Here is a 72,089-nt window from a genome sequence, read left to right as displayed (position 1 = left end):
AGAGGGCGTCTCACGCGGGCTGCCTGTTAATTAGCCAGTTAGTGCGGAATTGTGCCTCAGGGTTGATGGCAGCTGGGAACAGGTTTCATGCCCGATTCCGTGCCCGTCACGTGCAAGCATCTGAAGGGCGGAAAATGGAGGCCCAGGTCCACAGGTTAGATTCTGAGAAAGTACGCAAACTAGGCTTATGTTTAAGGAGTGTTTCGATGGAGGGTTTTAAAACTAATTGGACGGTTATAAGGCAGCTCAGCACCACCTTCTCAAGAGCAACTAGGGAGGGGCAAAAAATGCTGGCCAGCCAGTGACGCCCACGTCCCACGTTTGAATACAAAGATCAACACTTCTTTCAAAGTGGAAATTGTTCATTTCCAGGAGCTGCCACTGGGTGGTGAGCAATGCTAACCTGAATGGTGTTTGACATTGTGAATGAGAGGAAATCTCCCGGCTGATGGTTCTGCTGACACATATACCTGGCTATCAGGTGGTCACAGGTGGTCCTTCACACTCGCTGTCTAGGTGGTCATTTGGCTGAGATACCCAGCGGGAAATCCGTGTTTGTACCTCAGATTTTCAACTTTGACGGTTTTCTCTTTCTCCTTCTCTGCTCTTTGACAATAACGGGATGTGACATTTCTTCCTTAAGATCACAGCATCAGAATTGTGTGACTTGGCACTTCAATTACTGTATTGGAGAGCGAACTGTGAACCTTCCAAAATAAATGTTTAATAAAACTTGCATTTCTGTAGCACAGGACATCTCAAAGCTCTTTACAACCAATGAAGTACATTTGAAGTATGGTTCCTGTTCTGATATAGATACCAGGACAGCCGGTGTGCCCACAGCAGACTCCCACATAAAGCAGTGTGATTATTATCTACAAGATGCATGGCAGTAGCTCACCAAAGCTCCTTCAACAGCACCTTCCATACCTGCAACCTCTACCACTATTGGACAAGGGCGGCAGATACCTGGGAACACCACCACCTGCAGGTTCCCCTCCGAGCCACCCACCATCCTGATTTGGAAATATATCGCCGTCCCTTCACTGTCGCTGGGTCAAAATCCTTGAACTCCCTAACTGCACTGTGGGCGTATCTACATCATTCACGGCACAGTGGCACAGTGGTTAGCACTGCTGCCTCACAGTACCAGGGACCCGGGTTCGATTCCAGGCTTGGGTCAATGTCTGTGCGGAGTCTGCACATTCTCCCCGTGTCTGCATGGGTCTCCGGTTTCCTCCCACAGTCTGAAAGACGTGCTGGTTAGGTGCATTAGCCATGCTAAATTCTCCTTCAGTGTACCCGAACAGGCGCCGGAGTGTGACGACTAGGGGATTTTCACAGTAACCTCATTGCAGTGTTAATGTAAGCCTACTTATGACACTAATAAATATAAACTTTAAAATATGCTTGCAGTGGTTCAAGAAAGCAGCTCACCACCACCTTCTCAATCGACTTCAGGAAGGATAAAGGAGAACATGCCCCTGTCTACATCAACAGGGATTAAGTAGAAAGGGCCGAGAGCTTCACGTTTTTAGGTCCAGATCACCAACAACCTATCCTGGTCCCCCCATGCCGACGCTATAGTTAAGAAAGCCCACCAGCGCCTCTACTTTCTCAGAAGACGAAGGAAATTTGGTATGTCAGCTACGACTCTCACCAACTTATACAGATGCACCATAGAAAGCATTCTTTCTGGTTGTATCACAGCTTGGTATGGGCTCCTGCTCTGCCCAAGGCTGCAAGGAACTACAAAGCACCCTGAATGTAGCCCAATCCATCACGCAAACCAGCCTCCCATCCATTGACTCTGTCTACACTTCCCGCTGCCTCGGCAAAGCAGCCAGCATAACTAAGGACATTCTCTCTTCCACCTTCTTCCGTCGGGAAAAAAATACAAAAGTCTGAGGTCACGTACCAAGCTACTCAAGAACAGCTTCTTCCCTGCTGCTGTCAGACTTTTGACCTTGCCTTAAGTTGATCTTTCTCTACATCCTAGCTATGACTGTAACACTACATTCTGCACTCTCTCATTTCCTTCTCTATGATCGGTATGCTTTGTCTGTATAGCGCGTGAGAAACAATACTTTTCACTGTATGTTAATACATGTGACAATGATAAATCAAATTAAATCAAATCAAATCAATAAGAGATGAGCAATAAATGCTGGTCTAGCCCGAGACACCCACACCCCATGAAGTAATGTAAGAATGGTTATTTGGCATAGCTGAATTCACTCTATTAGCCACAATCCTTGATTTCTCTTTTGCAATTTTTGTGCTAATCAAGGATCACTGGAGATCTGTATATCAAAAGCATGGTGGAAGGTCATGGGGTCTTTAGCTAATACCTATCCTGGCAGCACCAGCACAAGCTCCCATATTCGAGAATATTGAAATTATTCTGCAATTGAACCCATGCTTTAAATTGGTAACTGTAATAAGTCTTTGGAGGCAGAAGTCCCTTTACCAAAATCTTTTTATTTACAATTCCAACAGCAGTGCACAGAGTCCTATCACTCAGCAGTCTACCTTTGGGAGTCCCAGAGGAACTGACACTCCCAGTTAAATGCAAGGAAAGGACTCCCTAATTGGCCCAACGAATGGCCCCTTAATCAGGGAGTTCATATTCCAATAGGCCAACCTCAATGGCCTCTTTGAAGTTATTACAGTAATTAAGCACCGCCATCCCCATTTGGGAAGGATTAGGGGATCATTGCAAGTTTATAGCAACCAGTTCACTCTGGGTGTTTGGGAGGAACTGAGAGAGTCTGTGATTTTACTGTCTTGGAACTAAAGCTGTTTTAAGGTACAGCCGAGCTTCAGATTCATTCTTCCTCAATGTACAATTATTGGAATTTACAGCAGGAAAGGTGCAACCTGTGCATGAAGATGCCTGAGGCAGATCAGAATCTCCCAACGGGGGCACAGGTTGGAGAAACCCTGGTATAGAGTATATGGCTAAGGCAACCCAAGGGTCAAGACTCATCAACCTGGCATCATTCCACCAAGGCCCATCTTTCTGATCCCAGGTTTATTTGAACTTGGGAGAAGCTGTCTGAAAAGTCTGTCTAGACATTGCAGCTAAATGAGGTGTCATGAGGGAGCCTGAGGAATTTAATTTATGGTTCTATTATCTCCCATTTCCCTTCCTTTCTTGTGAAGGGAACTGACTGGGGCTGGAACATTCTGATGGTCAATGCCATGGCCCTCTTGTTACTTTCTTGTTAAATGATGACCATGAAACGATTGTTGGAAAAACCCATCTGGTTCACTAATGTCCTTTAGGGAAAGAAATCTGCCGTCCTTATCTGGTCTGGCCTACATGTGACTCCAGGGCCCCAGCAATGTGATTGTCTCTCAACTCCCCTCTGGCAACTAGAAATGGGCAATAAATGCTGGCCAGCCAGTGACCCCCATGTCCCATGAATGAGTAAAAAAAATGAATAAAAAAATTTCCATTAATTAAATGTTTATGTGGGTCTTTCAAAGGCAGTTTACAATTGTACAACATTTCCAAAATTTACAATGTTTGAGCTCAAGTTTCCAATGATTCATAATGTTTATTATTGTAGACCAAAGGTGGATTCTTGTAAATAGTTGTACAAACTCTGAAACTGTGCTTAACATTGCACAGAAAATCCCCTCCTAATTTAAAAATGTTCCTCACTGTCTGTTGAAGCAAATTTGAGATTTCTAGGTATAACGCAACAATGGTATACATTTAATAACAATTTGCTCTTTAAGTTCTGAAACATTTCTGTAAGAAAACTCTACTCAAAGTTAAAGAGAGCTGGTTAGAGCTTCATTGGGCCTTTTTTCATTCAAGGGATGTGAGCTTTGCTGGATAAGCCAGCATTTATTGCCCGTCCCTAGTTGCCCTTGAGAAGGTGGTGGTGAACTGCCTTCTTGAATCGCTGCAGTCCATGTGGTGTCGGTACACCCATTATGCTGTTAGGGAGGGAGATCCAGGATTTTAACCCAATGACAGTGAAGGAACGGCAATATATTTCCAAGTCAGGATGGTGAATTGTTTGGAGTGGTGATGATGTTCCCAAGTGTTTGCCGACCTTGTCCTTCTAGATGGTAATGGTAGTGGGTTTGGAAGGTGCTGCCTAAGACATCCAGGTGAGTTCCTGCAGTTTATCTTATAGATGATACACACTGCTGCCACTGTGTGTCGGGGGTGGAGGGAGTGAATGTTCATGCCAATCAAGTAGGCTGCTTTGTCCTGGATAGTGTTGAGCTTCTTGAGTGTTGCTGGAGTTGCACTCATCAAGGAAGTGGAGAGTATTCCATCGAACTCCTGACTTGTGCCTTGTAGATGGTGGATGATGGTAGATGGTGGATGATGGTAGATGGCCCTTGATTTCAAGGGCAGTCATTCTCACCTCACATCTGGAGGGTACCTCTTTTGTCCATGTTTGAACCAAGGCTGTAATGCGGTCAGGAGCTGAGTTCTGACTTCTGAGGAGGTGGGTGTTCATTGGAAAAGAGCTGCACCACAAGCAATATCTCATGTGACACATCGGATCCGATTTTACCATTGCGTCGCACCCGTTTTCCGGCACGAAAACGTGGTAAAGTCGGGTGTGAGGCCATTAACGCGATCCACGCCCGCATCCGCGCAGATTGCCACTTTACCGAAACCTGGGAATGGCAGCGATTTGATTGACACCCAAAACAGGCGCAACGACGATTTAAATGCAGTTGCATGCATTTAAATTGAATTAATGAACTGCCCACCCAACTTTATCAGCATTTCCCCCTTTACCACCGCGTTTACCAATCCGGAACCGCGCCGTAATGGACCTGCTGAATAAAAGTCTGAATCGGGCGCTCCAGCTGCTGAAGAGTGCGTTCAGTGCTTCCAACAGCTCTCTGACTCAGATCAGTGTTGCGGGGGGAGGAGGGAGGCGGGTCAGATCATTCTCTGGTTTGGGGGGGGGTGGGGGCAGGGGGCGGGGGAGGGGAGTGAGGCCAGATCGTTGTCTGGTTGGGGGGGAGGAGGAGGAGGCGGGTCAGATGTTTCTCTGGAGGGGGGGGTGAGTGAGGCCAGATCATTCTCTGGGGGTGGGGTGAGTGAGGCCAGACCATTCTCTGGGGAGGGGGTAGAGTGAGGCTAGATCATTGTCTGGGGGGGGTGGGGGAGGAGGGAGGTGGATGAGATGTATCTCGGGAGGGGGAGCAGATGGATCTCTGGTGAGGGGGGCAGATGGATTTCTGGTGGAGGGCAGATGGATCTCTGGTGGGGGGGGCAGATGGATCTCTGGTGGGGGGGCCAGATGGATCTCTGGTGGAGGGGCAGGGGGGTCTACTGCCACTCTGTGGGCGATCGGTGGGGAGGGGGGCAGAGGTGGCGATCGGCCTGGGTAGTGCGGGCGTTGGATAAGGGGGACAGTGATGTGTGTGGCTAGTGGGGGATGGATAAGGGGGACAGTGATGTGTGTGGGTAGTTCGGGGGTGGATAAGGGGGACAGTGATGTGTGTGGGTAGTTGGGGAGATGGATAAGGAGGACAGTGATGTGTGTGGGTAGTTCGGGGGTGGATAAGGGGGACAGTGATGTGTGTGGGTAGTTGGGGAGATGGATAAGGAGGACAGTGATGTGTGTGGGTAATGGGGAGTGGGTGGATAAGGAGGACAGTGATGTGTGTGTGCACCATCGCTCCCACTTTTCGCTCCCGGGCCGCTTTCTCCGCTTTCTGTGGCTCGGGAGCGATCTGACACGGGTGCACTTTTTCAAATTTTTTTCCAACTGAGCATGCGCAGTTCAGAACTCCGATCATTTTGGCCACACTAAGCCCCGCCCACAGCGCGAATGGGACTGGAGATATTTTTTTCAGGCTGAGTGCGTATGGGGGCGCCTGAAAGCAGATTTCTCAGTCGGATCTGTATTACTCCCAGATTCAGCACTTAGAATGAAAATGGTAAAATCGGGCCCATCATGTCCCATGTCTCTGGTCCCCATAATTTGGTAATTTCAGACCTTCTGTTATAGCAAAATTGTGCAGAGCACAGTAACAATTGACTATCATTTCTGCCCTTTCTGGGAATATTGTGTTCTGAGACCGATAACTTTTTTAGAAAGATGCATTTCCCACTAACAGTTGGATAAGATTTCATGTTTTAAGACTTTTACTGTAACAAAGAAACTAAAATCAACATAGTTCAAATAGTTCTTAATGATCGATTGATGCATCAAATTAAATAAAAGGTACCTTCACGTTCACTAATTAAGGCAACTCCTTTTCTCTGCATCTCTTGAGAATCTGTGCAGTGATTTAGCTGTACTCAATGTATGCATGCTGACATCTTCCCCATTCACATGCAGACCTTCACTACAGATCATCTCAACTCTAGGAGTGTCAAAACGCTTTCCATTCACAGATTTAGGTGGGTTCAGATGGGGAGCCTTGAGTCCCATGGCTGATCCATCATGATCTGCCTCACTTCCTGATCCCCCATTTCTATTACAATATAAAGCCAAAATAGATCTAACAGAAGCGCCATTTTAAACTGTTCTTTCTAGAATCGAGTGTGAAAAATGACTTCAGTTTCTAAGGATGAGCAAACCTTCAAATCTAAAATAAAGGAAAAATACTGTGGATGGTGGAAATCTGAAATAAAAACAGTAAATGCCGGAAAAACTCAGCAGATCTGGCAGCATCTGTGGAGAGAGAAACAGAAGGTGGAAGTTTCCACCCCCATTGCCTTAGTCCATAGTATTTATATTTGGTGCATAAATGCTGCTTGGTTCACTTGGGGTCTGTGGATTAAGCATCCATCAGACACTTAGGGCCTGATTTTACCAAAACTTCGCGCCCGTTTTCGGGCGTGAAATCGCGGTAAAGTTGGGTGTCGGGCCTATACCGCGATCTGCACCCGATTCCGAGCAGATTGCGGCTTTACCGACACCCGATTCGGGCGCAGGTCCGGCCCACACCCGAATCGGGCGGCCCGACGATTTAAATGCATTTGCATGCATTTAAATTGACTTAATGAACCGCGCGCCCAACTCTACCGCCAAATCCCACTTTACCGTCTTCTGGTCCGATGCGGATCCGCGCTGTTACCGACCTGCCAAATAAAAATCCGAAATCGCCGCTGCAGCCACCGAAGAGCGGGGTCAGAGCCTGCAACGGCTCTCTGACCCAGCTCCTCCTCTGGTCGGGGCGGGAGGGGGGTGGGAGGAGGAGAGGGGGTGTGACGTATCATCCTCTGGGGGGTGGGGGGGTGGGAGGAGAGGGGGTGTGACGTATAATTCTCGGGGGGGGGGGGCGCTGCCACTCTGCGGCCAATCGGTGGGGAGGGAGGGGGCAGGGGGTTCCACTGCCACTCTGCGGCCGATCCCTCCTCCCCACCGGAGGAACGAATCCCTCCTTTCCAGAGTGGCCGCATACTTCAAACTCCATGACTGTCATTATTCACCTCAGCGGAACCCCCTGCCCCCTCCCTCCCCACCGATCGGCCGCAGAGTGGCAGCGCCCCCCCACCCCCGCCAGAGGATGATATGTCACAACCCCTCTCCTCCCACTCCCCCCCAGGGGATGATCGGTCACACCCCCTCTCCTCCCACCCCCCCCCCCCCCCGCCCCCTCCCACAGATGGTCTGTGTCAGAGAGCCGCTCTCTCTGCTTTTTTCTTTCCCGCCCGGGGGCGCTGCTTCAGATTTTTTTCGAACTGTGCATGCGCAGTTCAGAGCTCCGGTCGTTCCGGCAGCGCTAAGCCCCGCCCACAGCGCAAATCGGACCGAAGCCGGCAAAATGCGTATGGGCGCGCAGGAAAGAGGATTCCGGACTCGGATCCGTATTACGCCTGGATCCTGCCCTTAGGCTCCGATTGGTAAAATCGGGCCCTTATTGTTTCTTACTGTGATACAGGAACTAAAATAAAGTCTTGTATTTCTTTAATGCCTCTCACAACCTCCAGATGTCCCAGAGCGCTTAATAGCCGGCTATTTACTTTTGAAGTGTCATTATTGTTATAAGAAATGCAGCAACTAATTTACCCACAGGAAGTTCGCGATGTCCTCAGAGCATCTCTGAAGAAGTCAAACATCCCCTGCTGACTCATGGGAGTCCGTGGCTTGTGACCGACCAAAATGGAGAAAGTTCCTCTGGGAAGACGCTGAACATGGAGAGAGACCTCACAAGGACCATGCAGAGGTGAAGTTAAGTTGTTGGAGAGAGTGCAGAAACTTCCAAACAACTCACTTACCCAACACTCCAAGAACCAGCTGCCCTGTTTGTGTCAGAGTCTGAGGATTTGTAATTATCAACCATCTCAAACTCTCAGAGAGTCATAAACTCTCTCATAACATTTAACAACTATTTAGATATTCTTTTGCATTACAGTAACCTCCAGGGCTATGGGCCAAGCGCAGGAAAATGGAAGTAGTACAGTCAAATCTTTGTTGACCAGTGTGGACACGATGGGCTGAATGGCCTCTTCCTGGGCTGTAAACGTCTACACCAGTGGTTCCCAAACTTTTTTCACTGGGCCGCACTTTTGGAATAAAAATTTGCTCGCGCCACACTGAATTTTTTATTGATAAGAAATACATTCAAAAACAAAAAAAAACAAGTCCTAGCAGTGCTTGATTCATTACATAGAACACAACTACTTTATAATACGATCATGGGACATCCAGAAAGTATAAAACAATGCATCACTTGATGCTCTTGCTCTCACTTTGGAAAAATATCTTTCCATGTTTAAGTGTTTCTTTGATTGTCCTTGAATCTTCCCGCCACACTTGCCATCCTCTCTCGCCGCACCAGTGTGGCGCACCGCACCCTTTGGGAACCACTGGTCTACACCATGCCATCTCAGAGTCCAGCAAACTGGAGTGGGAGGCAAGTCACCCTCGATCCCCAGAGGCAACTTAAGAAGAAGAGGAAATGTGATGTACCACAAGTAGCATTGTGATAACAGCCAGATAATCAGCATCACAAAAACAGGTTGAGAGATAAACATTGACCAGGATATCGAGAGAAGTTCCCTCTTCCTTTTCAAAGCATTGCCAGGGAATTTATACAGCTACTTATGAGGACAGACAACACCTCAATTTAACATCTCATCTGAAAGATATTTACATTTTCAGTAATATAGACTCATTTTCTTACAGGGACAAGCCATCATGAATGGGGTGGTAATGTCACTGGACTAGTAACTCAGACACCCAGGCTAATTCTCTGGGGACTTGGTTTCAAATCTCACCACGGCAACTAGCGGAATTTAAATTAAATCAATAAAATCTGGAATTGAAAGCTAGTCCCAGTAATGATGACCATGAAACTACCATCGAATGTTGTAAGAACCCATTTGGGTCATTAATGTCCTTTAGGGAAGGGAATCCCTAAGAGACAATGGAAATGTCCGTTGACCTCGGGTGGGATTTTCCGGTCTCAGGTCGAGCAAGGCCGTAAAATCCTGCCCATAATGTTTCTCTGAAATGGCCAAGGAAGCCATTGAGTTCAAGGGCAAATAGGGATGGGCAACAAATGCTGGCCTTGCCAGCGATGCCCACATCCCATGAAAGGATATATTTTTAAAAAGCCATGTCTTTGTGGCTTTCCTTGCAAAAGAATTCCCCCAAACGCATAGGGTCACGGAGAATGCTCTTACTTCTGAAGATATAGTTTACAGAATCCTTTTTTCAACCTCTGAAATTGGAAGCATTGGTTGAACAATTCTATTGTGAAGGAGTGATTTGGGAGGCTCTGTTCTTGAGGTTACATCCTTCCAGTCTGTGCCCAATTCACACTGTGATACTGTAATAGAAAAATGTAATCGTCGCATTGTAGTCGTCACACAATCAATTCCTGAAACATCAGGGTTACATTCGCAACTACAGGGGAAGGAAGAGTAGGGATAATCTGTGCTTATAAAAAGTCTACAGCTGTCCCTTTTATTCTCCATTCCGCCTGAATTTCTCTTGATATCCTTCAAACTCCTTACACTAGTTTGCATCTCTCTGTCTGACTGTAAGCCACATTGTACTCAGTTTAGAATTTCAGAGATTTAGAGTAATGCGTCAGGTTAATCTAACTTGTTAGAGTAAAACTATTTAATTTTACAATATAAATGCCATTGGCACAACTCAATTTGGCTCAAAAAATACTGGTTGAGATATAAACCCTGGCCATTCTGTTATTTAGTTATTATCCAAACAGCACAACATCAAAATATATAATATAAAAACAGAAAATGCTGGATAAACTCAGCAGGTCTGGCAGCATCTGTGAAGAGAGAAAGAGAGTTAACATTTTGAGTGCGTTTGATTCTTCTTCAGAGGAGTAGAAATGAGATGGTTTTATACTTGGAGAAGGGGTGTGGAGCAGGAGGTGAAGAAAAAAGGTCAGGGATAGGTCAGAGCTAAAGAGGGATTGACGATATTGATTGTGGTATTAGATTCTATATTTTTTTCTGTATTTCCATTGCCAGGGTGAACACTGGATCTATATATGCGATTCATTCGGTATTGAAGAGGTCATGGAGCCCACACCTGGACACAAGACAAAGGGAGTGTTAGTGGTAGCATTAAGGACTAAGTAAGGTGCTGATGGTGGCGTAAGGGTGAGATAGCAGAATCTTGTAAATATATTTGCTATAATAATCATTTTTTTATTTATTCATGAATGCGGGTATCACAGGCTGGGCATTTAAGAGTCAACCCACATTGCTGTGGGTCTGGAGTCACATGTAGGCCAGACTGGATAAGGACAGCAGACTTCCTTCCCTAAGGGACATTAATGAACCAGTTGGGTTTTTACAACAATCAACTATGGTTTCATGGTCAACATTTGACTTTTAATTCCAGATTTGATTTGAATTCAAATTTCACCATCTGCCATGGTGGGATTTGAACCCTGGTCCCCAGAGCATTAGCCTGGGTTTTTGGATTACTAATCCAGTGATAATACCGCCTTCCCTAATACCCTGAAAATGTAATGACATGCAAAACCACTTGTTTTTTCCCCAGGACGCGGGCCTCATTTTAAGACTTTATAAAATATTCTATATGAATTGTATAAACTGCACATTTGCAATTCCGTTTGTTGTTATCAGAGATAGAGGTCATATTCTTGCAGCCTTAACTCCGCACAGTTATATTCGAGGCTAATTGGCTTTAAGGGAACAACTCTTGAGAACAAAAGAAATGCTACAGCTGCAAAGTTGGGCATTTGGGGAAGATATTTAATGAGGTATAACCTCATCCATTATCATTCTACTTAAAAAATAGCATTTATAAAGAATTTTGATTAACCTCATCATCCCTTCCCTGTATATTTCTGCTGTCTTTTATTGAAATGTTTTAATAACTGTATATTTTTAAATTCTATTGTTTAAGATGTGTTTTAACTCTTGAATACAGACTCTAACTCTCAGTCCCAGTTGGTTTATGCTTCTCGTACCCCTTAGAGCTCCGATAGCTTTAATGAAGGTGGCTGGAGAGAAAATCTACCTCGACTCGAATGCAAGATAAGCCAAAAGAGATTCTCATCATTATTTATAATCTCATGGGTTATCTTTGAAAACAAACGCTGAAAATATTGAAGAGATGGGCTGACAAGAACAAATTCAATAATTAGGAATTTGAGGTTATGAAATAGAATTATAGAATGGTTTATAGGGTTTATAGAATTATAAAATGGTTACAGCACAGAAAGAGGCCATTTGGCCCATCAAGTTGCTAAAGCAACTCAGGTAGCTCCACTCCCTGTCCTTTCTCCATAACTCTGAATTTTTTCCCCTTTAAGTGTTTATCCAATACTCTTTTGAATGAGGGGCTATGGAGAAGGAGAAGGCCATTCTGCCCTTTTAGCTTGCTCCGCCATTCAATAAGATCATGGCTGATCTGAGTCTAAGCTGCATTTTGCCTTCATAGTTGAATCTATCTCCACCATTCTTACAGGCTGTGCATTCCAGATCCTAAATACTCACTGCGTAAGATGGGTTGTTCCTCAAGTTGTCTTTGGTTCCCTCGCCAATCACTTTAAACCTGTGCTCTTTGCTTCTCGACCCTTCCACCAATGGGGAGAGTTACTCTCATAGACATGGACATAGACATAGAATCCTACAGTGCAGATGGAGGCTATTCAGCCCATCAAGTCTGCACCGACCACAATCCCACCCAGCTCCTATCCCCATAACCCCATGCATTGTCCCCCTAACTCCATGCATTTACCCTAGCTGGTCCCCCTCGGGTAAATGCATCCTGGACTCCATCTGCCTTACTTAGACTCTGACTGATTTGGAGCACCTCCAATAAATTTCCCCTCCGCCCTCTAAGGTGGGTGACCCCAGCTTCTCCAGCCTATTCTCATAATTGAAGTCGTCACCTCAGTGACCATTCTCATCAATCTCTTCTGTATCCCTTCTAAACTTTTTGCATCTTTCCTAAAGTGCGTTGCTCCGAATTGGACGCAAGACTCCAGCTGTGGCTGAGCCAGTGTTTTAAAGGCTCATCATAACTTTCTTGCTTTTGAACTCTATGAAGGTGGAATTCTCCTGTCCCGTGATGGGAATCATAGCGGGCGGGACAGGACCATGCAAAGGTCCACTGGCCTCGAGCGGGATTTTCCGGTCTTGGGGGCAGACGCGGCTGGAAAATCCTGCCCCAGTGACTCTATTTATAAAGCTCCAGATCCCATAAGCCCTGTCCACCAGTTTATCATTCTGCCCTATTATTAAAACAAAAAGCAAATAATTAACCTTTAAGTAATATTCCTGTTTCAAGGTCAACCTTACTTCCCTCACTCCACTGCTGCTACCTAACCTGCTGAGTGTTTGCAGCATTTTCAGCTGATATTGATTATGATATTACATTCTATATTTGTTTCTATATTTCCATTGCCAGTGTGAACACTGGATCTATATATGCGATTCATTCGGTATTGAAGAGGTCATGGAGCCCACACCTGGGAACCCATGCACAGATTTATGTATAACCTGCTTTCATTTCACTGTGTTGGTTCCTACATGAAACGAGTTATTCTCCTGTGGTGCATAATTTTTGCAATGTGGGCTTCCAGTTTTTGTTTTTCTGATGTGTGCATCTCTTATTCAACAAGATGCAGGCCGTCAATGCTGGGGAAAATTACATTCCGTTTCCACTCAGTGTCAACACTCCCATGAACAAGGGTTCACGAAAGGCAGGTCACGTTTAACTAATTTACTGGAATTCTTTGAGGACATTATGAGTGCGGTGAATAAGGGGGAACCTGTGGATGTGGTGTATCTGGATTTCCAGGAAACATTCGACAAGGTGCTGCACAAAAGGCTGCTGCATAAGATAAAGGTGCACAGTGTTACAGGTTCAATTCCCGGCTTGGGTCACTGTCTGTGCGGAGTCTGCACGTTCTCCCCGTGTCTGCGTGGGTTTCCTCCGGGGGCTCCGGTTTACTCCCACAGCCTGAAAGACGTGCTGGTTAGGTGGATTGGCCAAGCTAAATTCTCCCTCAGTGTACCCGAACAGGTGCCGCAGTGTGGCAACTAGGAGATTTTCACAATAACCAGATTGCAGTGTTAATGTAAGATTACTTGTGACTAATTACTCAACTTTAAAGAAAGCAAAGAGTGGGGTAAATGGGTGTTTTTCTGGTTGGCGATCAGTGACTAGTGGTGTGCCTCAGGGATCAGTGTTTGGACTGTAATTATTTACAATTTACATAGATGATTTGGAGATAGGCACCAAGTGTAGTGTGTCAAAGTTTACAGATGACACTAAAATGAGTGGTAGAGCAAAGTGTGCAGAGGACACTGAAAGTCTGCAAAGGATATAGATAGTCTAAGTGAGTGCGCGAGGGTCTAGCAGATGGAGTACAATGTTGGTAAATGTGAGGTCATCCATTTTGGCAGGAACAACAGCAAAATGGACTATTAATCAAATGGTAAAAAATTGCAGCATGCTGCTGTGCAGACGGACCTGGATGTCCTTGTGCATATATCATAAAAATTTGGTTTGCAGGTGCAGTAGGTAATTAAGAAGGCAAATGGAATTTTGTCCTTCATTGCTAGTGGGATTGAGTTTAAAAAAGATTATGCTGCAGTTGTATAAGGTGCTGTTGAGGCCACACCTGGAGTACTGTGTACAGTTTTGGTCTCCTTACTTGAGAAAGGATATACTGGCACTGGAGGAGGTGCAGAGGAGATTCGCTAGGTTGATTCCAGAGTTGAGAGGGTTGGCCTATGAAGAGAGACTGAGTAGACTGGGGCTATACTCATTGGAATTTAGAAGAATGAGGGGGGATCTTATAGAAACATGTCAAATTATGAAGGGAATAGATAAGATAGAAGCAGAGAGATTGTTTCCACTGGTGGATGAAACTAGAACTAGGGGGCATAGCCTCAAAATAAGGGGGGGGGGGGGGGGCAGATTTAGACTGAGTTGAGGAGGAATTTATTCACCCAATGGCTGTGAATCTGTGGAATTCCCTGCCAGTGAAGCAGTTGAGGCTACCTCGTTGAATGTTTTTAAGGCAAAGATAGATAAATTTTTGAATAGTAAGGGAATTAAGGGTTATGGTGAGCGGGCAGGCAAGTGGAGCTGAGTCCATGAAAAAATCAGCCATGATCTTATTGAATGGCGGAGCAGGCTTGAGGGGCCAGATGGCCCACTCCTGCTCCTAGTTCTATGTTCTTATAGGATGGTTAGATGTTGAGGAAAGCTCCTTCTACTCTGCCAGAATAATGTGTTTTATGTATTCATGTGCTTTATTCTCCTCTGCAATGACCCATAAAATCACTACAGTGCAGAAGGAGGCCATTCGGCCCATGGAGTCTAAAACGACTCTCTGAAAGAGCATCTCAGCCAGGTTCTCCCCCCCCCCCCCCCCCCCACCACTCCATTTACCATGGCTAATCCAGCTAACCTACACACCTATATAATAGAATATAACACAGTGCAGAAGAAGACCATTTGGCCCATGGAATCTGCACCAACACTCCAAAGGAGCATCTTACCCAGGCCCATTCCCTGCCCTATGCCCATAGCCCTACATATTTACCATGGCCAATCCCCCTAACATACACATCTTGGGACACTGAGGTGCAATTTTAGCATGGCCAATCCCCCTAACCTATACATCTTTGGCTGCAGGAGGAAACCAGAGCACCCAGAGGAAACCCACGCAGACACGGGTGAGAACGTGCAGACTCCACACAGTCTATCAAGGCTGGAATCAAACCCTGTGAGGCAACAGTGCTAACCCCTTGCCACCCCAATGTTAACTCTGTTTCTGTCCCACAGACTTGCTGAGTATTCCAGCATTTTCTGTTTTTATTCCCGATTTGTAGCGCCCACAATATTTTGCTTTTGTGTTGAAGTCAGGAGTAGACTCTGCGGCAATATTTCCTACATTTTCTATAGTCTGCTCACACTGACTGAACAGTGCTCAGTCGGACAATGACACAGACACAGCAAGGATTAAAAATCTTCAAGGAAAGTCGGGGGAGTGAAACATGGTGAAGGAAATCATAGAATCATAGAAACCCTACAGTACAGAAAGAGGCCATTCAGCCCATCGAGTCTGCACCGACCACAATCCCACCCAGGCCCTACCCCCATATCCCTACATATTTTACCTGCTAATCCCTCTAATCTACGCATCCTAGGACACTAAGGGGCAATTTTAGCATGGCCAATCAACCTAACCCGCACATCTTTGGACTGTGGGAGGAAACCGGAGCACCCGGAGGAAACCCACGCAGACACAAAGAGAATGTGCAAACTCCACACAGACAGTGACCCAAGCCGGGAATCGAACCCAGGTCCCTGGAGCTGTGAAGCAGCAGTGCTAACCACTGTGCTACCGTGCCAAAATATTTGTGCCTCTGCAGATAGTTTTAAAGGAAAGAAAATGTTCTAAACAGATAGTACTTCAGATCTAAGTATAGTGGGTGGCACAGTGGTTAGCACTGTTGCTTCACAGTATCAGGGACCTGGATTCGATTCCTGGCTTGGGTCACTGTCTGTGTGGGGTCTGCACGTTCTCCCCATGTCTGTGTGGGTTTCCTCCAGGTGCTCTGGTTTCCTCCCACAGTCCAAAGATGTGCGGTTAAGTACATTGGCTGTGCTAAATTCTCTCTCAGTGTACCCAAACAGGTGCCGGAGTGTGGTTTCTAGGGAATTTTCACAGTAACTTCATTGCAGTGTTAATGTAAGTCTACTGTGACAATAAAAACTTAATTGCTCTGGATAATCTTACATATTTTGTTGCAGAACGGTATAAAATTCTTAACCTGAGAGCAACGTTCTTTAAAATAGCATTTTGAGTAGGATATAGAATCCCTACAGTACAGAAAGAGGCCATTCAGCCCATCGAGTCTGCACCGACTACAATCCCACCCAGGCCCTACCCCCATATCCCTACATATTTTACCCACTAATCCCTCTAACCTACGCATCTCAGGACACTAAGGGGCAATTTTTAGCATGGCCAATCAACCTAACCCACACATCTTTGGACTGTGGGAGGAAACCGGAGCACCCGGAGGAAACCCACACAGACACGAGGAGAATGTGCAAACTCCACACAGACAGTGACCCAAGCCGGGAATCGAACCCAGGTCCCTGGAGCTGTGAAGCAGCAGCGCTAACCACTGTGCTACCGTGCCTCCTAAATATGGTAGAAGACACGTTGTTCAGGAGGGCTGGATGGTGGACAGTCCCAGGGAAGTGTCTGAATGAAGTTATCAGCTCCTCCTGCTGTTTAAACCAGTGATTGGGCTGCTGTACGTCATGCTGATGTCAATACACAAGCACAGCTAGAGGCAGAGAGTTACTGTCTGTCTCTCTCACTGTGGGTGTGAGCTTTACCTTAACTCTTCAAAAACTGCATTCCGTTCCAATATTAGCAGGACCAATCAGTCCTCCCTGCTACAGCCACCAGAGAGGACCCAGCGAATGCACTGAAGGTGAGTGAGGCAGGACTTTTATTTGTTGCATGCTCCCAGTTGGAACTAAGACTCTCCTTGTGTTTTAAATTGGGGGAAGGGTCCGTGCGGGCACTGCGGGTCTGTGCTGCTGCTGGGACGGTGGGAGAAGAGGAGGCGAGAGCGCGGACATCGAAGCTCGGCTCCAGCCCTGCTGTGTGTGTGTCTCCGTCTCTCACTCACACTATGTATGTGTGTTTCCCTGTCTCTGTCTCGTCTCTCTCTGTCTCCCTGTGTTGTGTTTATAGAGAGAATTGTAACAGACTGGTGCTACAACAACAAGAAACTCCCCCACGCACAGACCGCGAATGTCAATTTCGAGATTGGATTAAATTTGCAAATTGTAGATTTTTCAAACGTTTAAAGTGTTGACGGGATTGAAGTAAAATACACGGGTTTTTATCAAACTAAAGCACGAGTTTGTGTTCACTATCGGAGTTCTGGAAGTGCAGTCTCTCAGACTGAAGGTATCTTTATTTCCTCTGACTGAATACATCCAGCTCGGTATTTTGTTGGTCTTGTTAAGTGTTGTTGCAGAGACAGGATCGCACGGCCGAATTAGTCCAGCTTTTATATGGAGAGTAAGTTAGCATTCTGCCCACCCTCTTTTCGACTTTCTTTGCTGCTTCAGGGTGGTTCTAATGGCAGTTACAACTTTCTTATCTCTCTCTCTGCAACGCTAGTCCCAATGAGTTAGCTGGCAACATCACTTTTCAAAGGAGAAAGATTTTCTCTGGTGGTTAGTTGCAGCAAATGGTAATTCCCCCTTTTGTTGTTTTTGCAATGTTCCTCTCCCTATCTCCTGTAATCTCCTCCAGCCCTACGAGCCTCCGAGAGGCGCTCCTAACACTTGAGCAACCTTGATTTTAATTGCTACAACAACGATTGTGGTGCCAAGCCACCAAACTCTGGAATTCCCTCCCTAAAGCACGCCACCTCCCTACCTTTCCTCCTTGATTAGAACCAGCCTCCATGACTAAGCTTTCGGTCATCTGTTGGACTATCTCCTTATGTGGTTCAGTGCCAGCTTTCTTTTTTATAATGCTCCTGTTTTATGGAATTTTGATTTGATTTTATTATTGTCACATGTATTAGTAATCAGTGAAAAGTATTGTTTTTTTGCACTATACAGACAAAGCATACCGTTCATAGAGAAGGAAAGGAGGGGGTGCAACTCTTTTAAGCTCTCTAACAATACTCTAATTCAATCTTTTCACTAAGCTAATCTTTCTCTACATCCTAGCTATGACTAGCACTACATTCTGCACTCCTTTCCTTCCCTATGAATGGTATGCTTTAGTCTGTATAGCGCGCAAGAAACAATACTTTTCACTGTATGCTAATACATGTGACAATAATAAATCACATCAAAAATATACTGCTACAGTCGTAGCTAGGGTGTAGAGAAAATTGAACTTAGTACGAGGTAGGTCCATTCAAAAGTCCGATGGCAGCAGGGAAGAAGCTGTTCTTGAGTCGATTGGTACTTTATGACTCTATCTCAGACTTGTGTAACTTTTTCTTGTTTTTATGTTCTTAAAGGCACTATATAAATAGGTATAGTTTGGGTAGAAAATCTTCCTGCTGTGTTTACAATGTCACTATCTTCAAAACCCCAAAGCATTTCCATTTCTCTGCCGTGCATTTAATATCCTCCAGAGATCCAAATTATTTCATTAGTGAATTATTGGTGAAATGTGCTGGCGATTGTTCTGTAGGTAAACATGACAAGCCAATTTACACACAGCAAGATCCAACAAACCCTGGGAAGATAAATACTGAAGTAATCTTGAGCATTGCAGGGTTAGCAAGTCACTAGGAGAATTCCCTACTCAAGCAATCAAATAAGAGTTTTTACATCTGAATAGTCAGAGGTTTACAGCATGGAAACAGGCCCTTTGGCCCAACTTGTCCATGCTGCCTAGTTTTTTTACCATTGAGCTAGTCCCAGTTGCCCGTGTTTGGCCCATATCCCTCTATACCTATCTTATGCATGTAACTGTCTAAGTCCTTTTTAAAAGACAAAATTGTACTTGCCCCAACTACTACCTCAGGCAGGTTGTTCCAGACACCAGTGGAGTGAGTGGAATAGGCAGATAGAGCCTTAGTTTAACACCACACCTAAGAGATGGTGTTTTCTCTCAGTCCTGCACTGAAATGTAAATGATGATTATGTGCTGAAGCCTTGCAGCGGATCCTGAACCCAAAATCCTCAAGACTCTGAAGCAAGATCCGACTGGCGTGCCAGTCTTAGCACTTTTCAGAAGGTAACTTTCCCCTGAATGGTGATTCCTCACCTCTGAGACTTAACATTGTGCAAGTTACCTAACCATTGGGAAATCATGGCAAAGCTTGACCCGGTTTTTCACAGTTCACATACGCACATTTTTTTAAGCAACAATGATTACTGGAGAAAAGGCACAAGTACGCACCTGGATATCTTTCCCTCTTAATCCTGGAGAATTGCGACACACCCACTGCTGGTTTTGATTTAGACTAAGTTGGGTTTACACTTTGTCTAATATATCGTAACTCTGGCCAAATGAAAACTTCACTAAATCTGACTGTTTTGTTCTTTGGCACAACTTGTTGACAATTAGTGCATGCTTTTCATGTTCTGTTGATCAACAGTCAAAGCATTAATAAAGTGTAGGATCGAACGCTTTGTGTCACCAGTTAGTGATGCCCAAGCTCAGCTTCTGTAGCTAGATTGAATCTGAAGAACATGTTTACCAACGTTATTAAGTATATACATGTTTAATGTACAATATAAATATCTCTCCCCATTCCCTAGCTTCATGTGGTATCTATTGAAATGCCATAGCAAATGAAGGTAGATTAGTTGGTGGATGGAGTGATTTGGTAAGTAGTCATACCAGGGTTTATTTTATTGACTTACCACAATGATGGGAAAAGTTCTAACTTTAAAAAAAACACAATTAAGAACTGCAGCACTTTTCTCACGCTATCGAAAATAATCTGGCAATTTGCAAATCAAATTTATTTTCAATGAAGGGACTTCGATATACACTAGAAGGGTGAAAATGAATTGCAGGGAGCAGGGGAGTGGGACAGGTCTTAATTAGACAGGTCTTTTTAAAAAGCCAGCACGGATATGGTGGGATGAATGGCCTCCTTCTGTTCTTTGAGATTCTGCAGGGTAGATCTTGACTTTGTGTGATCATGGTTGGTAACCAGTTTTACGTCCCTTGTGCACTTTTACGTTTTGACTTCATGGAGATTATAAACTGGACTGCCAGCTCTCTCAAGGGCGGCACGGTAGCACAGTGGTTAGCACTGCTGCCTCACAATGGACCCAGGTTCAATTCCCGGCTTGGGTCACTGTCTGCGTGGAGTTTGCACGTGCTCCCCATGTCTGCGTGGATTTCCTCCGGGTGCTCCGGTTTCCTCCCACATTCTGAAAGACAGGCTGGTTAGGTGCGTTGACCCGAACAGGTGCCAGACTGTGGCGACTAGGGGAATGTCACAGTAACTTCATTGCAGTGTTAATGTAAGCCTTACTTGTGACTAATAAATAAACTTTAAAGTCGAGACCTGCTTCGTGACTGGAGTGTTTTTTTTCACTCGAGTTTCTTCCTGATGTTAGAATCAATTGGATGAAATGGGCAGGATGAATCTCGGCATTAGTATGCCAGATTATATGGGCGGTTGTGACAGTGATCGCTGAGGCTGCTGGTTAGTCTGGGGATGGTCACTTGGGAGGGGAATTTTTGACTCTCGTAGATTGTAACTATGGTTACAAACACCATCTGTGTTCTCAAGTGACTGAGGAATCTGGCAAATCCCATGAGTAAATAACAGAATGGGTCCAGCACTATAAATATATATGCATTTGTTTTTGTTTTCATTATTTGAGATTCTAATGATCAAACTTTACTTCCAAATGTCCCAGCAGGAGGATGTGGTGAGGGAGATTTCCCCAGGTGGGTTCCTTGATGCCACAGAAGATGCACTGTCCCTTCATAAAAGTGTTTTCTTAATCAACATTTCCTTTGGACAAACCGATTTTGAACTCTGATGCAGTCAGATCAAATTTCAGCCAAATTTTATATTAACGTTTGATCAGTGGAATCGGGCCACTTAGATTAGCTCGATATTAAATAACATTGCTGCCCGTGCAAATGTAGTCATGTGTAACCCCACAACCTCAGGAATAGGGTATGGAAAAACGGCAGGGAAATAAATAGGGAAAAGAAAAACTATAACCACATTATTTATTAGTCACAAGTAGGCTTACGTTAACACTACAATGAAGTTACTGTGAAAATCCCCTAGTCGCCACACTCTGTTGCCTGTTCGGGTACACTGAGGAAGAATTTAGCACGGCCAATGCACCTAACCAGCACGTCTTTCGGACTGTGGAAGGAAACCGGAGCACCCGGAGGAAACCCACGCAGACACAGTGGGAACGTGCAAACTCCACACAGTCAGTGAGCCAAGCCGGGAATCGAACCCGGGTCCCGGGCACTGTGAGGCAGCAGTGCTAACCACTGTGCCGCCCCACTGTGTATGAAGCCTCTTGAATTTGTTAGTCTTATTAATTAATAAAGGCAAGTGTGGCAAATTCTGAGGTTTTTAAATAGCAGAAACACGCTCCTGTGCATGCAATAAACTGTTTTATCTCAATCCTTGAATTGGGATAATGTAAATTGTCAAAATCTGTTTGATTTTAAAGTGGACAAAAAATGCTCATTGTCACTTGAAACAGTAATGTGCGTTTTCATTTCCCACTGACCCAATCCAGGGACCTATTTGATGTCAGACTGCTGTATAATTTGATAACCTGTACTCTTTTTTTTCCTTTTCTAGGTACGTAACAACCGACCAACCTGAGTGGAAGATGAGGCCGATCGCGCTGCAGTTGTGTGTGTGGATCAGTCTGCTCCTCCCTGTGACTGCAGCCGCCGCCCCAGAGGGTTGTGCTGCTGGCCTTGACTCGCTTTACTTCAACCTGTGTGATTTATCCGCTGTCTGGGGGATTGTGTTACAAGCTCTGGCCAGCGCCGGCATTCTAAGTTGCTTTGTGCTCACACTGGTTTTATTGGCGAGCATCCCCTTTGTTCAGGATGGCAAAAGGAAGAGCACAATTGGACTTCAGCTCTTTTTCATTTTTGGCACCTTCGGCCTCTTTTGCCTGGTCTTTGATTTTGTCATCAGCAAGGACTTTGCAACCTGCGCCTCCAGAAGGTTCCTGTTTGGCGTTCTGTTTGCAATCTGCTTTTCCTGCTTGCTGGCGCACTCCTTCAGACTTTGCTTGCTTGTGAGGAAAAACGATGGCCCCAAAGCTTGGCAAATTTTTACCCTGGCCCTTTCCCTCACCCTTGTGGAAGTGATAATAAATACTGAGTGGTTAATAATCACCATTGTGAGGTACAATGGCACCAGTTCCGTACAACTCGGAGATCCTTGCAATGTTGCTAATATGGACTTTGCCATGGCTTTGATTTATGTCATGCTACTCATCGTAGTTACATTTGGCCTCGCTGTGTCCACTCAGTGGGGTCACTTTAAGCACTGGAAGAAACATGGCATTTTTATCTTTGTCACAGTTGCCTTCTCCATTGCCATCTGGACTGTGTGGATTGTGATGTATGTTTATGGCAACGAGAAAGTTGGAGACCAAACCTGGAACGATCCAACCCTCTCCATTGCGCTGGTTGCCAATGCCTGGGTGTTTATCTTTATTTACATCATCCCAGAGATCTGCCACCTTACGAAAGCCAGCATGGAGCAGAACTATGTTGAGGAGGTGTACCCAACAAGAGGAGTGGGCTATGAGACCATCTTAAAGGAGCAGCAAGCGCAGCACATGTACATAGAAAATAAAGCATTCTCGATGGATGAACCCAATGCAGGTTAGATCTATTTGTTCTAGGTCCTTTCGTTTACAGGTGAAGATACTATTTTTCTCTACCTGACAGCCTGGGGCACAGTGGTTAGCACTGCTGCCTCACAGCGCCAGGGACCCAAGTTCGATTCCCAGCTTGAGTGACTGTATGGAGTCTGCACGTTCTCCCCATGTCACCCAGTTTCCTCCGGGTGCTCCGGTTTCCTCCCACAGTCCGAAAGGCATGCTAGTTAGGTGCATTGGGCGTGCTAAATTCTCCCTCGGTGTACCCAAACAGGCGCCAGAGTGTGGCAACTAGGGGATTGTCACAGTAATTTCATTGTAGTGTTAATGTAAACCTACTTGTGAGACTAATAAATAAATTTAACTATGAGAAATCAGCACTAAGCAGCCTGGTACAAATTAACCAAAAATTCTCTCAGGCGAGTTGGTTTGATTGTCAGGCCATCCTGTGTAGCTTCCCCACATCCTAATAGCATAAATATCAGTCACCATTGCTGTTCCCTCTGATTACACTGCATCAAGCAGGTATCTTATTTAACAATGTTGCTGAGTGGCAAGCTAACTCGCCACATTGGTAAGCAGGGGGATTACAGCAATATGATGAGCACTGGTGTTACAGGCGAAGAGCTGTATTGCTGAAGCTTTTACAAATTTCAGCTTCTGCTGAACAACGATCTTTTGAACTTTCTCCAAGGCTGGGTGGGGGGTAGTACAGGTGACAAAGACCCCTCCTAGAATGGACCCGTCAGAGAGATGGAGATTCCGGAAACCTTCCAAAATGACCGTAACACTTCAAAAAAATGTATTAAAGAATTTCATTCTTTTACCTATTGTATTTTTGTTTTAAATCAATAATTACATAGAAACATATGAGTAGGCCATTCGGCCCCTCGCATATCATTCGATCCCGTTTGCCCCAAGAGCTATATCTAATTCCTCTTGAACTCATGCAGGCTGAAATTTTCTGGCAGTTCACGTCTCGCCATCACTGCAAGTGAGGACGGGGAATTTGGCGCTCAGCCAAAACTCTGTTCACTGCACCAGATGTTCCCACTGGTGTGAACGGCTGGAAAATTCCAGCCACAATATTTTGGCCTCAGCTGCTTTCTGTGGTAGCAAATTCCACAGGCTTACCACCCTCCGGGTGAAGAAATATCCCTTCCATCTCACTCCTAAAAGGTTTACCCGTGTCCTTAGACTCAGAGCCCTGGTTCTGGACACCCCCACCATCCTGTCTAATCCTGTTAGAATTTTCCATGTGTCTATGAGGTCCTCCTCCCTCATTAGTTTTGAGTAGTTTACTGTCTCAAGTTATTGAATAGCTCGTTCCGAACCAGAAGTCTATGTCTCAGAACTGCCTGCCTGTTCCTCACTGGGCTGCAAGACAAGTGTTCCATCTTTTAAAAACTAGGGGCGCAATCTTACCGGCCGTTCACGCCATCCTCCTGCTGCAGCGAGGTCAGAGAATTTGGCGGCCAACCAAATCTCCACTCTGTGGTGGGATGGGAACATCCTGCCTGGGGGTTGGAGTTAATCTTTGGGAATGTGGCCCCAGGCTGGTCAGTTTTTGAGATACTATGAAGAGGGCAGAACTTCCGTGTGCAAAATTATGGAAGAAGCAATAGAGAGAACACGGAAAAACAAATAATCCATAAAAATAAACTTGAATTTGAATTTCTGTCTGGTTGATCATATATAAGACCATAAGGTACAGGAGCAGAATTAGGCCATTTGGCCCATCGAGTCTGCTCCACCATGTAATCATGGCTGATATGAGCCCCCTGTCTTCTCCCCATAACCCTTGATCCTCTTATTGATCAAGAAGCTATCTATCTCTGCCTTAAAGACATTCCATGACTTGGCCTCCACAGCCCTTTGTGGCAATGAGTTCCACAGATTCACCACCCTCTGGCTAAAGAAATTCCTCCTTGTGTCAGTTTTAAAGGCGAGTCCTTTCACTCTGAGGTTGTGTCTCTCCCATTGGTAGAAACATCCTCTCCACGCCCACTCTCTCCAGGCCTCTCAGTATTCTGTAAGTTTCATTTAGATCCCTCCTCATGCTTCTAAACTCCGAGTATAGACCCAGACTCCTCAACCGCTCCTCATATGACAAACCCTTCAATCCTGGGATCATTCTTGTGAACCTCCTCCAAGACCAGCACATCCTTCCTTGGGTATGGGGCCCAAAACTACTCGCAATACTCCAAATGGGGTCTGACCAGAGCCTTATACAGCCTCAGCAGTACATCTAGCCCTCTAGAAATGAATGTTAACATTCAATTTGCCTTCCTAACTGCTGACTGAGCCTGTATGTTGACCTTTAAGAGAGTCCTGAACCAGGACTCCCAAGTCCCTTTTGTGCTTCAGATTTCCGACACCTCTCCCCATTTAGAAAGTAGTCTACGCCTCTATTCTTCCTCATAACCTGGCTGGCAATTTATTCAATGTGGAAATTATCATCCATTGTAATGGTGCATCTAGAGTTAGTGGAAATGAGGGCGGGAAATCTCTTAACCTCAGTGTTGCTGGTGCAAGGGACTTCTCTTCTGTTTTATCACGGCTCTCTCGCTGACTTTCCGCCCTCCTGTAACAAAGAGCAGAATATTCCAACCATGCCTTAAACTAAATTATTAATACCAGAAAAGATTAATCCAAAATGAAGTGGCAATGCCAAATCCCACCTCTTAACTACTCTCGTTTACACATGTTAATGGTCTAATCATCCTCGCCCTGAACTAACCCAGAGAATATCAAGTCAGATAATATGACGCTTTGCGAATTTATTTAAATTTGGAGATAAAAGGCTTTGACCTGTAAAAGTGACTGTGAAGCTTTGCTGGAAGATGTTGCAAGAAACCCAACTAATTCATTTAGTTTCCTTTAGGGAAGGATACCTCCTTTCCTTGCAACATCTGGTCCCTATGTGACTCCTGCCTCACGCCAACGCAGTTGACTCTTAAGTACCCTATGAAGTGGCCTAGCATGCCATGCAGCAGTGCTAATCGCTGTACCACCCAGTTGTTTTGGGTGGTACAGTGGTTAGCACTGCTGCCTCACAGCGCCAGGGACCCAGGTCAATTCCACCCTTGGTTGACTGTGTGGAGTTTGCACGTTCTCCCTTTGTCTGCGTGGGTTTCCTCCGGGTGCTCCGGTTTCCTCCCAGGGTTCAAATATGTGCGGGTTAGGTGGATTGGCCATGCTAAATTACCCCTTTAGTGTCAACGGCATTAGCAGGATAAATAAGTGGGGTTATGGGGATAGGACCTGGATGGGACTGTTGTCATGTGCAGGCTTGATGGGCTGAATGGCTTCCTTCTGTGCTGTATGGATTCTATGAAGTGGAAATGCCGGCGTTGGACTGGGGTAAACACAGTAAGGAGTCTAACAACACCTGACGAAGGAGCAGCGCTCTGAAAGCTAGTGGCGTTTGCTACCAAATAAACCTGTTGGACTTTAACCTGGTGTTAGACTCCTTACTGGATTCTATGAAGACAGCCCATCACGTTTTCTCAGGGCAGCTCGAAGGTTGGCCCTGTCTGTGTTACTCATGTATGCTAGGAGCAAAAATAAAGTGTTGGAGGTGTTAACTGAGCGCCAACCCATTAATTACTTTTGGCCATCGTGTATTCTGAAGTTCCGGCAGTGAATGCCAGCGCACCGTGAAACTGTAGTGGGTTTCACAGCTGACCCTGATCCCAGTCTCCTGCCAGGGTTAATGGATAACCATCAGGAGCGGAAACCCTGGCCAGTTTACCTCTCCTCAAACTCAAGGCCATGAGCCGATTGCAGCATCCCTATCACCCCACCTCCAGAACACGTTTAACTAACTCAGCGCTCACGCCAGGAATTGAACCTGAAAACTTGCTTGGTTAAATTGCATCAAGTTTATTTGGTGTCACGAGCTTTCGGAGCGCTGCTCCTTCATCAGGCTACCCCCACTGATCACAGTTGCAGAGTGCCCAGTGGACCCCCTCTCCCCCGCCCCCCCCCCCAATACAGCTGCTCAGCCCTGGTGGGCAGTGCCAAGGTGCCAGGCTGGCATTACCCAAGGGGCACCCCTTAACTACCCACTCACCCAATGAAGAAGCAACGCTCCGAAAGCTCGTGATACCAGATAAACCTATTGGACTTTAACCTGGTTGTGAGACTTTTTACAGTGCCCCACCCCAGTCCAACACCGGCATCTCCGCATTTTGGTTAAATTGGGGGAAAAAACTTGCTGAGAGCCAAATGATTTTTAAAATCAAACAAGACGATTGTTTTCCCTGTGGAAGATTTGACTTTGTCTGTTTAATTTCCCAGCAAACCGGCCCAAATCGCCTTACAGTGGTTACGCTGGTTACAATGGACAGCTTCGGAACAGCGTGTATCAGCCAACTGAGATGGCACTGATGAACAAAACCAATGTAAGTCAGCTTAATAAATTGGCTTTTTGAGAATAGTAACTACAGGATTTCCTTCCCTCTTTCCAGATATGAAACGCAAATATGATACTGAAATATAAGAAAGGTCAAAAGTGGCACCATTGTAAATGAGTCACAAGCTATAAATTTATTATTTATACTGTCCCACTGTGGCTTACCGGTATTTGCATACTAAAGAAACAATAGTTAATGTTAATCATTAGCTGAATGATTAACGATGACTGTTAACTGGAGAGACAGAGCTTCTTTGATTTTAAAACGCACTTGTAACAAAATTCAAATGATGAACTTCTCTTGCATCTCGCTGTGGCTCAGGCTCCTAATGGTGCAACGTCCCCTCGTGTACAGGACCAAGTGCTCAAACCATTACCTGCTGCCAGACACCACTAATTTAAAAGGGACGTGTTGAACTCATGTCATGGGTGGCACGAACATGCATGTGAAAATAATCCCAGTTAACCCCGTGACAGTCCAGTGGTGTCTGGGGTTTGCCATTTAGTCTGTGTAAATTTAGGAGCATTGCGGGTGGACTCTTCCAGACTAGAGGCAGGAAGGAATAAACATCCCGGGCTGAATTTTACGAGAAAAATACTCCAGCTCGTGTGAAAATGGGTGTGTTGCAGATCCATTTCTTTTTGGCCGCGTTTTTGCTCCCAATCTGGTGCACATAGCACATGAAAAAATAGGCTAGACAATTTCTAGCTACGACAGGCAGTGTGGGCAGACCTCTGTGGCTGTACATGCGTAATTCCAATAGCAGAGGCCTGAGAGAGAGAGAGCTGTCAGGCCTCTGCTGTTGGAGCCAGTCTCAACACAGCTTCCCTCCCCCCACTCCACATCTGCAGAGGCCTGCGGCCAATCGCGAGCCCTACACTGTCCGAAAATAGCAATATCGATCATAGGCAGAGCGGCAGCGAGCCTCCCCACTGACCACACCTACAGAATGCCCAGTGGATCTCACCCCTCCTCACTGATATGTCCGCACTGCCCAGTGAGCATTGCCAAAGTGCCAGGCTGGCACTGCCCAAGGGGCACACCCCCTTGCCCTCCCCAGGGCCTCCAGCCCTACTGGCGAGGACAACACAACTGTTTCCCGTTCATGGGAGCAGGTGTTCTCCTCACCGGAGAGAACCTGTCCCAGCGAGGCCGCGAAGGCGAGTGAGCCCAGAGGACTGAGCGCCGGGCTCGCTAAACAGATCGAAATTAATATTTAAATAAAATTACAAAATGTAATCAGCCTCTTGCCGGAAATGGGCGAGAGGCTGACCGTTGCCCGTAAGATGGCAGGAGCCAAGAAATCGGGCGCGATCCTGATTTCTCGGCTCTCGTGCGATGTTACCGGCTCACTCCACCCATCAATGGGCGGGGTGAACCGGTAAAATCGCAGCCCCCGTGTGCTGGACCCGATTCTTGTCCAGGGATACCTGCTGGAAACCATGTATTTCCTGAATGTTGAGTGCAAATTGAGTTAAATTCAGCTGAATTTAGCCTCCAGAGTTAAATAATCCAGTCTCGGGTATGATGGGCACTGATACCAGAGTCCAGAGGACACCCAGAGATGAGTACTCCAGCAAGACAGTAAAAACACTCATTGGCACAGTTTGCATATGAATGTTTAATACCTTTCCTGCATCGAAAAACTGTCCATTAAGAGTTTATAAGTGAACTTCACTATCAGACATACTTTACTAATGCCTTCAAAAGACAAAGAAACATGGGAGAGAGAAACTGTGCCTTAACATTGCATCAAAATTAGTTGTTGCGTTTGAATATGTGAAGGTTTAAATTTTCAGTGTTGCTGCACATTAGTAAATGACTGCTTAAAAAACACAGAATCTCCTAATCTGTCAGCAAATGACCAGTACGCGACTGGCATGCAGTTAAAATTGGAAGAGGCAACATTTGGCCCATTAACAAAGTGCAGCACCGTCGGCAGAGAGATTAAAACAAGGACACCCTCTTTGAGGTTGAATGGGAGAGATCCCACAGCGGAACTGCAGAGGAATTCCTCCCAGTGTGCTGGCCAATACTTAATACTCAGATAACATCAATACAGTGGATTATTTGACCTTGTTCTGTTTGTGAGAGCTTAGTGTGTCTAAATTGGCCGTGTTTCAACACTGACTACATTTCAAAAGTATGTGATGGGTTGTAAGCACTTGGAGAGATCCTGCGGCTGTGAGGGGCGCTATATAAATGCAAGCTCTTTCTTTACTCCATTTACTGTCCCCCGTCACCACCTGGGCACTCCTTTATATTGAGGTGGGCACGGAGGGCAATCTGTGTAATTTACCACTGACTGCCGATTGTCTTCCTTCCTGGGGGCTGAAGACTTCACCTCGGAGCTATTTGCCTTTGAAAGTGAAGATGGATTTTGAGTGCTGTGCTTAATGAATTTTTGATAGGCACAGTAAGAAGTCTCACAACACCAGGTTAAAGTCCAACAGGTTTATTTGGTAGCACGAGCTTTCAGAGTTTCGCTCCTTCATCAGGTGAGTGGCAACGCTCCAAAAGCTCATGCTACCAAATAAACCTGTTGCACTTTAACCTGGTGTTGCGAGACTACTTACTGTGACTACCCCAGTCCAATGCCGGCAACTCCACATCATGAATTTTTGATTGGCAATGAATTGTCAGGCTGTGGGCAGAAAAAGGCCATTAAAGGTAATCAACGTTTGAAAAACCAAGTTTTTAAAAATCCATGGGTCAGCACGATAAAACATTCTGGATCTGGAGGAAGGGAGGGGGGGGGGGAGCGGCTGAGGTGCAGAACACTTCATTTGCAGGATGCTGTACATTAGTAATTGACTTTTTTAAAAAAAACACCTTCCTAATCTGTCGGCTCGCAGTAAAATGACCAGTACGCGATTGGCATGCAGTTGAAACTAGAAGAGGAAACATTTGACATGGTGGTACAATGGTTAGCATTGCTGCCTCACAGAGCTAGGGACCCAGGTTCAATTCCGGCCTCGGGTGACTGTGTGGAGTTTGCACATTCTCCCCGCATCTGCGTGGGTTTCCTCCGGGTGCTTCAGTTTCCTCCCACGGTCCAAATATGTGCAGGTTAGATTGGCTGTGCTAAATTCTCTTTTAAAGTCCGAGCGACGAGCAGGATGGGGTGACGGGGATAGGGCCTAGGTGGGACTGTTGTCGGTGCAGGCTCGATGGGCTGAATGGCCGCTTTCTGCACTGTAGGGATTCTATGATTCATTGTTTTAAATCTAAATTGTCAAAGAATATTTCAGATTTGTCAAGCACAATGATTTTGGGGGGGGAGGGTTGTGCATAAAACCATGAATGTGTCACAACACATGCCAGCTACAGTCCATAACTTGCATTTGACAACAGATAGGTCCAGATAACTAATTTTGATGTTGACTTCAGATAAATGGTACAAGAAAACACATAAACCTTTCTAAATTAGGAACAAATCCATATCAAAATATGCACAGTAGGATTTACAGCGTCAATAAAGCGAGTCTCAAAGACAGAACTGGAGAGAAAGATTACGTGACACTGCCATCGTAGAAATTGAACGCAGTTTGAGTCTGATTGTTCAGTTTGATCTGTTTCAGTGGGAGAGAGTTGTGCGTGCTAGGCTTTGACTGTGTAAATTAAAAGTCTGCTCTCTCTCGGTTACCTGTACCCACTCTAATGGCTTTCAAGAATTATGATTCCTCTGCAGCTATTTCTCTTCCCCCCCCCCCCACTCCTACAGCGCTGTTAGCTGCCACTCTCATCTGCTGTACTCCTGTGTGTCTTTATCAGCTGTCCGCGCTTGTCAGAAACCTTGGTTGCAGAGTGCATATAATGAAGTTTGGCCTGTTGTGTGTGGGAAGATGAGCTGCTGTCTTCTAACCTTGAAGTTGAAGGCGAAGTTATCTTCACCACAGTGTTCCCAATCTATAAATAGCATCTGCTGCCGTAATCTCGGTTTGAGATGCTTCTCCTGGTATTTCATTTTTGTAGTTTTTCTTTTCAGAAAACAGAACTAGGTAAAAGTCAGTAACATCTGAATTTCCCCCCACTTTGAGGTATCAGCTGCGGTTTAGTTGATAGCATTCCTGCCTCCGATTCACATAGTTGCTGGTTCAAGTCTCACTCCTGGGCTTGGGCACAAATACCAAGTGCAATACTGAGGGAATGCTGCACAGTCGGCAGTGCTATCTTTCAGATGAGGCAATAAACCGAGACCCCATTTACCTGCTTAGTTGGGTTTAAAAGACCCCCTAGTATTATTTCCAAGAGGAACACGTGAATCATCCCCGGTACCCCGGCCAATATTTATCCCTTTATCAACATCACATCCAGATTATCTGCTCATTATTATGTTGCTGTTTGTGGGAGTTTTCTGCCTTGCATAGAAACATAGAAGATAGGAGCATTTGGCCCTTCGAGCCTGCTCCACCATTCATCACCATCATGGCTGATCGTCCAACTCAATCGCCTAATCCTGCTTTCTCCCCATAATCTTTGATCCCATTCACCCCAAGTGCTATATCCAGCCGCCTCTTGAATACATTCAATGTTTTAGCATCAACTACTTCCTGTGGTAATGAATTCCACAGGCTCACCACACTTTGGGTGAAGAAATGTCTCCTCATCTCCGTCCTAAATGGTCTACCCTGAATCCTCAGATTGTGACCCACGGTTCTGGACTCCCCCACCATCGGGAATATCCCTTATTTCCCATGTTACAACATTTGTTACAGTTCAAATATTTAACAAGATACTAAACTGTGCAACACAACACTACTTTGACCTCTGCAGTTAGGTTTGCTGTAGGAAGTTAATGACAAATTGTTGCAACAACATACAATGGTTCACTTTTTATATGGGCAGCACAGAGGTTAGCTCTGCTGCCTCACAGCACCAGGGACACGGGTTCGATTCCAGCCTCGGGTGACTATCTGTCTGTCTGTTTGTGTGGAGCTTGCATGTTCTCCCTGTGTCTGCATGGGTTTTCCTCCAGGTGCTCCAGCTTCCTCCCACAGTCCAAAGATGTGCAGGTTGTGGACTGGCCATGCTAAATTGCCCCTTAGTATCCACAGATGTGCAGGTTAGGTGGGCTGGCCATGCTAAATTGCCCCTTAGTATCCACAGATGTGCAGGTTAGGTGGATTGGCCATGCTAAATTGCCCCTTAGTATCCACAGATGTGCAGGTTAGGTGGATTGGCCATGCTAAATTGCCCCTTAGTATCCACAGATGTGCAGGTTAGGTGGATTGGCCATGCTAAATTGCCCTATAGTATCCACAGATTTGCAGGTTGGATGGACTGGTCATGCTAAATTGCTTGTTAGAGTCCATAGATGTATTGGTTAGTTGGAATGGAGATAGTAAATGTGGGGTTTACAGGGATAGCATTGGAGTGGGACTGGGTAAGATTCTCTTTCGAAGATTCAATGGACTGAATTGCCTCCTTTTGCACTGTAGGGATTCTATGAACTTAGCATTTTTTTTGAGTAACAGCTGGTGGAAGACAAACCGCCTTTCATTTATAGAAAACCCCTTTTGTGATTTTCAGTGACAAGTGTACAGCAACAACTCGGCGGATTTGTATAGAACTACACCCCAAGGTGCATTGCAGAGGAAATAGACCTCGGTGCGATACAGATATTATTGGGAGGGGTGACCAAAAGTTTAGTTAAATTGACGGCTTTAAGGAGGAGTGGGAGGCGAGGAGAGCAGCAGAGTTTGAGCAGATTGAGGCCTAGAGGTCAGAAGTCACGACCATCATTGACAAAGTGAGATGAAGGAGGGAAGCAGGAAAGTCATGGTGAGGAATGGAGAGTTTGGGAAGGCTGTTGGATGGAGGTTGGGAGGGGTATGTTTGTGAAGGGATTGAATTCTGAAAATATTACATTGGTGTCTGGCTTCCCAAAGGCTTTTGTTGAGGTCAGCAAGGACGCATGACATACCCTACAATGCAGAAAGAGGCCATTTGGCCCATCAAGCTAGCACCAGCAACAATCCCACCCAGGCCCTATCCCCCAGATATTTACCCTGCTAATCCCCCTGAAACTAAGGGGCAATTTAGCATGGCCAATCCACCTAACCTGCACATCTTTGGACTGTGGGAGGAAACCGGAGCACCCGGAGGAAACCCACACAGACACGGAGAGAGCGTACAAATTCCACACAGACAGTGACCTGAAGCCGGAATTGAACCTGCGTCCCTGGCACTGTGAGGCAGCAGTGTTAACCACTGTGCCACCTGGCATGATGGAACAAAGGATATAGTCAGAAGGACTTCGGATGTGCTGAAGTTTACAGAGGTGGGAGGGTGGCCAGCAGGTATGACTGTTTCAGCAGTTTATGGTAAGTGCGGAGGTGGGTGATGCAGTGATGTGGAGGTACCCACCCCCCTCCTCATGTCTTTGCAGGCTGCCGCTACAGGATCTGAAGGAGGGGAGAGTGAAGGGAGATGGCTGAGCCACAGTTGAATGGGTAACGGTGAAGCCAGGGGCAGTCCCACGAGCTGGACAATGGGAGAATGTTGTTGGAGGTGGGATTATTTAAAAAGCTGCAACAGGAATGATCCCTGGAATTAAGAGCTTGTCGTATGAGGAACGGTTGATTCTGGGTCTCTACTCGTTGGAGTTTAGAAGGATAAGGGGGGATCTTATTGAAACTTACAGGATACTGCGAGGCCCTGGATAGAGTGGATGTGGAGAGGATGTTTCCACTAGTAGGAAAAACTAGAACCAGAGGGCACAACCTCAGGCTAAAGGGATGATCCTTTAAAACAGATGAGGAGGAATTTCTTCAGCCAGAGAGTGGGGAATCTGTGGAACTCTTTGCCGCAGAAGGCTGTGGAGGCCAGGTCATTGAGTGTCTTTAAGACTGAGATAGATCGGTTCTTGATTAGTAAGGGGATCAGGGGTTATGGGGAAAGGGTGGGAGAACAGGGATGAGAACAATATCAGCCATGATTGAATGGCAGAGCAGACTCGATGGGCCGAGTGGCCTAATTCTGCTCCATGTCTTATGGAAAGAGTTCACTTTTTTTAAATGGTAACACCTCATAGCACCCCCCCCCCCCCTCCATGTTAAATGCACCCCCCCCCCCCTCCCTCCATGTTAAATGCATTGTCAAGTGAAAGGGGAAGATTGTGGACAGTTACAGAACTCTGAACAGTGTCACTGCTGCAATGCTTCAACCTCTTGGCTCGAGATTTTGTACGCCCGCAGAGGTTTATCTTTCAAGAAATCAAGAAAGAACATTTTGCAACAAGTTTGTGGTTGTCTTTGTCCCTGCTATTTAAAAGGAAGGCTGTAATATCAGTGGGATACGGATGCCCAGCCAGGTGTCCTGCTGTAGGATATCTGAGCTGGAAGAGTTGACCTGGCCTTGGACAAGTGCTTATTTACCGTGTTTGTTTGACCAGCCTTGGCTTTGATGTATTTTCACGGTGAGGGAAGGCCATGTCAACTCTTTACCCTGACACGCAGTCTGTCCGATTACCAGAGCCTCTCGAGGGTAGCTGTATACCTGCATTAGACTGAAGCACTCGCGTTTAAACGTCACACCGTTCAGTCAGGCACAACACAACAGAAGCTTCGATGTGTGTCGCAATAAACTTTACACAGCAGCAAATCGATGCAGCGCTGAAAAGCCTGTATCAACATATGGTCGCAGCTGGGGGCTCTTTGTTTGTTTTCTGTGACAGTGTGGAAGCGCAGCTTGAGATACCTGCAAGGATGTTTTATGTAGCATAATGACAACGGTATATTTACTGCTTATTTTGATGATGGCTTGTCTTATTTTCTTTCCGTATTTTGGGCTACTCTTTCATTGCCTTGCTTGTTCGCCCTTCACCCTTTCGTCAGCCCTGCCAAAGACTGCTGGCAAGGAACAAAGAGATACTGTAGAAAGCAAAGTGTAAGCTCGTCCCAAGATTTAATGTCCAATTTCAACAAACAAGTGCTTTCATTTTGAAAATCTTAACGACGTAGGTTTAGCCCAGGTATTCTCCTCACTTGCTTTAGTTCCTAGTGACTGACTCTGACCTTGTTGATTATACCTGGTAATAAACACTGCAGCAATTGTTAGAATACAAGATGCTTGAGGCAGATAGCAGAAGCTCCAGTTATTACAGATATGTATTTCCGTTCGGTAGATCATGGGTCCCTGGTCAAATTTTCACCTTTTCATTTATTTTCAAAGTCAAGAAATGTAACTTTTTTTAAGGTATTAATGGATAGTGGCTAGAAAATTAGCACGCTAGGCTAGGTGCAAGAATTTGTATAAATCAAAAATACACTTATAAATGACCATTACAAATATTGGATAGTGTGCTTTACCACCCATTGTAACCAGATTGGAAAAGATCTGATTCGGTGGCACAGTGGTTAGCATTGCTGCCTCACAGCGCCAGGGACCCGGGTTCGATTCCCAGCTTGAGTCACTGTCTGTGTGGAGTCTGCACATTCTCCCCGTGGATTTCCTCCAGGTGCTCCTGGTTCCTCCCACAGTCCAAAGATGTGCAGGTCAGGTAGATTGGCCATGCTAAATTGCCCCTTAGTCTCCCAAGATGTGTCAGTTAGGGGGTTAGCAGGGTAAATATGTGGGGTTATGGGGATAGGACCTGGGTAAGGCGCTCTGTCAGAGGTGGCGCAGATCCGATGGGCCGAATAGCACTGTAGGGATTCTATGACTTTGGGAATTGACAACCCATCAGCAACAGTCCAAAAAGACGTGCTGGTTCGGTGCATTGGCCATGCTAAATTCTCCCTCAATGTACCTGCAAAAGGCGACTAGGGGATTTTCACAGTAACTTCATTGCAGCGTTAATGTAAGCCTACTTGTGACATTAATAAATAAACTTAAAAGAGGTGAATCAAAGTAACTACAGGAAAAATTAGCAGTTCAAAAACTCTGCAGTTTTACAGAAAAACCACCAATAACATTCCCAGAAAAATGCGACAATAGTTCTAATTGTAATAATTCTAACAAAATACAAACCATGTAACATTCATTAGCTTTCTGATTTTGTGCACTGGACAATTGATTTGTGTTAGTGTTTTACAGCTGATCATTTTCAAAGTGTTTATTTTCTTTACGCTCCTGTGTTACGAGTGCTGGCACTGTAACCCGGCATGTTCCTAACCTTTCTTTATTCGTGGATTTTTATTCGCTCCTTTTTGTTTTGTTCTTCCAAGTCATTAGAGAACCCCTATGACCATTATATCCCGAGGGTCACCATTAACCAGTCGGCGTTCTCCAGTAACGCCTCCACTCTGCGCGCCGAGGATGCGTTCACAGCTGAGAGCGGGCAACCTGCCCAACCAGAGGGCAGCAATGGACAGACATTTTAACATCTCCTTGCATGGCTGCAGAGAGACGACCAACAACATGTACGCCTTTCAATCTGTATCTGTGTGTGTGTTTGTGGCTATCCTGGGGATCCCTAGACAACGTGGAAATGAAGCTGTTAGCTAAGGAGAACTAGTAGACTTGTTAAAGACCGGAAGGGCATTTGACATGTCTTTGGGCTCCAACACTATAGACAAGATGCTCTTGCTTTTGGAAGTCTCGAAATATCTTGTCCTCAACTATTTGTTTTCAGGGTTTTGAGGGCAAGCAGCTTTTTTGTTCAGGTCAGGAACTAACTTGTTCCAAGAATGTTAAAGTTAGAACTTCTCAAGTCCCCCTATAACTTGCAAGCTGTGTGCACCTAAATCACATCCCAAGTCATCTCTCCGAATCTGAACTAGCCATAAAAATACTGTGGCTACAAGAGCCAGTCAGAGGCTGGGAATTCTGTGGCAGACATGTCTCCTCCTCATCCGCAAAGCCTGTCCACCATATACAAGATGGAACACTCTCCACTTGCCTGGATGTGTGCAGCTCCAACAATACTCCAGTACCTCAACATCATCCAGAATAAAGCAGCCTTGCCTGATTGACACCCCCCCCCCCTCCACCACCTTAAACATTCTCCCAGATAAAGGCAAAATATTGCGGACGTTGGAATCTGAAACAAAAACAGAAAATACTTGAGAAACTCAACAGGTCTGACAGCATCAGTGGAGAGAGAATAGAGCCAAAGCTTCAAGTCTGGATGGCCATTCTTGAGGGCTCTGACGAAGGGTCATCCAGACTCTCAACATTGGCTCCATTCTCTCTCCACAGATGCTGTCAGACCTGCTGAGATTTTCCAGCATTTTCTGTTTTTGTTAAACATTCTCTCCCTCCCCCACAAACACACTGTGGCAGCAGTATGGACCATCTGCAAGATGCACTGCACCAACTCACCAAGGTTCCTTCGACAGCACCTTTCAAATTCTCTGCTTCCTAGAAGGAAGGGCAGCAGATGCATGGGAGTGCCACCATCGGCATGTCCCCTCCATATCATACACCATCCCGATTTGGAATTATAATCATCATTCCTTCACTGTCGCCCCATCAAAATCCTGAAACTCCCCTCTCTAACAGCACCCAGGGTGTATCCACACCAGCTGGACTGCCACAGTTTAAGAAGGTGGCTCGCCACCACCTTCTCAAGGGCAATGAAGGCCTTGTCAATGACACTTGCATCCCACCAACCAACCCCTGGGGGAGGACAAAACCCCGTGATGCCCACGGCACGGACCCAGACTGTAAAAGTCTGGTGTGTCCCATCGAAGTCCCACCATGTGCCTGTTTAGGAACTGCCCCTAACACAAAAAGGGTTATTGCTGGCTCCTGGTGACAAAACAACTGCAAGTGTCACAACTGTAGGGCATTTTATTAATCGAAGCGAGGGGTGGACATTCTGTGCCTGAAACCTCTGGAATAGCATGAGGGGGCCCCTCACCACCTCAGCATTCCTTCGGATGGCGTGATTGTTTATTATTTAACTGTACCCAACCGGTTTATTTGGGAAAATCTGCAATCAATTAAAGACTTTGGACTTGTTCCAATCCTCTCTTCAATCTCCTCACGCAGCCCATTTTTGGTTGCCTGAATCAACATTTTCAGGCAAAAGTCCAGATGAATGCACATTATGTTCTTCCTGCGAATGTCCCAGCTGAGATTTGATGGGTGATAAATACTGACCTTGCCAGCGATACCCACGTTCCATCAAAGAATAAGAAAAGACAGATAGTTGCTGCTCTTCCTCCTTCACGTTAGCTCAGCTAACTGGAGGGGAGAAGCCTGGCATCACTAATAAACTGGAGTAGGTTAGCACACGTTACCATTAGTCTTGCCAGCTTTACTGAGTAACTCATGCTGTTTAATTTATATTCCGATCCTGTTCTCTAGAAAGTTCATTTAAATTTCTGGAAGCCCCCTTAAGTGCTGTGTAAGGCCCCCCCACCACCCCCCACATAAAGAACAAAGAACAGTACAGCACAGGAAACAGGCCCTTCGGCCCTCCAACATGCTACTAAAATAATTGCAGATACCAAACTATTGGCATTGACTTTGCAATTTGTGTTTGAAACAAAACATTTCAGTCTGTGTATTTTTTTTTTGGACGTAACGGGCAGCTTAATGAATATTCTGGAACACAACCGTAGCATTTCCAATTGGTCCGGTATTAGCGCTGGCTTGGTTTTCCAGTCAGCCATTGACTCTTTTTCCAAAATATACATTCAAGTTCCACATCCCTGTCACCCCAATTTAAAAACTCAGCTACCAGTTTCAAATTCTTTGTAAATACAACAATATTTTTCCAAGTTCCCACTTTCTACAGTGTGGGGGGACACTTTGCTACGCTCTCCAGAACTTGGAATTTGATACATAAACTTTTTGTCATCAAAATCAGATGGATAAATATTTGTCAATGTGTCATTGCTGGAAACACCATAAATGGGTCTGTGAAGATTTTTTTTCTTTTGCCAGGAATTTGAAATAAACACAAACTGAGATGAATTTTGCTGCTGAGATGGGCAGCACTGCGGCACAGTGGTTAGCACTGCTGCCTCACAGTGCCAGGGGCCCGGGTTCAATTCTGACCTTGGGTCACTGTCTGTGCGGAGTCTGCACATTCTCCCCGTGTCTGCGTGGGGTTTCCTCCGGATGCTCCGGTTTCCTCCCACACACCAAAGATGTGCGGGTTAGGTGCATTGGCCATGCTAAATTGACCCTACTGTCAGGGGGATTAGCTAGGGTAAATACGTGGGGATAGAGCCTGGGTGAGATTGTTGTTGGTGCAGGCTCGATGGGCCGAATGGCCTCTTCCTGTAGGGATTCCTCTTCAAACGTTAGCCCCATTCTTTGGGACCGTTACAGAAAAAGTGAGAGTTTTCACAGTGGCACTAATGACCCTCAGAACATTTAGAGACTTGAAGAATTCTTAGTCCAGAGATCTTTTGTGCTTCTTTTATATTTGGGTCATTCCTCACTTTAATCCTGTTTGCCGAGTAGTCAGTATGTATTCTGAGCTAACACGGGGGAAGGACAACATGTTACTAACTTGAATGATTTATTTTATTGAACAATAGATTTTTTTTTTGTCTTCACCTTTTTATCCCTGCAACCTAAACAACCCATTTTATTTCTTGATGTAACCAGGTCAGCTCCCAGTATGGAAATTCTCTGTGGTGAAAGGAATCTCTCTGTCGACCATTCACGATCAAACCAAAAACTGCAACTTCAGGCCTTTGCTGATAATTTTTGTTTCTTTTTTTATTCTGTGAGCGACACTGGATCAGAGGGAGGAAAATCCTGCTGATGCGGCATTTAGCTGAAAAGGAAAGGGATATTTTACTGAGGGAAACCCCCACGCAACTGGGTTTAAGCATTTTGTTTAGTAACTGCAAGTCAAGCCGCAATGAGTGAGTAACCACACAAGGCAGTGTGGGGATTGAACTATCGCTGATTTGTTCTCTATGCACAGTAAGCAATACTTTCATCAGTTTTTGTGAACAGGTTTTCCAAACCCCTGACCGCTACCATCCAGAAGAACAAGGGCTACAGACGCATGGTAACGCCACCAGCTTCAAGTTCCCCTCCAAGCCGCACACCATCCTGACTTGGAAATATATCGCTGTTCCTTCACTGTCACTGGGTCGGAACCCTGGAACTCTCTCCCTAACAGCACTGTGGATGGACCTACAGCATGTGGAGTGCAGCAACCCACGAAGGAGACTCAACCCCACCTTCTTGAGGGCAATTAGGAATGGACATTAAAAGCTGCAACATTCACATCATGTATGATGAGTAATTAGGCAGTGACAATTAACTGTCCAGTCTTGTCAATCTGCATATAACCACTGGTGTATCGCTCCCCGCCATCAAAACAGTGATGAAGACACTCTAGCTCACCTTGTAATAGGGAGATGGTTTTAACCTTCTGGGTGCACTCCTTTATCAGACTGAAGTTCATTCCTGTGACATGACTCCATCACAATACAGACTACAGAAATGGTCCATTTTATGGTTCAAGCATCTGAAGGACGATTGGCTGATGGAATGTCACACGTTTAGGAATTGACTGATTCTTCAGATTGAAGTTGTGCTATGTCGAGATTCGGACTGATATTCCCTTCATTTTACAGTCTAGTAGAGACTTTGCTGTCTCATTTCTGCAGCGCAGGTGCAAAGAATCCAGGGGTGCAAAATGGAAAAGGCTGGAAAATCTGTGGGTCTGACAGCATCCGTGGAGAGAGAGAGAACAGAGCTAACGTTTTTGAGTCTGGATGACCCATCAAGAGCTCTGACGAAGGATCACCCAGACTCGCAACGTTAGCTCTGTGTGCTCTCCACAGATGCCATCAGATCCACTGAGATTTTCTAGCATTTTTTGTTTCCGATTCCCGCATCCGCAGTATTTTGCTTTAATCTGGAGATGCAGGTCACAAAACAATCACAATTAACACCAAAAACAAACATGCTTTTCGATGCAAAGTACCACTTTGTGTAACAATAATGTTCAATACCATTGGCAAGAAATATTGCTCCTTTTATTAGTGTTTAAGCATCGTTGCATTATGTGTACAAGTGAAGAGATGACCCTGTCTACACTGCTATACTGCACTATCCTCGGGAATGGGGCTATAACAGTAGTTACATGGGGGATAGCCTTTGAAGTCTAAATCCATCACAGACCAACACGATTGGAAAATCTCAGAATTTCACAGGGCCATATTTTCCTTTACCTGTAGGATATAAAAAATGAATGCCATGTGAGTATCAGTGGAACAATAGAGAGACAGAGTATGGTATCGTGTTTTGATTCTGCATCTTGCTCCCAAGCTAAAAAGAGTTTACAAAAGGGAGTATTTTGTGTCTACCGGTGACCTGGGGGGTTTTTCAACCTGTGCTGACTTCTCCCTTTAACTGAATTGTGGACATGAAGGGTTGTTTTCCTATTTCTGGATCTTTGTAAGTATGTTGGCAAATCACAGGCTGGCTGAATATTTGTGTGTTCATAGAATCACTACAGTATAGAAGGAGCCATTTAGCCCATCGAGTCTGCACTGATCACAATCCCACCCAGGCCCTACTCCCATAACCCCATACCATTACCCTGCTCCTGACACGAGGGGCAATTTTAGCATGGCCATTCAACCTAACCTGCACATCTTTGGACTGTGGGAGGAAACCAGAGCACCCGGAGGAAACCCACGCAGACACAGGGAGAAAGTGCAAACTCCACACACACTGACCCAAGGCCGGAATTGAATCCGAGTCTCTGACGCCGTGAGGTAGCAGTGCTAACCACTGTGCCACCGTGCCGCCCGTTCATGATTTACTGATTTTTGACTCCTGACTAGTGGGACTTTACACTAGGGGAACGCTTTCAGAAGATTGGCTTCATCTAGGCATTTACTTTAGGAACTAGTGCGGTGGCAAATGTTCTTTTACCTTTGGTTTTTAACACTGGGTATTCTCTCATCAGTGATAGGATGTTATTAACATCTAAACATGGTTCTCCATTTGGGGTATTGTCTTTGCATCACTTGATGTGTTAATCACTTGTGCTTGTGGACACTTCTGTATTTCACCCCCTGCCAAGTGAAGTTAGTGGGCAGGATTTTCCAGCCACTCCCCAAAACCGGAAAATCCCGTCTGAGATCAATGGCCCTTTCTGTGGTCCGCCCCTCGCCTGCTGTGAATCCTGTGGCAGGTGGAATGGGAAAATTCACCCCACTGTGTCATCTGGCACTACCTACATTTATTTGACTTATTACTTCACTGACATTCACGGTTGAAAGCAACTGTTAGATACCACCCTCATCTTCATACTGAATGTAATACTCCTGCCTAACTTTGCATGTTTTCAAATCATGGAACTTCTTACAGATTTCTCAATTTTGTTTTATTATAAAGCCAGTCATTTAATGTCAAATGCTGAGCTGCTGCTGTAATCTTTATGGACAATAAGTAGTCTCTCAACACCAGGTTAAAGTCCAACAGGTTTATTTGGTAGCACGAGCTTTCCGAGTGTCACTCCTTCAGGTGATGTAAACAGCAGTAAAACCGGTGTGCTGTGATTGGCAGCTTACCATACTTTCTGATTGAAGTTGGGTTACATATTGACTTTAATGACAAAATTGTCCACGGGCTGTTGTCATTTGAGGTTTCTACACAAGAGGAAAACATGCCTCTCAGATTTTTTAAAAATATAAACTAGGAGGTCAGCAATAAGCTTTTTCTTGTGAGCTCAAGGTTAGTTTATTAGGCACACTTTGGTTTAATTGCTGCAATTTGTGATACCATCAGGACCTAAATTTCTATGTTAGCCAAAGAATACACTTTCGCAGCAGTGAATGTATTGTATATTCCGTGGCATTTTCGTGATTGTGATTTTACATTTGAAGCTTTTTATATTATGCTTTAACGATGTATCAATTGCATGTTTTTCTGTAAGATCTGGAGACTGTTGCATCAGTATGGAAATCGCACCCTCATTTCTCATGTATATTACTTAAATTCACACAGATTGGTAAATCCTTATAATTCAAGGATGTGAGGACTTGTGTAACAGATTTTGGTATTTTTTGTATTTATTTTGTCACCATTAACAATATTGACATATAATAGATTGATCAGACTTGCATACTGCAGTTCCACATTTTCATTGCATCTTTGAACTAATTATCAATAATTATGTACGAGTATTTATGAGAAAAAACATTCCCTTGCTTTTGCCATGTTGTGTTTTTTGTCTGCTGCCCCTCCCTATTGAATTAACTTTGCATTTACATAGAATTTATATCACAGATCTGGATTAATTGACCTAACTGATCTACGGTAGCCTTTATACTCCAAACAAGCCATTGCCCTCCCTACTTCATGCAGCTATTCACATATCCTTCTATCTGATGCGTCCTGGTCGCTATCTATTTACACTGAGCTTGGTCAGCGAGAGTAGAACATGGGGAAGCTTCAATGATGCACAGAGGAGTAGATTCCGGGGGCTTTTCTCTTCAATCCCCCTGTTGAGGAAATCCTGTACTCCATTGGGCCCGCATTCCAATCCCATAAGACCATACGATATAGCAGCAGAATTAGGCCATTCGGCCGACCCCGGTTGTGAATCCAACTGACTGGCTGACCAACTGGTCTTTTCTCATTCCATAGTTGTGTTGCCAGGTTGTATAACCACCACATTTTTTAACTTAGTGTGGCTGTTTTCCTGGAAGCTCAAGATTTGAATTGTAGAATTCACATGGCATCTATCTGCCTGTATCTTATCCAATGATGAGTGAAGTTCAGAGTTCCTGGGTTACCGAACCTTTCTTTGTGTGATCTGAATATGTATTCTTTGTTGCCATTGTTATTTTGAACAACCACAATATATATTTTTCAGCTGTTATGGTTGTACATTTCTTAAAGGAAGTCACTTCTCAAATGCCTGTGGAAATGTTATGGAACTAATCACTGGGATGTAATGAGACAGCGAAAGCATCCGAACGCGAAGATAAACGTTTAAGATGAAGTCAGGATCTGTAGACGATTGTCTTGACTGTGCTGTACCTGCGGGGCTGTTGCTACATTTTTGTTAAAATAAATTCTCCTTTACATTGCTTGCTCCAGTCATTTTGCTTCTTTCACAGAACCTCCTTGTATAAGAACAGTAAGTTTTTGTTATGTTCTTCGTGATGTATTTATTTATTAGTGTCACAAGTAGCCTTACATTAACACTGCAATGAAGTTATTATGAAAATCCCCCTAGTCGTCACACTCCGGCGCCTGTTCGGGTACACTGAGGGAGAATTTAGCACGGCCAATGCACCTAACCAGCACGTCTTTCGGACTGTGGGAGGAAACTGGAGCACCCAGAGGAAACCCACGTAGACACGGGGAGAACGTGCAAACCCCGCATAGGCAGTGACCCAAGCTGGGAATCGAACCCGGGTCCCTGAAGCTGTGAGGCAGCAGTGCTAACCACTATGCCACCATGCCCCCCCCCCCCCCTCTGTTAATCCCTCTGTTAATTATATCTGTTGGATGTTTAATTGTATTCCAGTGGTGGGCATTAACTGGGAAACCCTCATTTGCTCATAAACACAGGAGCAGAATGCAAGTGGGGGTTTTTGGATTGGTGGTGCCCAATGTGTGTTTCTGTGGGTGGGATTTTCCAGCCCTTGCTGCTGGCGGGGTCTTCCAGTCCCGGTGAAGGTGACCTCCCATGGTGGGTTCCCCGGCAGCAGGGGCGAGTGTGCCGTGTAAAATGGCATGGACATCCGCGGGACCACAAAGATGCCAATGGTGAGCCACCTCTGCTGCTGGCAAACACGCCATGGGGGGAGGGGGAACCGGAAAGCCCCACCCAGTAAATAAAAGCCTGTAAGTGGGTAAAGCGTAGGCTTCTTCGCTGCCTGGCTATCTAATTCCGACAACCTCAAACATTGCCGAAGATATGGTTAATGATCAGATCACTGTTGGTATGACCTCGCTGTGTTGCATTTCCTGCACTTCAAAGGCTGTAGACCGTTTTTAGATATCCTGAGGTTGTGAACGGCGCTATATCAATGCAAGTGCATTTGCAAGCTAATGAGAACCGGGAAGTGTGATAACCCCCGTGGGAAATCACTGACCTCCCTGTAGGACTTGAATATGAGCTCCCTGGGGATTGGTAATTAACTAACCAGGTGAAACTCGTATACCGAGCCCTGTATAAAGCAAGCCTCTGAGTGGGTCCATGATTCCATTGTCGCAGTTGGGACCTGTTTGTGTCCACCACAGCCTTGTGGTTTTTGCTTTACTTTATTTTGAGCAAAAAAAGGCCCTGTCCTCTTACCGCTGACTCCTGGAGTTCTTATAGAAATAAACTGCAGAGTGGGAGACTTGAGGCATTAGGAGAACGTGGGAGGGCAGAAGAGTAAATGAAGAAAAGACAATCTTGTAGATGACATGACAACTACACCAGGCCAATCAGTGGTTTGCTTTCTTTCTTCCTGTGATGAAACCTTCTGTGATAGCTGGACATTCTAACCAATAATCTGGCTGACAGTAAAATGTGAGATTTGCATTGGGGGTGGGAGTTGGAATAGCTTTGAATACCTGAGCTGTGTAATGGTTCCTTTTGTACCATGTTTTCAGGCTTCTCGTTGCTATACTAATCTATTTAAGGAACAGAAATGTGAAGTTTGAAATAGGCACCTTTAAACAATTTAACACGCAGGGCAAAAATCGATAAGTATCAAGTAAATACTTTTTCAAGTAAGAGTATTATGCAATATTACAGCGACAGGAATAAAGGATAGTCACATTGGGAGAATCATAGAGGCTTACAGCATAGAAACAGGTCCTTCGGCCCAACTTGTCCATGCCACCCAGTTTTTACCACTAAGCTAATCCCAATTGTCTACATTTGGCCCATATCACCTCTATACCCATCTTACCCATGTAACTAAATGCTTTTTAAAAGACAAATTTGTACCCGTCTCTACTACTGCCTCTGGCAGCTCGTTCCAGACACCACCTTCTGTATGAAAAAAAGTGCCCCTCTGACCCCTTTGTATCTCTGCACTCTCACCTTAAACTATGCCCTCTAGTTTTAGACTCCCCTACCTTTGGGAAAAGATGTTGACTAGCTATGCCCCTCATTATTTTATAGACCTCTTTACGATCACCCCTAAGCCTCCTACACTCCAGGGAAAAAGGTCCCAGTCTATCCATCCTCTTATAACTCAAACCATCAAGTCCTTGTAGCATCCTAGTAAATCTTTTCTGCACTCTTTCTAGTTTAATAATATCCTTTATATAATAGGGTGACCAGAACTGTACACAGTATTCCAAGTGTGGCCTTACTAATGTCTTGTACAACTTCAATGTATTCAATATTCTGACGAATGAAACCAAACATGCCAAATGCCACCTTCACCATCCTGTCCACCTGTGACTCCACTTTCAAGGAGCTATGAACCTGTACCCCTAGATCTCTTTATTATATAACTCTCCCCAACGCTTACATTAACTGAGTGAGTCCTGCTCTGGTTCGATCTACCAAAATGCATCACCTTGCATTTATCTAAATTAAACTCCATCTGTTATTCGTCGGCCTCTTGGCCCAATTGATCAAGATCCCCTTACAATCTTAGATAACCTTCACTGTGTGCAACTCTGGACACTGCAAATTAAAGAAATGAGGGGACTAACCAGTTACATCTTTGGGTGTGTGAGCTGAGTGGACATTTTCTATCTAACTATCTCAACAGATTTATCCTGAGTAACTGATCGATACGTGACACATTGATCCCTTGTTCACTCCCTGCTCTCTGCAGGTTTTACTGAGTCACCCAGGGTGGTACTCACAATGCCAAAAGTGGCTTCAATTATTAGCTATGACTCTGTTGGTTTTAATCTAGCCTCTGAGTCACACAATTCTGGCTTCAAGTCCCGCTCTAGGACCTGAGCCCACAAGTCAGGGCTGACACTCTAGTGCAATACTGAGGGAGCCCTGCATTGTCTGAAGTGCTATCTTTTGGATGAGACGGTTTAGCAGAGACCCCATCTTTTTGCTTAGGTGGGTGGATGGTATTTGGAAGAGATTTTTCCCCAGTGTCTTGGCCAACATTCATCCCTCAATCAACATCACAGGAAACAAATTCCCTGGTCATTTTCACACAGCTGTTGTGGGAACTTACTGTGTACAACTATCTGTTGTTTCCCATCTTACAAGAGTGACATTGTTTCAAAGTACTTCAGCGAGTGTAAAGAACACTGAGACTCTAGTGGTCAAGAAAAGCACTAAATAAATTCAGGTCTTTCATTATTTCAGTGTACATGGATAATGGGGAGAGATAATTGGCCAGAGATCACAAGTGTGGTCACTATCATAGAATTATAGAATCCCTATAGTGAAGAAGGAGGCCATTTGGCCCATCGAACCTGCTCTGATGATAATCCCACCTAAGCCTTATCCCTGTAACCCCATGTATTTACCCTGCTAATCTCCCAGATGCTAAGGGTTAATTTAACATGGCCAATCAACTTAACCCGCACTTCTATGATGTGTGGGAGGAAATCAGAGCACCCAGAGGAAACCCACACACACACTGGGAGAACAGACAGTCACCCAAGGCCAGAATCGAACCCCGGTCCCTGGCGCTGTGAGGCAGCAGTGCTAATCACTATCTAACTAGAACGGCACATGTAGACTGTCACTGCATTGCTTGCACTATTGCACACATCAGTGCCACATGGTCGTGGACTGTTCCATCCTATCACCAGCGGTTGTGTCAGAGAACCTCAAAAATGCAGCTTGTTTATTCAAGCGTTGCAAAGTACAATAAAAAGCTTGCATGTCTCTCAATGTTTCTCTGCCCAGTCTTAATCTTCATGGACTGTGTAGGGCACCGCTAGCTTCTTTGCACAGTTAATGCGGCAAAATTTTGCATAATGCATGTTGGTAGGATGGGTTCTGGGTTTGCGCTTCCTCACAGGATTGTGGGTAAATGAAGAATAAGCCAGAATGATTCTCCTTGGGTCCAATTCCACAGTGGAACAGTGTTAATACTGCTGCCACACAGCGCCAGGGACCAAGGTTTGATTCCCAGCTTGGGTCACTGTCTGTGCAGAGTCTGCACATTCTCCCCATGTCTACATGGGTTTCCTCCGGGTGCTCCGGTTTCCTCCCACAGTCTGAAAGTCGTGCTGGTTAGGTGTATTGGCCATGCTCAATTCTCTCTCAGCGTACCCGAACAGGCGCCGGATTGTGGCAACTCGGGGATTTTCAAAGTAACTTCATTGCAATGTTAATGTAAGCCTACTTGTGACAATAATAAATGAAAATCTTTTTTAAAGAAAAATGTACTTCATTGGCAGTGAAGTGCGGTGAGATGTCTGGTGGTCATGAAAAGTGCTATCTAATCTTCCTTTTTATTTCTTTTCAATGTTGACAGAGGCCTAGAATGTTCACGAAATTCAGTCAGGGAAATGGTGGGTTTGGAGCAGTGTGTTTGTAAAGTGACGACAGGATAAAATCACATGGGGGGGAGGGAAGATTTCCTTTGTTCTTGTGAAGAGGCTTGCAGTTTTGCTCCAGAGCTTGGGGGAAATGACCACCATCTTGATGAGGCTGCGTTATGGGCAAAAGCTGAATGCAGAAGCCCCTTTAAGGAATGGTTGTTTGTGGGACATAGAAACATAGAAGCAGGAGTCGGCCATTCGGCCCTTCGAGCCTGCTCCACCATCCATTTTAATCATAGCTGATTGTCGAATTCAATATCCTGATTTCCCCCCGCCCCCCCATATCCCTTGACCCCTTTAGCCCCAAGAGCTATATCTAATTTCTTCTTGAAATCAGACAACACTTTGGCCTTGTTCAAGGTTCTCTTAAGGTTAATGTGCAGTTCAGTCGACAGGTAGGAAGGAAATGCAATGTTAGCGTTCATGTCGAGAGGGCTAGAATACAAGAGCAGGGATGTACTTCTGAGACTATATAAGGCTCTGGTCAGATCCCATTTGGAGTACTGTCAGCAGTTTTGGGCCCCGTATCTAAGGAAGAATGTACTGGCCTTGGAAAGGATCCAGAGGAAGTTCACAAGAATGATCCCTGGAATGAAGAGCTTGTCGTATGAGGAACAGTTGAGGACTCTGGGTCTGTCCTCGTTGGAGTTTAGAAAGATGAGGGGGGATCTTATTGAAACTTACAGGATACTGCAAGGCCTGGATAGAGTGGATAAGGAGAGGATGTTTCCACTAGTAGGAAAAACTAGAACCAGAGGGCACAACCTCAGGCTAAAGGGACGATCCTTTAAAACAGAGATGAAGAGGAATTTCTCCAGCCAGAGAGTGATGTATCTGTGGAACTTATTGCCTCAGAAGGCTGTGGAGGCCAAGTTATTAAGTGTCTTTAAGACAGAGATAGATAGGTTCTTGATTAATAAGGGGATCAGGGATTATGGGGAAAAGGCAGGAGAATGGGGATGAGAAAAATATCAGTCATGATTGAATGGTGGAGCATGCTCGATGGGCCAAATGGCCTAATTCTGCTCCTATGTCTTCTGGTCTTATGGTCTTAACTACATTCTGTGGTAGTGAATTCCACACAGTCACCATTCTCTGGATGAAGAAATTTCTCCTCACCTCAGTTCTAAAAGGTTTACCCCTTATTCTCAAGCTATGAACCTAGTTCACATGACTCTCCTGGGACCTATCAGATAGAAACACGCCAACCGTCACCTATTGGGTGTTAGGGTATGGGTCCTGATAGGAAGGAACCTGTGAGCCCGGGAGTCAGTGGGACGAGATCTGTATTTGTACTGAGCTTGTTTTTATATAGTGTAATGACTTTAATCAGGCAATTGAGGTGGGCCCGTTAGAATATGAACTCCCTGATTCAGGGCCAAATTGATGGACCAGTCAAGGAGCCTCTTGCTTTGTATTTAACCAGGAGTGTCAGTTCCTCTGGGACTCCTAGTGTAGGCTGCTAACTGAAGGCGCTCTGTATGCTGTCGTCAGACTTGTAAATAAAGGGATTTTGGTGAAGGGACTTCTGCTTCCGAGGACTTATTACATATAGTTTTAGCTATCCTTCAATAAATCACCGTTGTGATTCAAGTCTTCCTCGTGATACCATGTGCTACAATACTGGAGATGTAACTTAATCATTGTAAACTCAGCTAAAGGTCAAAATAACAAGAATATTGTCACAGAATCTTTACAGTGCAGAAAGAGGCCATTTGGCCCATCGGGTCTGTACTGCCTCTCTGAAACAGCATTCTATCTTGTCCCACTCTCCTGCCTTATCCCCGTAGCCTTGCACATTCTTCCTTTTCAGATAGCAATCCCATTCCCTTTTGAATATCTCGATTGAATGTTATTGTCAAAAACATCTGTCGCCGATATTCTCACTCCAGGTCTGCTGAATATTTCATGAGGTTTTGATTCCTGCAGCAAAATGGGTCCTGCTCACAGGAATAAAGCTACTCTCCTCCAGCTTCTACTTAAACTTTCATAATAGCAAACAATCGCCTGTTACAGAGGGAGGGTAAAAGCTCCTGATTTACAATCTGGCTTCAGATGGACCTCAACCCGGATAAATGTGTAGTGATCCAATTTGGCAGATCAAATGGGATGAAGGAGTATAATATCAAGGGTAAGACTCTTAGCAGTGTAGAGGATCAGAAGGACCTTGGGGTCCGGGTCCATAGGTCTCTTAAATCGGCCTCGCAGGTAGAGGAGGTGATTAAGAAGGCGTATGGTGTGCTGACCTTCATCAATCGAGGGATTGAGTTTAGGAGTCAGGAGATAATGATGCAGCTTTATAAGACCCTTGTCAGACCCCACTTGGAGTACTGTGCTCAGTTCTGGTCGCCTCATTACAGAAGGGATGTGGAAATTATTGAAAGGGTGCAGAGAAGATTTACAAGGATGCTGCCTGGATTGGTTGGCATGCCTTATGAGGATAGGTTGAGGGAGCTCGGTCTTTTCTCCTTGGAGAGATGAAGGATGAGAGGTGACCTGATAGAGGTGTACAAGATGTTGAGAGGTATAGATCGGGTGGATTCTCGGAGGCTTTTTCCCAGGGCTGAAATGGCTGCTACGAGAGGACACAGGTTTAAGGTGCTGGGGAGTAGGTACAGAGGAGATGTCAGGGGTAAGTTTTCACTCAGAGGGTGGTGGGTGAGTGGAATCGGCTGCCGTCAGTGGTTGTGGAGGCAAACTCGATAGGGTCTTTTAAGAGACTTCTGGACTTAATAGGATTGAGGGTTATAGGTAAGCCTATATATAAGCCTAGGTAGGTAGGGACATGACCGGCGCAACTTGTGGGCTGAAGGGCCTGTCTGTGCTGTATTTTTTCTATGTTCTATGTTCTATGTTCAGGAGCAATTTGTGGCCCTAAGTGGATCTTGGATATGACGACTTGTGGGGGTGGGGGGAAATCAATCTTTAAACCATGAAATAACTTGAAATGTTAATTCAAAAGCGATATGGGAATCAGCTCAGAAAGTGGAGTTAAAGTCAAAGATCAGCCATGAGGGCTGGCAACGGTGGCACAGTGGTTGGCACTGCTGCCCCACAGCACCAGGGACCCGGGTTTGATTCCAGCCTCGGGTCATTGTCTGTGCGGAGTCTGCGTGGGGTTACGGGGATAGGGCTTGGGTGGGATTGTTGTCGGAGGGGGCCTGATGGGCTGAATGGCCTCCTTCTGCGCTGTGGTGATTCTATGATGATCGTATTGAATGGTGGGGTAGGCTCAAAGGGCCCGATGGTCGACTCCGGGTCCTATTTCTTACGTTCTAATTGCATCCAGTAAGGACAGCACACACACAAATCTCACAGGGAAACATTTCCTGAATCTCTCACAATTATACTTTTTTTGAGTGGAGTTTATGAGAATAAATTAACTGGATTTTTAATTACTTTGAATTGTTTTGAATGCAACTCCCCACATAAACCCAAGTGTTATCCAGTGAACCTATGACAACATCCTAACAAAACAGTCACACACTGAACATGGAGATGATATACAGCATCTCCACTGAAGGCATTGGCCGAACCCCTCCCCCACTGCATCGCTCTGGTGAGTGAATCCACCATGCGGTACAGTTACCCATAGAGACCAGACTTCTTCCTTGAGAGTTGACCGGTGCTGGATCAGCTGTAGCTATGGCAACAGCTTTGCCTCCTCCGTTAACCTGCACTGTTCTACCTTCACTGGGGAAGGCGGGTGGCCCCTTTAATAGTGGCTGTATCTGGAGTTTATTAATACCACTGTGCGATTCAGTAAAGGAAGCCGCCCAGCATTTCAGTCAGCAGTGCTTTGTTTTGGGGAGCAATATCTGATTGTATTTCACTCACAACCTAATGTATGAGGAATCTTTGGTATTTCCTGAGGGGAAGTAAAGTATTGTTTCCTGTGTTTATCTCTCCGAGATCAGGGCCCGGATAACATCGTCTATAAATAACCAAAACTCTGCAAAGTTCTTCCTCAGTGAAATAGGACATGGTTCGCTTTACCCCACAGCTTCACCCTCAAGTGGAACTTGTCAAACATCCTGGGAAATAACCCCATCATTTCTCCCTAAGCCAGCCCCAGTGGGTACAGGCTTTGGCCAGCGCGTGGTACTGTACTGATTGGTTCTTTCTTGATGCCTGTTCTGAATGGGCCAATTGCAATACATTGGAACAGAACTTCTCCCGGCAAGGGTGGGGGTGGAAAATAGTCAGGCTTCCTGCTCCTGATCACTGACCAGTGAATCCTGCTGCAAAGTATATCGTAGAATTCCAACAGTGTAGAAGAGGCCATTCGGCCCATCAAGTCTGCACCAACTCTCTGACAGAGCATCTCATCCAGGTCCTCTCCCCCACCCTATCCCCTGTAGCCCCACACATAATCCATCTTACCTACACATCTTGGGGCACGAAGGGGCAATTTAGCATGACCAATCCACCTAACCTGCACATCTTTGGACTGCGGGAAGAAACTGGAGCATCTGGAGGAAACCCACGCAGACACGGGGGGGAAAGTGCAAACTTCACACAGCCACATGCGTGAGCATGTGTGTTTGTGTACACGTGGGTTTTCACGTGTGTGTTAGAGCCCTGGATTGGCAGTGAAAGGGCATTGTCGAGATTCACTGTCAAGGTTCCCCTGTCAAGATGGCCATCTTATGCAAGATACTTCAAACACTGGGGAGGGAGCTGCATCTTTTTAAAAACAATTAGACATTCATTCCAAACTGAAGCCCACAGATTGAGCAAGCAGTCCGCTGAATTTGCAGAAATGCAACAGAAACACAACATTGACGAATACATTGTCACTACACTAATGCAGGAGACTGCAGGATAATATATATTATTATATGGATTCGATTCTCAGATTTGCTTTGAGCTCTCTAACCTTGCCTGGGAGACGCTTTCCTGCTGAAATCTATTGTTACAGTGTGCTATAAAAAGCAAATGATATTGATTTAAGGGGTAATTCAAATACTCTTGAAAGGATCTCCTTTTCTCTACACTTATTTAATTTCGAACCCTGACTTAAATTTGGCAGCAGATTTTAATTTTGAGACAGTGAGCTTCCTGCAAGTGAATTGGGAGGTGTAACAATCAGTTGTTCAGCACATGATTAGGTATGTCTGTTGGCAGCTTTCTACGTTGTGGATGTGTGCAGAGAAAGAAAACTGAAATCAAGCAGCTGGTATCTGTAGACATTTTAAAACAGTAAGAAGTTTAACAACACCAGGTTAAAGTCCAACAGGTTTATTTGGTAGCAAAAGCCACACAAGCTTTCGGAGTTGCAAGCCCTTTCACATCATGACATTTTAAAAAGCAATGTAAATAATGTTTCTGTTCAGACATTGACACTGGTGTCATCTCTGCATATCTCCCAGGCTTAAAACACACTTAGTCATAGAGTCATTGGTGCCGAGGTGGAGAATAGTTTAAATTACTGGTTCCGTGAGCTGACTGAAACAAACTAAGGTCCAACGTTTGTGCTGAAAGTCTCCAGCAAAACTCATTTTGTAAACCATCTTTAGAATGTCAATGCCTGAGGTGGCTGTCAATGAATTTGTTGTAGCGATTTCCGATCATTTGTTCTATAGGTTATGAACAGCAAGCAAAAACTGTTCATTCCAAGATGCTCCTTGCAATTCTCCTCAAATATCAATGGTTTTGTTGGCTATGGGGTAGGTTGCAGAGGTGTGGGACAAGATTTAATATATTTCCCACTGGGTGCACAAGTTGTGCAGTTTCTAATGAACTGTTGCTTGATCTGGGTTTCACACAAAGCTCAGCACAACATCGTGGGCTGAAGGGCCTGTTCTGTGCTGTACTGTTCTATGTTCTATGTTCTAAGAACAAAGACAATTACAGCACTGGAACAGGCCTTCGGCCCTCCAAGCCTGCACCGACCATGCTGCCTGACTGAACTAAAACCCCCTACCCTTCCGGGGACCATATCCCTCTATTCCCATCCTATTCATGTACTTGTCAAGACGCCCCTTAAAAGTCATTACCGTATCCGCTTCCACTACCTCCCCTGGCAACAAGTTTCAGGCACTCACCACTCTCTGTGTGAAACATCTGCCTCGTATATCTCCTTTAATCCTTGCCCCTCGCACCTTAAACCTATGCCCCCTAGTAATTAACTCTTCCACCCTGGGAAAAAGCTTCTGACTATCCACTCTGTCCATGCCTCTCATAATCTTGTAAACTTCTATCAGGTCTCCCCTCAATCTCCGTCGCTCCAATGAGAACAAACCAAGTTTCTCCAACCTCTCCTCATAGCTAATACCCTCCATACCAGGCAACATCCCGGTAAATCTTTTCTGTACCCTCTCCAAAGCCTCCACATCCTTCTGGTAGTGTGGCGACCAGAATTGAACACTATATTCCAAGTGCGGCCTAACTAAGGTTCTATAAAGCTGCAACATGACTTGCCAATTTTAAAACTCAATACTCGATGCTTGCCAATGAAGGCAAGCATGCCATATGTCTTCTTGACTACCTTCTCCACCTACATTGCCACTTTCAGTGACCTGTGTATCTGCACACCCAGATCCCTTTGCCTATCAATACTCTTAAGGGTTCTGCCATTTACTGTATATTTCCTATCTGTATTAGACCTTCCAAAATGCATTACCTCACATTTGTCCGGATTAAACTCCATCTGCCATCTCTCCGCCCAAGTCTCCAACTGATCTATATCCTGCTGTATCCTCTGATGGTCCTCATCGCTATCCGCAAATCCACCAACCTTTGTGTCGTCTGCAAACTTACTAATCAATCCAGTTACATTTTCCTCCAAATCATTTATATATATTACAAACAGCAAAGGTCCAAACACAGATCCCTGAGGAACACCACTTGTCACAGCCCTCCATTCAGAAACACACCCTTCCACTGCTACCCTCTGTCTTCTTTGACCGAGTAAGAAGTCTAACAACAGCAGGTTAAAGTCCAACAGGTTTATTTGGTAGCAAAAGCCACTCTTTGACTGAGCCAGTTTTGTATCAACCTTGCCTGCTCACCTCTGATCCCATGCGACTTCACCTTCTGCACCAGTCTGCCATGAGGGACCTTGTCCACGGAGTTCCTTGCGAGCTCTGCAATTCAATTCCCCATCACCAATCATCGCGTTACAACCCACAACCAAACAGTGGTGTCAAACCATTCAATAGGGTGATCAAGGACAGTCTGGTGAAGGGGAAAATGTTTGAAAAACCCCTTCATCTCCTACATTACACGTTATCAATCTGCCCCACACTCCCTGACGGAAAGACACCAGCCTAACTTAGGACTGGTCATAACTTTGGCACGTGGCTGACCATTCTTAAGCTACCATCAGTTATCCAAAGAGTAGGTCAGAGGAAAAGCAGAAGAAATAGCAAAGTGACCAGGTATGGTAAAAGTCTACTTTGACAAGCAAACATGCACAAGGACCCCCACGATATGAAATTCAAGATTGGGTTTGCATCAAACAGCCAAATCCTACACAAAAACCAGCATCGCCTCTCTCAGAATCAAAGCAAATCGAGCAGTCACTCGGTACCAGTGCTTATCTGTTACATGATTTGATTTATTATTGTCACATGTATTAACATACAATGAAAAGTATTGTTTCTTGCGCGCTAAACAGACAAAGCATACCGTTCATAGAGAAGGAAAGGAGAGAGTGCAGAATGTAGTGTTACAGTCATAGCTAGAGTGTAGAGAAAGATCAACTTAATGCAAGAGAGAATGTCTGGGGTGCGCGGGGTCCTTCATTATGCTGGCTGCTTTGCCGAGGCAGCGGGAAGTGTAGACAGGGGCGGCACGGTAGCACAGTGGTTAGCACTGCTGCTTCACAGCTCCAGGGTCCCGGGTTCGATTCCCGGCTCGGGTCACTGTCTGTGTGGAGTTTGCACATTCTCCTCGTGTCTGCGTGGGTTTCCTCCGGGTGCTCCGGTTTCCCCCCACAGTCCAAAGATGTGCGGGTTAGGTTGATTGGCCAGGTTTAAAAATTGCCCCTTAGAGTCCTGGGATGTGTAGGTTAGAGGGATTAGTGGGTAAATATGTGGGGGTAGGGCCTGGGTGGGATTGTGGTCGGTGCAGACTCGATGGGCCGAATGGACTCCTTCTGCACTGTAGGATTTCTACAGAGTCAATGGATGCAGGCTGGTTTGACATGACAACTCAAAATGGAACGCATGATACTTGACAGTGAGGACAATAATTACAAGGATACAGTTGCTTTTCTGATGAGTGGCTGTTGATTATACATCTCATCGAACTGATCACGCGGAACCACAACATCAAGTTCATAAATTTCAGCACCATTGTCAATGTCCTTCATATCTCAAAGATTAATTCTATATTTAAAGTCCAACGTACCTGTTTTCTCTAAGCAATGATACAATGTTTGTCGTTTATGATGGTTTAATTTAAAATAAAGTTATTGGGGTGGGATTTTCCAGCCACGCTCGCCCCGAAACCGAAAAATCCTGCCCCAGGTTAATGGACCTTTCCATGGTCCCCCCCTCACCCGCCCCAACTCCCGTGGTGTGCCGGGACGGTAAAATTCGCCCCGTTTAGCTTTATAAGGGAGGAAAGATGTCATCTTCAGTTGTTCGGTGTTTGACTGTGTTTCTCTGTTGACTGTTCTCTGTGCAGTTAGTCAAACCTGTGGCTGTGGTTCGAGAAAGAGAAACGAAGCTGACAGCTGGTGACTGCACACATTTCAGAAGCAATGGAAATAAAGCTCATGTTCAGGTACAGAGACTGGTGTCATCTCTGCGTATCTTCGAGGCATAAAACACAACAGGAAAAATACTAACGTTTGGAATATTGTGTACAATTCTGGTCGCCACACTACCAGAAGGATGTGGATGCTTTGGAGAGGGTACAGAAGAGGTTTACCAGGATGTTGCCTGGTCTGGAGGGTATTAGCTATGAGGAGAGGTTGGAGAAACTCAGTTTGTTTTCACTGGAATAATGGAGGTTGAGGGGCGACCTGATAGAGGTTTTACAGGATTATGAGTGGCATGGACAGAGTGGATAGTCAGATGCTATTTCCTAGGGTAGAAAAGTCAAGTACTAGCGGACATCGGTTTAAGGTGCACTCATAGATTACTCATCACTCACGTGTGTGGAGAAAGGTTTAGAGGAGATGTGCGAGGCAAGCTTTTTACATAGAGGGTGGTGAATGGAACCGCTGTCTGGGGAAATGGTGGGAGCAGGTACGATAGTAGCATTTAAGGGCCATCTGGATGAATACATGAATCGGGTGGCAATGGAAGGCTACAGACTCCGTAAGTGCATACAGTTTTAGTGTAGGCAGGCATCATGATCGGCACAAGCTTGGAGGGCCGAAGGGCCTGTTCCTCCGCTGTATTGTTCTTTGTTCTTTGTTTGTATTACAAGGGAATGAATATCAGGGGGATTGGAAGTACTTTGTTCAAATCACTTCCCACAGCCCTGTCCAGAAAACCCCAACCCGGTGAAATGTTAGACAATGACCAGGATGTAAATCAGCTGACTTCATGCTGATTTCACTGCAATTCAGGGTTTTTCGGGATGTAAAGACTGGACTCGAAATCCTAGAGTTTATTTCAGATCCACTCCATCAAAGACTAGAAGCTTTGAACTCACCCAATAAGCCTCGGCACCTGTGAATCTTCCTCATAAAGGTAGAAGCCTTTCCGAATGTCATGACCGATAGCAGTGGTAAGTTGTGGAAATAATTAGAATTTGGAATCTCATTTCACGGATAATGTTTTTGCAAAATTGCACAATGATTCCTATTGCGAATCTCGCAGCAGCATTTAATGGAATCACAATAGGGTTCATACTGCAGTTTCAATCAAATGCATTGACCGTGTGGTCATGCCAGCTGCTGCCAGCGTTCATGACTAATCTGTTGCCAATTTATCTACCCAACCCCTTTCTCACAAGCTGCTGGTTGGAGGGGGAGAAGAAAGGAAGAACTTGCCTTTCGTGACTTCCCAAAGCACTTTACAGGTAACTGTGAACTGTTGTAGTTCTTGTAGGAAATGTGATTGACAGATTCTACAAAGATGGGTCCCACAAATGTCAAGGAGATATAATCCATTTTCACTCATTTTCTCAACTCTGTTCTCTCTTCACAGAGGCTGTCAGACCTGCTGAGATTTTACAGTGATTTCTGTATGTGTTCCATTTTTAGCTACGTCGGGTCACTGTCTGTGTGGAGTTTGCACTTTCTCCCCCTGCCTGCGTGGGTTTCCTCCGGGTGCTCCGGTTTCCTCTCACAGTCCAAAGATGTGCGGGTTAGGTTGATTGGCCATGCTAAATTGACCCTAGTCTCAGGGGATTAGCGGGCTAAATATGTGGGGTTACGGGAATAGAGCCTAGGTGGGATTGTGGTTGGTGCAGACTTGATGGGCCGAATGGCCTCCTTCTGCACTGTAGGGATTCTATTTACTTGAGGTATTTAAAGTTTATTTATTAGTCACAAGTAAGGCTTACATTAACACTTCAATGAAGTTACTGTGAAATCCCCCTAGTCGCTACACTCCGGCGCCTGTTTGGGTCAATGCACCTAACCAGCACGTCTTTCAGATTGTGGGAGGAAACCAGAGCACGCAAAGGAAACCCACACAGACATGGGGAGAATGTGCAGACTCCACACAGACAGTGACCCAAGCCGGAAATCGAACCCGAGTCCCTGGCGCTGTGAGGCAGCAATGCTAACAACTGTGCCACCGTGCCACTCATAGAATCATAGAAACCGTACAGTGCAGAAGGAGGCCATTCGGCCCATCGAGTCTGCACCGACCACAATCCCACCCAGGCCCTACCCCCATATATTTACCCGCTAATCCCTCTAACCTACGCATCCCAGGACTCTAAGGGGCAATTTTTAACCTGGCCAATCAACCTAACCCGCACATCTTTGGACTGTGCTCCCATTTAATATAACTGGAACACTGGGGAGAACTCCCTGATCATTTTCAAACAATAGTGGTGGAATCTTTCATGTCCATCGGAGAGCAGTTGGGGAGATGGTGGCGTTGGGGTAATGTCACTGAACCAGTAGGCCCAGGCGCTGGGTTCATGGGTTCAAATCTCACCATGGCAGCTGGTGGAATGTAAATTCAGTTAATAAATCTGGAATTATAAAGCTGGCCTCTCAGTAAAAGGGACTGTGATCGATTGTCTTTAAAATTTGCCCTTTAGGGAAGGAGACCTCCCATTCTTACCCGGTCTGGCCGGTGTGTGACTCCAGAGCCAATGTGGCCCCTCTCTCTAACAAGTCACTCAGTTCAAGGCTAATTAGAGATGGAAATCTAAATGCTTGCCAGTCACACCCACAACCTGTAAAATTGTTTTGTTAATGGAATCTCAGTTTAATATCTCACCTGAAAGATAACACCTCCACTGGAATGTCTTTTGAATCATAGAATCCCTACAGTAGAAAAGGAGGCCATTCGGCCCATTGAGTCTGTACTGACAACAATCCCACCCAGGCCTTATTCCCGTAACTCCACACATTTACCTTGCTAATCCCCATGACACTAAGGGTCAATTTAGCATGGCCAATCAACTGAACCTGCACATCTTTTGACTGTGGGAGGAAACCGGAGCATCCAGAGGAAACCCATGCAGACATAAGGAGAACGTGCAAACTCCACACTGACAGTGACTCGAGGCCGGAATTGAACCTCGGTCCTTAGCACTGTGAGGCAGCAGTGCTAACCACTGTGCCACCATGCTGCCACTTGTGAAGTAGGACATGAAGGCACAATACTCTGACCCCCAGAGGCAGGGGTGCCACCACCGACAAATTTAAATGGAACCTGTGTTAAAGTCCTGAGACCAGGGACAAAAAGTGTGAAATTAACATTTTTTTAGTGGGACGGCACAGTGGCACCGTGGTTAGCACTGCTGCCTCACAGTGCCAGGGACCCGGGTTTGATTCCAGCCTCGGGTGACTGCCTGTGTGGAGTTTGCACGTTCTCCCCATGTCTGCGTGGGTTTTCTCCGGGTGCTCCGGTTTCCTCCCACAGTCCAAAGATGTGCAGGTCAGGTAGATTGGCCATGCTAAATTGCCCCTTGGTGTTCCAAGGTGTGTAAATTAAGGGGATTAGCAGGGTAAATACATCGGGTTATGGGGATAGGGACTGGGTAGGATGCTCTACCAGAAAGGCGGTGCAGACCTGATGGGGTGAATGGCCTCCTTCTGCACTGTAGTGATCCTATGATTCTATGAACTGACAACCCATCAGAAAAAAAGCACAATAAGTAATGCTTTACTTGTAGACACAAGATTAGATTGGCATTTTCACCTAAAGAAAAGCAGTTTCATTGAATTCAATTTAATTATAATTGGATGACACAGCAATGCTGAAACTTGTATGAGTTAAACAGAGCGTTCAACTGCTTTATTACCCAGCAATATAAATGTTAAGGATGCTCCTTGGAAAATGACATGCTTCATTCATTATGGTAAACAGTGTGTCGACTTTAATAAAAGAACACTGTGGCTGCATAATGTTTTATCAGACTGATAGCTTTATCTAGGTTTAGCTAAATCAATAAAATTGCCTAAAATACTAATACTTGAACTGTGAATTTCTCAACATGTGCTATGTACATGATTAATCGCCTTTATGTTATATCTTATCTTATCGTTGAGCACAGGATCAATATTTCCCACAACACTGAAAGATCTTTTATCTCCTGATAGCTTTGTTGGAGAGGATGGAACAAAGTTGCTTTGACCAGAGAGGATGCAGTGTTTTTGGTTAGTAGCCAGGGTCAGTCATTCTGCCACAGGCTGCCTCGGTATTCCTGGATGAGGAAACGCAAGTCTGTCCAGGGATTCCGGCGGGAAAGCGAGGAGAGGATTGGGCCCTGCCTCCTCTGGTTAAAACTGTCCGCCGACTCTAACAGCCTGACTCCCGAATTGTCTCGGGTGGCGACTTCAGAGTCAATGAGAGGACACCCCACTGGCAATGGGGCAGGTTGGCACAAGCACCATGGGCATATCTGACAATGGAAAATTGGGCATTTGGTACCTGAATGGAGAAATTGTCCAGATCAGCCTGATTCCCTAACCAGGTAATGTCCCACGTAGCCAAAGAGCAAGCAAACTGAGAGATCCTATGTATGCTTAGCCATGTTTGCTTCAGCCTATGCAAAAACTTCATTTTAAGATATTCCTGCCTATGCAACTAACTCTACTAACATGTAGAATCAGAAGGCTAAAGGTTAGCTTAAAATTGACTGCATTCCTGAAGGATACACAATGCAGACAAGCAACAGCATAACTGCAGCTGGAAGGATTGTTTCTCTAAGTCGCTGTCAGCCTGTGGAAAACATTTCCAATAATGAGATAAGTGTTGAAATATAGTTTGGATTTTAGTGTGTGTTTATTCAGTTTGTTTTCGAGATCCGTTCAGTATAGGGGCTGGCAGTAGAAGCCAGCCTCCAAGTTCACTTTTCTTTTTCTTTTCACTTCTGTCATGATAATTTAATCTTTTAAGTTCTGTTCAATAAAAGAAAACCATTTTAAAACTCGTATCAGTGCTGTCCCCTTGTCCACTGACTCTGTCTACACTTCCCGCTGCCTCGGCAAAGCAGCCAGCATAATTAAGGATCCCACGCACCCCGGACATTCTCTCTTCCACCTTCTTCCGTCGGGAAAAAGATACAAAAGTCTGAGGTCACGTACCAACCGACTCAAGAACAGTTTCTTCCCTGCTGCCATCAGACTTTTGAATGGACCTACCTTGCATTAAGTTGATCTTTCTCTACACCCTAGCTATGACTGTAACACTACATTCTGCACTCTCTCCTTTCCTTCTCTATGAACGGTATGCTTTGTCTGTATAACGCGCAAGACACAATACTTTTCACTGTATACCAATACATGTGACATTAATAAATCAAATCAAATCAAGATGAATGGACCCAACAGAAATTAATTGAACCATTTTTTGCAGAGAGAGGATTTTATTTCCTCTCTGGAAGTTGAAGCTTGAATTGCTTGATGGAGTCTGTATAGACTCAGAGTAAGTCACCACTGCTCCTACCGGATGTATTGGCCATCTCTGTGACTCCCAGTGCCTTCTCTGGTGCAGTTTGTCTCCAAGTTCCTTGAATATTATTAGGGTTACTATTTGTTTCTCCAAGTGGAATTACTTATCATTAAATATAGTTGTTGTCTTTGTGATACTAAAGATAAATGACATACTTGCAGCTAGTTCTGCATCTTCAACTAAAATCTCTTCCCTCTTGCTGAGGGCTGATAGTTCCCTTCCCAAAATCTCCCGACCTCATGTGCATCCTCGTTCACGTTCCTCCTGCCCCTTCATCCCATCATTCAGGCTTGTGCCTTCAGCCTCCAAGGAACTCCCTTCCTAACTCCCTCCTTCTCTCTATCTGTTGCTCCTCCTTGACTTGACACAAGCATCAGCTTGTCTCCTGGTGGTGCACAGTTGGAGGTGCTGCTTTATTAGATAAGACGTTAAACTGAGGACCATCTGCTTGTTTAGCGGGAGATAACATTTCCCATGGCATTAGTTTGGAGAGGAGCAAGGGAGTTCTCCTCAGTGTCCCAACCAATATTTATCCCTCAGTTGACATCTCAAAAACAGATTATCTGGTCATCATCTCACTGATGTTTGTGGAAGCTTGCTGTGCACAAATTCATAGAATCATAGAATCCCTACAGTGCAGAAGGAGGCCAATCGGCCCATCGAGTCTGCACTGACTCTGATAGAGTATCTTACCCAGGCTCTTTCCCCCGCCCTATTGGCGTAACCACACACATTTACCATGGCTAATCCCCCTTACCTACACACTAAAGGGCAATTCAGCGTGGCCAATCGACCTAACCTGCACAACTTTGGACTTTGGAAACAGGAGCACCCGGAGGAAACTCATGCAGACACGGGGAGAACATGCAAACTTCACACAGTCACCCAAGGCCAGAATTGAATCCGGGTCCCTGGCGCTGTGAGGCTGCAGAGCTAACCATGGGGCTATGGGGATAGGGCTTGGGTGGGATTCTGTTCAGTGCAGACTCGATGGGTCAAATGGCCTCCTTCTGCACTGTAGGGATTCTATAATTCTGTGATAGTGACCACGCTTGTGACCTTGTGGGGGTGGCACAGTGGCACAATGGTTTGCACTGCTGCCTCACAGCACCAGGACCTGGGTTTGATTCCTGGCTCGGGCCACTGTCTGTGCGGAGTCTGCATGTTCTCCCCGTGTCTGTGTGGCTGGTGCAGACCCGATGGGCCGAATGGCCTCCTTCAGCACTGCAGGATTCTATGATTCTATTCTATGAAAAAGGAAGCTATCTACTTACAAAGGACATTAACTGCTTGCTGCTGTTGCATACAGGGTTTTTCAGTGACTTAGCTACGTTGCATGTTGACTTTGCAATATAATTAACATTTTTAGGTAATTACAAAATTGTGCTTTTTCTCAAAATAGACACACGCCCAAACTGTTTGATGTTTGGTCTTTTTTTTCCCAGGCAGCCTCCGTGGAACTTTTTCACTTCATGTAGTTAGCAAGCAGTCAATGTCAGCCAACATCAAGAGTGAGATTTATGATTAGAAACAGCAAGGCAGCTCACATGCAATTTAGCATAAGGAGCTCTTTAAGAGAGTGGTATATCAATATAGGTGGCATTTATAAATCATAGTGAGTGAGGCTCATTTTTATTAAGGGGCTGAGGAGGTCTGTACATTTTCCGGTTTGTTTTTTTCTGCCCTGCGCCTCTCCGTTCTGTGTGTGTGTTGAAGCTGCCGCCATAGGGTTTTGAATCGCTGCACCCACTTAGCCAGGGATTGAGTTGCATTTCTGAGCTGGGACAAACAGGGCTCAGACTGTTGGCTCCGGTTAAATGTTCACAGACTCGTGCCTGCAGGGAGGAGAGGCTGAAGGTGGAAAAGGACAGGGATGAGATGAGGTTGCACTTTGAAGATTGTCTGTCATTCAATCTGCTGTGATTCGGTGCAGAGGCGCAGGAAGGATCCGTTTCTGCAGAATCAGGGGCCATGAATTATTCAGTGATGCAATCAGCATTTCAAACTAAAGATTCCTTTTCCTGCACTCACATCTGTGCAGAACAATGAGATTCAGGACTTTATTGCATCAGTATTAGAAGATGATACTGTCTGGAGAGTTACAACACAAGTTCCTTAATGAGACTTGAAAAGAAAGTACATGTTGAAATACTTCAAACGTGGAGATCGCTCTACATGATGTTGAAGTATGAAAGCCCCGAATTATTTATTTAAAATGGATTCATATAAAGAACAAAGAACAATACAGCACAGGAACAGGCCCTTCGGCTCTCCAAGCCCACGCCGCTCCCTGGTCCAAACTAGACCATTCTTTTGTATCCCTCCATTCCCACTCCGTTCATGTGGCTATCTAGATAAGTCTCAAACGTTCCCAGTGTGTCCGCCTCCACCACCTTGCCCGGCAGCGCATTCCAGGCCCCCACCACCCTCTGTGTAAAATACGTCCTTCTGATATCTGTGTTAAACCTCCCCCCCCTCACCTTGAACCTATGACCCCTCGTGAACGTCACCACCGACCTGGGAAAAAGCTTCCCACCGTTCACCCTATCTATGCCTTTCATAATTTTATACACCTCTATTAGGTCACCCCTCATCCTCCATCTTTCCAGTGAGAACAACCCCAGTTTACCCAATCTCTCCTCATAACTAAGCCCTTCCATACCAGGCAACATCCTGGTAAACCTCCTCTGCACTCTCTCTAAAGCCTCCACGTCCTTCTAGTAGTGTGGCAACCAGAACTGGGCGCAGTATTCCAAATGCGGCCGAACCAACGTTCTATACAACTATAACTTTTACACTCTATGCCCCGTCCTATAAAGGCAAGCATGCCATATGCCTTATTCACTACCTTCTCCACCTGTGACGTCACCTTCAAGGATCTGTGGACTTGCACATCCAGGTCCCTCTGCGTATCTACACCCTTTATGGTTCTGCCATTTATCGTATAGCTCCCCCCTACGTTAGTTCTACCAAAATGCATCACTTCGCATTTATCTGGATTGAACTCCATCTGCCATTTCTTTGCCCAAATTTCCAGCCTATCTATATCCTTCTGCAGCCTCTGACAATGTTCCTCACTATCTGCAAGTCCAGCCATTTTCGTGTCATCCGCAAACTTACTGATCACCCCAGTTACACCTTCTTCCAGATCGTTTATATAAATCACAAACAGCAGAGGTCCCAATCCAGAGCCCTGCGGAACACCACTAGTCACAGGCATCCAGCCGGAAAAAGACCCTTCCACTACCACCCTCTGTCTTCTGTGACCAAGCCAGTTCTCCACCCACCTAGCCACCTCCCCCTTTATCCCATGAGATCCAACCTTTTGCACCAGCCTACCATGAGGGACTTTGTCAAACGCTTTACTAAAGTCCATTTAGACGACATCCACAGCCCTTCCCTCGTCAACCATTCTAGTCACTTCTTCAAAAAACTCCACCAGGTTAGTGAGGCATGACCTCCCTCTCACAAAACCATGCTGACTATCGTTAATGAGTTTATTCCTTTCTAAATGCGCATACATCCTATCTCTAAGAATCCTCTCCAACAACTTCCCTACCACAGACGTCAAGCTCACCGGCCTATAATTTCCCAGGTTATCCTTCCTACCCTTCTTAAATAACGGGACCACATTAGCTATCCTCCAATCCTCTGGGACCTCACCTGTATCCAGTGACGAGACAAAGTTTTGCATCAGAGGCCCAGCGAGTTCATCTCTCGTCTCCCTGAGCAGCCTTGGATAGATTCCATCAGGCCCTGGGGATTTGTCAGTCTTTATATTCCCTAAAAAACCTAACACTTCCTCCCTTGTAATGGAGATTTTCTCTAACGGGTCAACACTCCCCTCCGAGACACTCCCAGTCAACACATCCCTCTCCTTTGTGAATACCGACACAAAGTATTCATTTAGGATCTCCCCTACTTCTTTGGGCTCTAAGCATAATTCCCCACTTTTGTCCCTGAGAGGTCCGATTTTTTCCCTGACAACCTTGACATATCTGCAAGATCTGAAAGACGTGCTGGTTAGGTGCATTGGCCGTGCTAAATTCTCACTCAGTTTAAAAAGTTTATTTATTAGCGTCACAAGTAAGGCTTACATTAACGCTGCAATGGAGTTACTGTGAAAATCCCCTCGTCGCCACACATCGGCGCCTGTTTGGGTTCATACGTTCATAAGCTTATAAGTTATAGGAACAGCATTAGGCTATTTGGCCCATCAAGTCTGCTCTGCCATTCGATCACGGCTGATATGCTCCTCATCCCCATTTTCCTGCCTTCTCCCCGTAACCCTTCAACCCATTACCAATTAAAAATCTGTCTAGCTCCTCCTTAAATTTACTCACTCGGGTACACTGAGGGAGAATTTAGCATGGCCAATGGACCTAACCAGTACATCTTTTGGACCGTGGGAGGAAAGAAGAGCACCCGGAGGAAACCCACGAAGACTCAGAGAGAACATGCAGACTCGGCACAGGCAGTGACCCAAGCCGGGAATCAAACCCAGGTCCCCCCCGCTGTGAGGCAGCAGTGCTAACCACTGTGCCGCCATATCCCGAACAGGCGCCAGAGTGTGACAACCTGGAATTTTCACAGTAACTTCATTGTAGTGTTAATGTGACACTAATAAACTTTTAAAAAACTTTAAACTAAAGCAAAACCGGGGAGAAGCATAATGGTCAATTCAATATTGTCCGTTTTACACAACTGACCAGATTGCATACTGCGGGAAGCAAGGAAAGACAGAGAAAATTTAAATTCTTTACATTTGAATATCTTTCAGCACAAGTTCCTCTGGGATAGAAGTGAAAAGAAGTGTTTTTCATCCAAAATGAACAAATTTCCATTTCACAAACCACGGCACGTTACAGTTACTGGAGTCTCACTTGATTGATAGAGAAGTGTCAACTATTTTTGATGTATCTCACTCTTAAATAGAACTCCATGAATTTAAATGGGTTTGCACTCTGTCTTTCTCTTTTCTGACTGTAAATCTTCTACCTGTTTCTTTCCACCAGTATTGACGCTCCTAGGTACTTCTGTGAGGAGATTGTACAGGTCAGCTTCAACTGATTAACTCACCCTGACAACGTCAGCAAGAATGTCTGAGTTTCCTGAATTTTTCCTGAATTTCCCAGTTTTGCTGCCAGTTCAAATAACGTTACAGTACCCAATAACACAGCCATTAGTGTTTGCGTTAACATTATTAAAAGGCATTGCAGCCTTTTTTAAGTTACACACTGAAGGGTTGCATTGTTAATATCAGCAAATCAAAGCCCAGTTGTCTCTGAGTAGCAGGGTGTGTTGAGTGTACCATCAGCAGTCTTGGATAGAATTACAGGGTTACAGGAAACAACCGCGCAATAATACCAGAAGATATTTTAGCAACAATAAATGGAAAGGCTGTGTAAATGTTTGCCTCAAGTCACCTTCATGCTGCTCTTATTTCACAATACTCTAACAATCTACCCGCTTTGTGAAGGGGGGAAACTAGTCGATATGGAACTTTAAACTTCTTAACCGAGCTCCACAACCAATGCAAGAGAATGAGAGAACTGTTCGGAGCAAACACCACTTGTGAGGAGTGGCAGAAAAATAGCCTTGAGGCATTTTCTGTACTACCTTACAGACTTTCATTTGCCAACTCTCTTTTCAAACTGAAACCTTCCTCAAGTTTTCCTTACAATTTAAAATTATTACTGAATTTATAACAAGTTGTTTTGGCACATAACACCGCTCCATTGGGAGATCATTGGTATGTAATGCCATTGTTTTTTGTATTCATTCATGGGATGTGGGCTTCACTGGCTGGGCCAACATTTATTGCCCATCCCTGAGGGCATTTAAGAGTTAAACACATTGCCATGGCTCTGGAATCACATGTAGGCCAGACCAGGTAAGGACGGCAGATTTCCTGCCCTCAAGGACAATAGTGAACCAGATGGGTTATTATGACAATCAACAATGGTTTCATGGTCATCAGAAGATTTTAAATTCCAGATCTTTATTGAACTTATATTTCACCATCTGCCGTGGTGGCATTCGAACCCAGGTCCCCAGAGCATTACCCTGGGTTTCTAGATTACTAGTCCAGCAACAACACCACTACACCATTGCCTCCCCCTTCTGTTGTGCAAGATACTGTTTTGCAGCTTAACTTGACACTGATAGATTATAGGTTTAAGGTTCAAGGGGCAAGGTTTAAAGAAGATGTACGAGGCAAGTTTTTTACACAGAGGGTGGTGGGTGCCTGGAACTCGTTGCTGGGGGAGGTACTGGAAGCAGATACGATAGCGATTTTTAAGGGGCGTCTTGACAAATACATGAATAGGATGGGAATAGAGGGATGTGGTACCCACAAGGGTAGGGGGTTTTAGTTCAGTCGGGCAGCATGGTTGGTGTAGGCTTGGAGGGCCGAAGGGCCTGTTCCTGTGCTGTAATTTTCTTTGTTCTTTGTTCTTTGATTCATACTTAACCTGCCCCTTCTCTACAATGTAAAGTGCAGTCTCTGCATTTAGGTTCCTCAGTGCTTCCCTGGCACAGTGGGTAAATACCCTGCTCACTGTGGTACCAGCCTAGACTCTGCTTGGTGCTGAGTTGGCTGATCTTAATTTGGTAGCAATGAGGTATAACTTCAAGTATCCTATCAGGTCCTCTGAGGGTTAAACAGTATGCTTTGTCTGTATATAGCGCAAGAAACAATACTTTTCACTGTATGTTAATACATGTGACAATAATAAATCAAATCAAATCAAATCAGTCAGTGCAGACTCAATGGGCCGAATGGCCTCCTTCTGCACTGTGGAGATTCTATGATTCGATGTATGTTAATGAGTAGCTCTGGCTTCCAAGTGCTGCCAGAATCCAAACGATACAAGCACCAAAGCAAAAATGGCTCCAGGCACCTGCCAATTTAACACAAATTCCAGCCCAACCATGGACACTGTTTGTTGACCCTCAATCGCTGAGTTGACATTGTCCCACTTCATTTTATCTGGGATAGTTACAGGCAGCAGAAAAATGTTCCATTCTTTGTGTCGATAAGAGAATCAAATTCCGGGCTTAAAGGTGAAAAGACAGTGAACCTTATCTTCCATTTTAAGACCATAAGATATGGGAGCAGAAAGAGGCCATTCGGCCCATTGAGTCTGCTCCGCCATTCAATCATGTCTTATAAGTTTCTCAACCCCAATCTCCCACTTTTCCCCGTAACCTTTGATCTCCTTACCAATCAAGAACCTATCTATCTCTGTCTTAAATACACTCGATGACCTGGTCTCCACAGCCTTCTGCGGCAAAGAGTTCCACAGATTCACCACCCTCTGGCTGAAGAAATCTCTCTTCATCTCGGTTTTGGTCATTCATTCTCCCTCAGTTTAGAATTTTAAAAAATCTTCACCATTTTTCCTTTGCGGTTATTGAAGAACTACCCCACGACTCAGTACTGCCTGAACTTTGGCATTGATGTGAAGCAGCAACATTAGCTCACTGGGGATGTACGAACGGAGAGACAATTCACAAGTTCTCATGCAGAACATCTGGAATGTTTTTTTCTTCCACTCACACTCCAAACTTGCTCTTTTCTGAAAACATTTATAATGTCACCACACACGGTGTGGAGATGCCGGCGTTGGACTGGGGTAAACACAGTAAGAAGTTTAACAACACCAGGTTAAAGTCCAACATGTTGGGCTTTAACCTGGTGTTGTTAAACTTCTTACTGTGTTTACCACACACGGTGACAGGAGATATTAATTCCACCTCCTCCCCCTACCCCACCCATGGACGCAGTGAAAAATGAGCCCTGTTATATATTTTAATCTAGTGGAGGATGTTAATTTTGTGTATTACTGCCGACCCTGTCACATTCTTGCAGGCAGTGGCAATGATCGATGAGTAAATGTCAACTTCCTCATAAATAATCAGATAAAGCCCCAAACTTATTCCTCTGACTAGTTCTTGGTGCAGAACTGATTTATGCTACATTCTATGAAGCCAAAGCAATTCTTCCATTTCAAATCTATTACAGTTTTTCACGGAACATTTGCAGCTAAAATGTAGTCTGTTTCTAATTCACAGATCATCTCCTGCCCACCCTTCCCTTGCTCCTGAATAGGACTAGTCATGATGTCTGGCACAAGCAGCCTTTGGTGTGTGGGTTTGACTAACAAAGTTGTGAAATTCTTGACTACCTTTGGACGCGGAATGATCGTTAAACCAGAGGAATCTGGGAGGAACCCTGTTTTAACTAAGGTTCCTCCACCCCTTCCCTATTACCCCTCCTGCCAGCTTCCCAAATTCCAACAGGGTGTGGAGTCCCCTTTCACTTGACCCCTGTTACGATGCAGAGGTTAATTCCCTTGACCTCGCTTCGTACTCTGGTAAAAGTGTTTGGGAAGGTGTTAACTGTTCTACATCAGAGCTTCATTAACATTGCTTTAAGTGAATAATTAACAAGTTATTTTATTTAACAAACCGGGAACTTTAACAAAACAATTGACATAAGAACACAAGAACTAGGAGCAGGAGCAGGCCATCTGGCCCCTTGAACCTGCTCCGCCATTCAGTAAGATCATGGCTGATCTTTTTGTGGACTCAGCTCCACTTACCCGTCGCTCACCATAACCCTTAATTCCTTTACTGTTCAAAAATTTATCTATCCTTGCCTTAAAAACATTCAGTGAGGTAGCCTCAACTGGGCAGGGAATTCCACAGATTCACAAACCTTTGTGTGAAGACGTTCTCCTCAACTCAGTCCTAAATCTGCTTCCCCTTATTTTGAGGCTATACCCCCTAGTTCTAGTTTCACCCAGCAGTGGAAACAACATCTCTGCTTCTATCTTATCTATTCCCTTCATTATATGATATGTTTCTATAAGATCTCCCCTTATTCTTCTGAATTCCAATGAGTATAGCCCTAGTCTACTCAGTCTCTCCTCATAAGCCAACCCTCTCAACTCCGGAATCAACCTAGTGAATCTCCTCTGCACCCCCTCCAGTGCCAGTATATCCTTTCTCAAGTAAGGAGACCAAAACTGTACACAGTACTCCAGGTGTGGCCTCACCAGCACCTTATACAGCTGCAACATAACCTCGCTGTTTTTAAACTCCATCCCTCTAGCAATGAAGGACAAAATTCCATTTGCCTTGCATTTGACATATTAATTGAAGCAAGGTTCGATTGTAATGCTGTTCAAATAAATACAAGGACCATTCAGTACCAAAACAGTAATAGCAGAATTTTAGTCACTCTCAAAAAAAAATACAACCAGGTTTGATGGCTTTCGGAAGCTTTTGGAGTTGTTCTGTTGATTTCTCTGTCTGTAAGGTCTTTCTGATTTGATATCCTTTTGCTAGATAGATGGAGAATTCTCTTCAGAGATAGTTCTTTAGCTATCAGAGTGGGGAGCCGCAGAACTCCTTCTGTTCTGGCTGGCTCACAGTTGAACTGCTGGGAGGCA

General features: G+C 45.2%; 1 protein-coding gene across 1 annotated transcript; it reads left to right on the top strand.

Moving 5' to 3' along the window:
- The first annotated feature begins 16,791 nt into the window (after positions 1–16,791).
- Positions 16,792–44,199, top strand: gprc5c (G protein-coupled receptor, class C, group 5, member C). The gene is made up of 5 exons (XM_078225681.1): positions 16,792–16,921; positions 21,770–22,815; positions 27,114–27,217; positions 36,400–36,594; positions 39,740–44,199. The coding sequence occupies exons 2-4, from the start codon at positions 21,801–21,803 to the stop codon at positions 36,553–36,555; spliced, it is 1,275 nt and encodes a 424-aa protein (XP_078081807.1). The 5' UTR covers positions 16,792–16,921; positions 21,770–21,800; the 3' UTR covers positions 36,556–36,594; positions 39,740–44,199.
- Positions 44,200–72,089: the final 27,890 nt, after the last annotated feature.

The sequence above is a fragment of the Mustelus asterias genome, chromosome 12 (genome assembly GCF_964213995.1).
Source record: "Mustelus asterias chromosome 12, sMusAst1.hap1.1, whole genome shotgun sequence".
Classification (NCBI taxonomy): Eukaryota; Metazoa; Chordata; class Chondrichthyes; order Carcharhiniformes; family Triakidae; genus Mustelus; species Mustelus asterias.
The sequence above is the reverse complement of the archived record's forward strand: the minus strand, read 5'-3'. Positions and strand labels throughout refer to the sequence as shown.

Excerpts from the sequence above, each read along its gene's own strand:
- gprc5c (XM_078225681.1), top strand. The coding sequence starts at position 21,801 with ATGAGGCCGATCGCGCTGCAGTTGTGTGTGTGGATCAGTCTGCTCCTC. Across the intron at positions 22,816-27,113 it reads GATGGATGAACCCAATGCAG|CAAACCGGCCCAAATCGCCT; the intron begins GTTAGATCTATT and ends TTAATTTCCCAG. Across the intron at positions 27,218-36,399 it reads CACTGATGAACAAAACCAAT|TCATTAGAGAACCCCTATGA; the intron begins GTAAGTCAGCTT and ends TGTTCTTCCAAG.